Source organism: Zingiber officinale, chromosome 11A (genome assembly GCF_018446385.1).
Source record: "Zingiber officinale cultivar Zhangliang chromosome 11A, Zo_v1.1, whole genome shotgun sequence".
Lineage (NCBI taxonomy): Eukaryota > Viridiplantae > Streptophyta > Magnoliopsida > Zingiberales > Zingiberaceae > Zingiber > Zingiber officinale.
In genome coordinates, this window is record NC_056006.1 from 88,663,350 (window position 1) to 88,734,739 (window position 71,390).

The following is a 71,390-nucleotide window of genomic DNA, read 5'->3' on the forward strand; positions in this document are numbered from 1 at the left end:
CATAAGTGCATTGTTCCGTGCCAATTGGCACGGAGCAATAACTTAGTTTCCAGTAGGGGTGGGCATCGGCCGGTTTGGTTCGGTTTTACTCTACTGCGGTTTAATTTTTTCGGTTTCGGTTTTAAAATTTTCTAATCCAAAACCAAACCATTTTATTACGGTTCGGTCCGATTTTTGGTATAATACGGTTCAATTTATACGGCCGGTTATATACGGTTTATATAATGAATTAAATTAGTTTTGTGGAACTATAAATATTAGTTTAAAGATAAAGGAAAATAATAATTTATAAAATAATTATCTGATTGAACATAAACCCGATTGATAACTAGCAGATACAAGTAACAAACATTAGATAAGCCACCTTTTACCATCTACAGCATGAAATTGTGACTTGTGAACTATCCAATCCAATGAATCCATGTCACCACCACAGTCCACAAATATCAAAATAGCATTAGAAACTTCAAACCTCAAGTTTTGATTTTTACTCGGTCAATACAATCCTGATAATCTTTCAATATACAATTATACACATGTCTAAAGTCTAAACTTCAAAATTAGCTGAAACTTGAAAGTTTTCAGCTCCAAAATCCTATTTGGCAAGAAAAAAATAAAAACATTGCAATTAGAAAGTGATTATGAATATAATAAATTAAATATGTAAACTTACTGTAACTAATTGATAATATCTTTCTCATCCTCATCTTCAAAAATCCTATTGAAGAAAAATAATAAATTCATTATAAGTTTACAACTACCAAAGATAAGTCACAATCTTGTAAAAATAAGTAAATATGTAAATTTAACTTACAACATTTCATTGGAATGATTATATTTCAGACTTTTTAGTTATGTAAGAACCCAATCAAACACTATTCAAATCTAAAAAAATAAGAAAATTATCACAAAACATTAAATAACAAAATAATTGTAACATAAATAAAACAGAAAAACATACACAAAATTCTTACCAGATTCAATCTCTTCAAGATAATCCAAGTCTTCTTCTACTTTAATGGGTGAAGTGTCTTTTCGGAACCAATCTTGAAGACAAATGAGAGCTTGCACTAATCGAGGAGTTAATGAACTTCTAAATGAATCAAGAATACGTCCCCCTGTGCTAAAAACACTTTCCGATGCCACAGTAGAAATAGGAATCGCTAACACATCATGAGCCATCTCAGCTAAAGTAGGAAATTTGGAAGAGTTAACTTTCCACCAAAGCAAAATATCAAAATGTTCATTTGCAACCTTAACATCATCATCAAGATACCTATCTAGCTCAGTCTTAGCATCCATATTTCCACTTTCAGCCTTATGCCTTAAGTATTCTTGTTGTATTAGTGTTCTTTTGTGAAGACTTTCAATGTTTATAACTGATGGCTCAACTCTGCTAGTGGATGATCCTTGAGAGATTTTTGAAGTGACCTTCCTATATTCTTCAAATAAAGTAGTCATATACAACTTTACTTCATCTCGTATTTTCTCTCCTTTCTCTTGTCCATACATTCTCAAAAGCACAAAAGCCACATAATCAAATTTGAAATGAGGATCAAGCACACAAGCAATAAAAATCATCTTATTCATTTTTTCCGGAGCACCCCAATATTTATCAAATTTAGCTTTCATCCTTTTTGCCATCATAGCTAAAGAAATGTCATCGTTATCTGCCAACAACTTTAAAATACAAGCAAGCTCACCTATTTCATGAAAGTGAACATTTGAAGTGACATATAGTGAACCTGAAACTCTCAAGGTAAGATTATAAAAAGATTCAAGAAACTTCTCCATTTTTCTCACATTTTCCCAATCACCACTTGTCAATGCACCTACATCCTTTCCATCTTCACAAACATGGGTAAGAAGATGTTCCAACAGTCCAGGATCATGAATACCATAACTTAGAAAAGCATTTTCAAACTCCAAAGTAGTTCTTAACATCAAGTAGGTAGAATTCCACCTAGTAACAACATCCAAACACAAAGACTTTTTACTTGTTATCTTTTCAATTTCACAACAGTCTTTGAATTTTTTTAGCCTTGCAGGAGATTGTCTAATATATCTTATAGCTTGTCTAACTCGTCTCACAGAATCTCCAACTTCTTTCAAGCCATCTTGGATAATGAGATTGACTATATGAGCCATACACCTCACATGAAGGTGTTGACCATCCATTAAATTAGTTCCCCATTTACTAAATTGCTTTGACATCTCTTTCAATGTAATATCATTAGAACTAGCATTATCGACTATGATAGTGAACACTTTATCCAAACCCCAATCAAGCAAACATTTAGTGATCATAATTGCCATATCGTCACCTTTATGGCTGTGTATTGGAGAAAAATTCAATATTCTCTTTTGCAATTTCCAATTTTTGCCAATAAAATGAGCAGTAAGACACATATAATTAATTCTCTGTATTGAAGTCCATGTATCCATTGTGAGACAAACTCTTTGACATGTCTCCTTGAAGAAAAGCTTAAGATTTTTCTTTTCTTCCAAAAAAAGTTCAAAGCAATCTCTTGTAGTTGTCCTACGAAACGGAATTCTAAATAATGGTTGTGTCACATTTATAAAGTGTCTAAACCCTTCCATTTCCACAAATCTAAAAGGTAATTCATCAACAATTATCATCTTGGCCAAAGCTTTCCTGCTAGCTTCTTGATCAAATCTCCAAGTGTTGGTTGTTATCTGATCTTTTGAAATGTTTTGAAAGGCTATTTTACCTTGTTTAGTTTCCACATCACATAGATATTTTTTACACCGTTTCAAATGAGCACCCAAAGATGAAGTACCATTTAAATTGGAATCAGCAGCATAACTTGCACCACAATAATTACATTTTGCTCTAGGTGCCCCATTAGAATCATTAAATTTCTCAAAATGTTCCCAGACCGAAGATCTAGTTCTTACAGATTTTCGTTTTTTCCCAACATCAATCGAATCCACAGATGAAGAATTAAGTGTGTTATCATTTGAACCCTTGCTTTCATCGATCATACCCTCTTTTTTTGTCATCTATTAAAAATTAAGAATTTTTTTGGTATAAATCAAAAGAAAAAAAAAACAATAGAATGAAACAAAATATCAAGTTAACAAAAAAAAAACAAAGTGCTAATTATTGAAATTTAAAGTACGTGGACAGATGTGGGCCTCGAGTAGAGAATGGAGAAGTGGAGAACTTGTGGGCCTCAAGCAAAGAATGGAGAAGTGGAGAACTTGTGGGCCTCGAGCAGAGAATGGAGAAGTGGAGAACTCCTAGCTTCCTACTAGTAAGTGGCAACTGGCAAGGAAGAAAGTGACGGATGAAAGCTTCCTACTGTTAAGTGGCAACTGGCAAGGAAGAAAGCGACAGATGAACCTGCTGGTAAGGAAGAAAACAATGGGCGACGACCACCGGTAAGGAAGAAGGCGACGTGCGACGCCTGATATGAGCGCATATTAGGGCCAATGTTGGCCTGGTATGGTATCATTTTTTAAAACTTGATTCTATCTCCCTCTTCTATAAATTCAACACGTGTTACCATGCTCCTTATCAAAAAAATAAAATAAAATAAAATTTGAAGGTGCTATCATAAGGTTTAAGTCTACAGTATGACCATTAGTGCATTGTTCCGTGCCAACTGGCACGGAGCAATAACTTAGTTTCTAGGGTGTATAAATACATTTTGACACCTTATATACCATCTCCCCACTCAGACCTTCACAGGGAACTTGAATTCAACTAAATCCAAGTAGGGGAGGGCCATCAGTGAGTTTTGGTCAAAATTCACTGATGGACCTAGACACCTCTGATTTGACCCATTTCAGTTCGAGTGGGATTATGGAAATGCAAGGACTCCAACGGTGCTAGCAAATCATGATTTGAAACTATATATTTGTGGTAGCAAGTGTTGAAAATAAAAAATCAGCCATCGTTGGGCCTGATGTGAGTACATATTAGACCCAACGTGGACTTGATATGAGCGCATATCAGGCCCAACGTGGGCCTGATATGAGCGCATATCAGGCCCAACGTGGGCCTGGTATGGTATCGTTTCTTAAAACTTCATTCTATCTCCTCCTTCTATAAACTCAACATGTGCTACCATGATCCTTATCAAAAAATTAAAATAAAATAAAATTTTAAGGTGCTACCATAGGGTTTAAGTCTTCAGCATGGCCATTAGTGGGTTCTGTGGTAACTAACACGGAGCCATAACTTAGTTTCTAGGGTGTATAAATTTATTTTGACACCATATATACCATCTACCCACCCTGACCTTCACATGGAACTTGATTTCACGTAAATCTAAGTAGGGGAGGGCCATCAGTGAGTTTTAGTCAAAATCCACTGATGGACCTAGACACATCTGATTTGACTCATTTCAGTTCGAGTGGGATTATGGAATTGCAAGGATTCCAACGGTGCTAGCAAATCATGATTTAAAGTTATATATGTGTGGTAGCAAGTGTTGAAAAAAAAAAGCAGCCACCGTTGGGCCTGATATGAGAGCATATCAGGCCCAACGTGGGCTTGGTATGGTATAGTTTCTTAAAACTTGATTCTATCTCCCCCTTATATAAACTCAAAACGTGCTACCATGCTCCTTATAAAAAAATAAAATAAAATAAAATTTGAAGGTGCTACCATAGGGTTTAAGTCTTCAGCATGGCCATTAGTGGGTTTTGTGGCAACTGGCACGGAGCCATAACTCAGTTTCCACGGTGTATAAATTCGTTTTGACACCATATATACCATCTACCCACCCTGACCTTCACAAGGAACTTGATTTCACGTAAATCCAAGTAGGGGAGGGTCATCAGTGGATTTTGGTCAAAACCCACTGATGGACCTAGACACCTCTGATTTGACCCATTTCAGTTCGAGTGAGATTCTGAAATTGCAAGGATTCCAACGGTGCTAGCAAATCATGATTTAAAGCTGATATGTGTGGTAGAAAGTGTTGAAAAAAAAATTAAATCAGCCACAATCAGTAAAATAAAATATGTGAGAGCATATCAAGCCCAACGTGGGCCTGGTATGGTTTCTTATCTCGTATCAAAAAACTTGATTCTATATCCCCCTTATCAAAAAATAAAATAAAATAATTTGATTCACCATAATTTTAATTTACACAAACAGTAAATCATTACAAGAATAGTCCATTACAATTTTTCAGTATCTACAGTTTAAAGTTTTTGTCAGACATGATTTTATGTCCAAGTCTAAATCTATAAGCTCTCATATCAGCTTGTTTAAAGTCTGTAAATCTCTGAAACATCAAACTCTCTGCAGATCACATCATAAAAAAACACAATCCAACCTACAAAACAAAAGCATAATCCATCATAAAATAAGCACAATCCAAATATGATGGAACAGACACAAATACTCATATCAGGCCTAACGGTGGCTGATTTTTTTTTTTAACACTTGCTACCACACATATATAGCTTTAAATCATTATTTTCTAGCACTGTTGGAGTCCTTGCATTTCCATAATCTCACTTGAACTGAAATGGGTCAAATCAGAGGTGTCTAGGTCCATCAGTGGGTTTTGACCAAAACCCACTAATGGCCCTCCCCTACTTGGATTTAGTTGAATTCAAGTTCCCTGTGAAGGTCTGAGTGGGGAGATGGTATATAAGTGTTAGAGTGTATACTAAAAGCCTAGCTTTTGTATAAACATTTATTTAGAAATAAGAATCACATTGGTCAAATGTTTACATTTATATGCTAAGTGTAGTTGTTCAATTAATTTATATTGTAGATAACATGGTGTGTGGTGTCACACACAGAAGATCATGTTATCAATTCTTTATAAATTATGAATAGTAGCTTACGACTAAGATGTAAAGGAACAAACCATTGGAACAGTCGTAGTGTAATTTGGTATTAGTTTGTCTTAACTATAAAATTACACTAGTACACTCTGAGTGTATTGAGCAGGACCATTTAAGGTAAGTTCTTTTTGTACTGACTACATAAAAGAACAAAACCTTTAGTATAATGGTAGTGTGTGCTCTTAATCCTGATATAATAACAAGCACATATATCTAGTATTTATTTCTTTGACTTATCAAAGGGTGCGATTTAGTTCGATAAATCAATAGGCCCGATAAGTTGGGAAATGATATTATTTATAGTGTGTGTTGTTGATTATAGAAGGAAACTATGTCCTAGTAATCTAGGTTGATGATGCCCCCAAGAGGAGCTCATAAAGATTGTCATGTAAACACTGCAGGTAGACTTAGTCCGACATGACGATAAGGTTGAGTGGTACTACTCTTGGAGCTAGATATTAATTAAGTTGTCAGTAACTCATTTAATTAGTGGACATTCTATATCTTAAACACAGGGAGACTAACACACTCATGATAAGAAGGAGCCCAAAATATAATTTGGGATTGGTGCGGTAGTTCAATAATAATTCTTTAGTGGTATGTATTATTATTGATGAAATTAAGTTGGGTGTTCGGGGCGAACACGGGAAGCTTAATTTCATCGGGAGACCAAAACTCATTCCTCCTCTTGGTCCCTATCGTAGCCTCTTATTTATAAAGTATTATACTCACTCATACCTACCTTCTTACCCATCCTTATGTGGTCGTCCAAGCCAAGCTTGGAGCCCAAGCAAGGGCCGACCAAGACATGGCTTGGATGGGATGAAGTGTGGTCGGCCCTAGCTTGAGTCCAAGCTTAGGTGGCCAGCCATAATAAAATTAAAAGGATTTTATTTTTTTAAAATTTTCTTATGTGGAAGCCATGGTTTTAAAAGAGAGTTTAAAATTTAAATCTTTCCTTTTATAGCATTCTACAAAAGATTAAGTGAAAGGTTTGATATCTTTCCTTATTTGTAGTTAAAAGGAAGATTTTAATTTTTGAAAAAACTTTCCTTTTTTGTAATCATCCTCATGATTTAAAAGAGAGTTTTAAAATTAAAATTTTCCTTTTATAGTTTCTACAAAAGATTAAGAAAAGATTTAATATCTTTCCTTATTTGTAGATTGAGAGGAAGATTTTAATTTTAAAGATAACTTTCCTTTTTGGAAATCATCCACATGTTTTAATAGAGAAATTTTAATTTATAAAATTTCCTTTTATAACCAACCATGAAGGGAAAATTAATAGAGAAATTTTTTATTTTAAAAATTTCTGAAAACAAATTAGGAAGTTTTAATTTTGTGTTTAAAACTTTCCTTGCTTGGATGATTAAGAGGTGGCCGACCACATTGTGTTTGAAAGGGAAATTTTTTATTAAACTTTCCTTTCATTGGCTAAGAGAATAAAGAAGTTTTTTATAAAATTTTTCTTATTTGCCAAGACCAAGGAATATAAAAGAGAGGGTAGAGGTGTCTCACCTCATAACTTATGTTCTAGTTTTCCTCTCTTCTATTTCTTTGGTTGATGGCCGGCCCTTCTCATCTTCTTCCTCTCCTCCTTTTCTTCTTCATTGGTGGCCGGCGACATCAACTCTCAAGGAGCTTGTTGGTGGCCAGATTTTGCTTGGAGAAGGAGAGAAAGGAGGTTTTGTTTCTAGCATCCCTTGGAGTTTGGTGGTGTGGCCGAACCTCATCTATTCTTGGAATACTTGTGGTGGCCGAAACTCACAAGAAGAAGAAGGTAGCTTGGGTGGTTCTCATCTCGATAGATCGTCGCCTACACGACGTCCGAGATAAGTAGAGAAATATGATAGAAGATCAAGAGGTTGTTGTTTACAAAGAAATGTATAACTAGTAATTTCTATTCCGCATCATACTAGTTTTCTTTGTATAGTTTTTGAAATACCAAACACAAGAGGCATATGATTCTAGGTTTCGAATTTGTGATTCGAGTATGTGTTTTTTTTTATTTTTCGAATTTGTGATTCGATTGTTCCTTTTGGTTAAACCAATGGTTATATAAGGAAATTAAATATTAGATTTCATTGAAAGGCTTTGTCTAGGAAATGGTGGATGCTCCCATACCCAAGAAGGCCTAGTGCCTCGCTATGTTTAACCTGGAAGCCAATTTCTAAAATTAATATTTAATTGAATTTGTAATATGGGTGGATTTGGATCAATAATGTTAAGCATCGTTTGCGATCCAAGTCTAAACCACTAAGAACAGATAAGTTAAATTTGGAATCAATAATGTTAAGTTCCGTTTGTGATTCCTAATTTAATTTCTAAAGAACACAATAGGTTGTTAGTAAATGTTCAGGACTTGTACAAAATTTTTGTACAGGGGAATTGGTATGATATTCAGCATAGCAACCAACAATAAGGTGTCAAAACGTATTTATACACCCTGGAAACTAAGTTATTGCTCCGTGCCAGTTGGCACAGAACAGTGCACTGATGGCCATGCTGTAGACTTAAACCCTATGGTAGCACCTTCAAATTTTATTTTATTTTATTTTTTTGATAAGGAGCATGGTAACACATGTTGAATTTATAGAAGGGGGAGATAGAATCAAGTTTTAAGAAACGATACCATACCAGACCCACGTTGGGCCTAATATGCTCTCATATCAGGCCCAACGTGGGCCTGATATGCTCTCGTATCAGGCCCAACAGTGGCTGATTTTTTTTTCAACACTTGCTACCACACCTATGGAGCTTTAAAACATGAGTTGCTAGCACCGTTGGAGTCCTTGCAATTCCATATTCCCACTTGAACTGAAATGGGTCAAATCAGAGGTGTCTAGGTCCATCAGTGGGTTTTCACCAAAACCCACTGATGGCCCTCCCCTACTTGAATTTACCTGAAATCACGTCCCCTGTGATGGTCTGGGTGGGGAGATGGTATAAATGGTGTCAAAACTTATTTATACCCCCTAGATTAGAAGTTATTGCTCCGTGCCAGTTAGCACGGAACAGTGACCTATTTTCTTCAATGACTCCAATCTTATTTTTCAAGGATGACTACAATCCCTTTGTCTGAGTTTTAACTCATTTATATTTCAAAACATATTTACATTACTTTGAAATTTCAAACCACTTTCTGTTGAATTGAAATACGGAGATATACTAAACCTAGATGGTGTGAAGTATTAATTATGCCTTGCAGGTGATGGTTGACACTTCTCATACCTACAATACCACTGCATCATAAAATAAATACTACATAAAACGATATAACAGAAACATCACTTTCTAAACTGTTTTTCTTACAATCCTATGTATGTACTGCATACAAAACATATGGATCAACTCCTCCAATTTATAATTAATTCAAGAACCAGGGGCTAGCGGCATTCTACAGGTCCTCCGATTATGGCCCAGTTATTTGCATCTGCTGCATTTGACTTTTACATTCCCATTATGTTTCGACTCGATCCTTGCCTTCTTTCGCCTACCCGGCTGCACAAGGCTACGGGAACATAGAACTATAATGTTGTTTACTCCCCTAGGCCAAAATTCCTTGCTTCGACAGGGGTAAATACGATCCATGTATGTCGCATTCCAATTATGTGAATGAAAATAATGTTCACAATATGGGAGTGTATTCATGTTCCGGTGAATGATGACGACAATTGCATGGAGCAAGGCAATCCTAAAATTTGAAACTCCCTGCAGTTACAATATTTTCTCTCCAAATTAACAATGTAGGAAGCACCCCATGTCTCTACTTCCATTTCAGATTGAGAGTAGGGGTGAACTTTATATCGTCTAGCTTTCTCCCTCCTTGATTCTATTTCTTTGGTAGCATGAGGTGTCAACGCAACATACCATTTCGACACTTCCTCCCTACAGTTAAAGAACCATTGAGCAACCTTTCTTCTGGTATTATCAATTAACCTGTTTATGGGAAGTTCATGCATCTCCTTGAACAAAGCATTTAAACTCTCTACATAATTGGTTGTTAGCATTATGTACCTTCTGCCACTAAAGTGTGCATTAGCCCATCTTTTAGGGTCAATGTTCTGAAGTCACTTATGAGCATCTGAATGTTTTCAAGCATGGACTGCATTATGAGATCATATTGGAGTGTTGTGTTTGCTCGAGCTGCTGCCCAAAACAAGCTTAAACCTATTGCAAGGCATGTGGTGGCAACAAAAAGCATGATGGGCGGTAGGATAGACTTTCCTAACTAATGTCGCGATGTCTATCTGATACTATAGTTATTGACTTTGGATCAACATCAAAGAATCTCTTCGTATGATCCAAAAACCGCTCCCATGCAGACCTACATTCAACTTCAGCGATTCCAAAGGTTATTGGGAGGACATTGTCATTAACATCAATTGATGTAGCCATCAACAACACATCCGGATATTTGCCTTTTAGGTGTGTCGCATCAATTCCAATCAATTTGCGAAGATAAGACCTGAATATTCTTCTACAAGCTCCAAAACCCCAAAAACAGCGTTGGAACTGATTATCCTCATTCCTGTGTAGTGCCACATAGGTTTTAGAACCCCTTACTCTTAACTCACGCATATATAGTGGAAGATCTCTATATGCTTAGTCATAATCTTCAACAACTTTCTTCATCGCTTTCTCTCGAGCTATGTATGCTTTTCTGTATGATATGGTCACTCCAAACCTAACTTTTATATCTGCTATAATCATACTTGGCTTGTATTGTTCATTAGCAAGAAATTGCTCTTCAACAAAAGAAGCTACAAAGGATGAAGAGCATGCTTGATGATCAGCACTTTCCCTAATGACTCCACATTAGTGTTCCTTTATATATTTCGTAACAATGAACTCTACATCCCCCGAGCAACTACTCTCCATTTACACGGTTGATTGAAGCAGACGACTTTTACTTTATTTTTCTGAGTGTCGACTGAGTTATATCTCATATGTTTAACCATGACATGTTTCACAAGTGCATTCTTGAACTCTTGTCGAGACGGAAAAAACTGTCCAACAAAAAATTCATGCTCATCTGTTGCATCTTCAACTGGCCTTTGGAGCAATTGAGAATTTAGAATATATGGATCATCAGCTATTGGGAACTCCTCCTCTAAGTCACTATACTGCTCTGGAGATATTTCATATTGTTCAATCTGTATATCATCAGCTAAGAATTCTTGTACATCTGTATTACATTGCAATTCCTCTCCAATTCGGTTATAATACCCTTCCTCCTCCCTCCAAGTAAGCTCAAAGTAAACATCAAGTGTTGTACAAGGATTCAGAACTTCATCTTCTTGAATACTAGCTTCTTCATTTAGATCAAATGTGAAATTACTGTTTCTATTTCTATTTGTGTTAGGCACACAATTATACTGCGAAGATGATGGAATATTTGTTCTGGATACTTCTCCTACATTAGCTCCATGTCCAATGCTAGAATTTGTATCAAGTGTATTCCATATTTCAGAGAGAATTTCTTCAGTTATATGATCATCCCTGATAAATAAATTCCAAACTAATTTAGTAAATTTGGAACTATATAATCAAGTGTTGTCGTTAATTTATAATTTTGCTCAATTGAAACCACTAGGAAGGGTTGAGCAAGGAAAATATCTATATGATGTAAAATCCAACTTTTAACCAAAGATCACGTTGGGCCTGATATCGATAATATCAGGCTCAACGTGGCCCTGATATCATCGATATCAGGCCCCTACTGAAGTAGACACTTCTTATAAACTAGGACCACCACTGACTAAACCCTTAACCCTAAATAAAAAATGGTTAGCCAAACTTAACTATCAATCGCAGAAACTAACAAGACTTAAATTGATTAAGTATTCTATTACATCATATTGCAGGTGTTGTTGAATATTTTATTCCCCACACAACCAAAATAAACCATAACAACCATATTTTCCACCACCCTTTGCTACAATACTATAATTTTTATTTACCATCACTACCCTAATTTACAGTAATAAATCTATACATACATGTCTAAATCTTTAAATGTATTCTTCTAATAATTTCCCTCTTGCAAGAAGTTGTTGACGCTCTTAACTGCAGTTGTCCGTTGGTCTCCTCTTGAAACTCTTACGCCAATATCCCGAAAACCTAACTGGTCTATTGCACGAGCAGTAATGGCAAGCGCAGGGTTCATATTTCTTTCGTGTTTATAACACCACGCAGAGGGATGGAGGGAGAGAGACGGTGAGATGATGTGCATCCGAACCACAAATTATTTTTCAATTCGATTTGTGCCTTGGATGCTTGGAAAATGATGATTAGAAAATGTGATTACCAGGTAGTCAGAGAGATAATCTAGGAATTGAATTTGTTAAACTGCATCATTTGATAAATATCAACCTAAGATACATTTTTTTTTTTGATAAATACAATATTCAAGCAACGTCTTTTGGTAAATTGTTGTATAAAATATGAATATCTTCAATTTAAGAAAATTTAAATTTGAGCGGATAAGCATGGCCGTTTCTGTGGGGCCCATGGGTGGTGGGTCGTCAGCGTAACTGATACCAAATTCGGTTATTATTTTTGGACGGCCGAATCGGACCGTTTCATTCATGGCGCAACCCTCCCTTCACGCCGTTGTCAGTTTGCGCTCTGCTGCTCCTCCTCCTCCTCCTCCTCCTCCAACCCGCGGGTCTTTAAAAGGATCGCAACCCTCACTTACTTGGCAAGGGTCTTCCTTGTCGACGTCCACATCCACTTCTTCTCTGGATGCTCGGGTTCCCTAAAGGTGACTTCTTTAAGCATCAGAATTCGTTATTGATTGTTCTTGTGTTTTTTTTCCTTCTGGTTCGAATTAGATGGGGATGGTAAGGTACCCTTTTCTAAGATGCGATCTTGAGTTTATTGATGCATATAGATAGATGTTCGTCTTCTCTTTCGATTTATGCCTCTCGGTCGTCGTCGTCCATGCAAGGTGTGGTCTTGTTGTGTGTGCGTGTGCTGGTCACTCTTATTTCTTGCTTAGATTCTATATGATAGGTTCATTTTCTGTTTATGTGCTTTATAGATTGAGAAAGTAATAAGAAAATGTGACATGGTTTTAAAAAGCTTTGTAATGGATTTGTATCAGTAGTTCCCTCATCTGGATCAAAATTCTTCAATTCTCTTTTGAATGAGATGTTCATCTTTCTTATATGCTTCATAGTAGGCATTTGGTGATAGCTGTCTGCTAAAGATTCCAAACACCTATTCCTATACTTACAGGGATGGAGAAGTTTTTGAACTCAACAAATAGAGTGACTGCAGAATCAAAGAAAGGAACAGGAAGACAATTAACTGGTCCAACAATTGCTGGAGGTCCACTGTTTACTTCGGACAGTCATAGAAAGTCTCTTCCTGCCTACTTAAGAACTCCTAAAGGCTCTTGTCATGATTATTGCAAGTTTGGAATCAGGTATGTCACTGAAGATGATAGTAAAGGCTCCTCTATTAACAGTTTGGGTGAAGAAGTGCAGCATAAAGATCCAAATCGAGTGAATAACTTGAATTTAAAAGAGACAAGAAATAGACATGCTGGTACGAAGCCATTGCTTAACGTAGATAAACTGAATGCCATTAAGAAGAAAACTACTCCAATATTTGAGGAGTCTACATGGATGAAAGAATCTGTCAACTTCAAAAGAATTTCAACTGTGAAGCATGCAATTGCGTCTGTATCTTCCAAAGGTAAAGGTAATCAAGGTAGAGAAATGGACAATGAAAATTTGAAATGTGAGAGTGGATGTAAGTCTGAATATCAACCAAAAGAACCTGCTTCCCTCCTAAAGAAAACATATTCTCCTGGAAAACGCAACATGCTTAAGAAGACACCTGCAAAGGGCAGCACTAAATCTTATGAAAATTGCAGATTTAAGCTAAGGGCTTCATTGCCATTCAATAGGATTGATACTGTCGCTTATCTTGCACAGGCGAACACAACTACGGTAAGGATTGAATCTCAACCTGCTATTAAGAGCTCAAATAGTTCTAGCAATGAAGCACATGTGAGAAGGGATATTAGTGGTATGCCAAGAATGGTAGAAAAGGAATCAGTGAAATTGCAAATGCCTTCTCATTCATACAAACATGCTAATAACGAGTCATGTTTGGAGGCAATGATCAAGAACCAAAAATTTGGAATGGTGAAACCTGATGAAGAAAACAAGGAGAGTAAAACAACTTCTGCTATTCAGCCAAAATTCAGTTGTGACTCTGATGATCTTAAACCAGTATCAAAAAAGGAGAATTATGATTTTGTTTCTCTAACTCAGATATCATGGAAGTTGGAGGGCATTCAAGATTCTTCACAGGCTGAATCCCCAGAACCAGAATGTGTTGACTTCTCTTTAGCTGAGCTAAGTTCCCCAATGGATGAGGAGAATTATTCAAACTGCATAGAGAAGGAATCTAACAATGACTGGTCATCCCATTCATTGGCATATGATGAAGAAACTGAGGAATCACATTCTGCAATTACTGAATTAACTGAACCAGAGGATGAAACTGAGGAAGTGGAAACTAGCAGTGACACCATAATCGACGAATCAGATTCTGCAATCAGCGAATTCAGTGAAGTGGAGGGAATCAAAAGTGGCAGCGATACCAAAACTTCAATGATCAGAGAAAGGAGGTTGACAGAAACTGCCAGTGTTCATCCTGAAGAACATCTTTCTGTACCTTACATGTCGATGTTCAGAAGAAGCATTCTGCATATGATTGAGAGCGGTCATTGTGGTCAAGTTGTTAGGAAAGGCTTCCGACAAATGCCTACGGTGGAAGTTCCAAGCAATCTTGATCCTGAAGCAGCAGCAGTTGTGCTGAGGCATCAAGATGTTCAGCAAAAGAGAGACCCGCTTGGTCTGTCCAATAATGTGATCGAAGAAACTGCAAGCCAACTTGATCAGAACACAAACACAAAAGTGCAAGCATTGGTGAGGGCATTTGAGACGGTCATCTCTCTCCATTCTCCGAGATAAGAAAATAGCATGTGCAATTTAATTCACTTGCTGGTGTCTCATCCTTTGTTGAATTGCTAATGCCAATGGCAAGAATCAACAGAAGTAGCTTTTAACTATAGGTGAATTAGTGCTTTCGGAAGCCTAATAACTAGGAAACATGTACACGAGCTCTTATAAAGTCAAGAGTACATTAAGTTGGTAAGTTTAGCTAAGGTGCAGCTTGGCCTTAAAGGTGTAATCTGCTAGCCAGTTTACTGCCAGCTTAATGTAAATTGACATGGATAATTGATATTATTTTATATACACTGTTGCCTGAGAGTTCATGTTTGGATTTAGCATTCATTTTTAGGAGTTTTATGGCCTGGATTTACTCCTTTAACAACTTTATCTTTTTCCTTACAAGTACTTGAGAAATTATACATTTTCCTCCATGTTTCCTTCAAGTCAAAACACTAACAAATAACAAGTTACTAGACCATTCAGATAGTTGTTTCCTTCACGCAACAGCAGCAGTTTTTCATATGCTGAAACTGTACAGTCATTCCACCGCCGAGTACACCGATGCTTAACTGCAGCTGATACAATTTTCAACTGAAAATCATGACATAACAAGACACACATTAATTACAAAGAAAAAACCATTATTAGAACGTTTACTGCCCGAGTCAATAAAATTTCTCACAATATTTTACACTACAGTAAATTTGACTAAGAGTTTCCAGAAATTTCCACATCAGAATGATTCATGATTGAAAAAAAAAGACTTCTTTTTCAATCAAAGAGTTTGGCCGATATCTCCACATCACCCTTAGGATTTGCAATTCAGATGCTTTTAGCAAAATCATAATTACTAGCCAGCAGTTTATTCGGAGGAGTAACAAGCCAAGCACTTGAATATTGTTGCTTCAATTATCTGAAGAATAAGGTGATCATCATTATCGCATTGAATAAAACTGCTTCAAAGACAACCTAACAAATTAGTAGGCCCTTTACCAGATTCAGTATTGCCCGCTAGAAATTTTCTCAGCTTCAGTAGAAATTTCATGATGCACCTTTTTGGCACAGACCACATCTAAATCTCCAACATTATTAGATGTTTCTATGCCAGAAACAATTGGGTCTATTTTGCAATAACCACAAAAGCAAGGTTTATTCCCTTGACATGGTTTAGGGAGCAGGTGAAGCTTCTGATAGAAGATTAGATAGCAACCAATCAGTATACTAAACATTCATGAGCTAACATCATATTAAAAATAATTGGTTAAGATTAAGTAATAGAAAGGCATGAAATTGGAATTATTAAAAGAGCACAATCCTTAAAATTTTGGTCTAAAGAGCAATGGAGAGATTCTCCAACTGAACAGTGCATTATTTCCTAGGTGGATACAAGGTTCGAGGCTTATGTGATGTTTAGCTAGAATTTGATGTTACAGCAATGGCTTGTGCAGCAGCAGCATAGTCATTAAGCGATTCAAGTTAGTGTTACTCTAAGGCCTTGGTTTACAAAAACAGAGGGATTCAATATTTTGCAAACAAGAAAAATCATTTCAGAGCAAAACCTTGTATATAGCAGCAATCACAAGGATGCTCATGATAAACATCTACTACTTCCTACTCTCCTCTTTTATATACTCCTCACTTCCCAATTTCCTTGAGAGACATTCTCCTTGCTTCACATGATCTCATTCTGCTCCTATTTTCCTTGCATTTCTATGTTCTCATCATTTCCCCTTTGCCCCATTGCTCCTATTCCATAGACTTCCTTTTTCTCGTCATTTCCTTTATTCACCTAACTGGAGATTATTGAGGACATCTGAGAAATAGCATTAGATTTGTTCATGTTCATATTTCCCCACCACCAACATTAATAAACTTGGCTCACAAACAATCTTAAAAGACAATAGGTTTGCCTCCATATATATCTTTTGCACCAACCTGTTAGTTAAAAATCTTGAAGTTTGGATCATATTTACAAATTAACTTTGCTTATTTTAAATTACAGCTCTTAAAAGGAAGAAGTTAATAATTCAAATCTAATTTCGAGATAAATATCCTTCAAGGATTTAAGCATATAACCAAGAGAACTTAAAGTATTAGGTTTGAGTAGATAATTCAATTGTGATTTTGATGACTACCGGATCAGATCAGAAAAAATCTTTGCTTCTAATAGGAAAGCTGCCTACATGGAAGGTCAAAGATACCATGTGAGCTAATACTCTTTCATTGGGTTTTGTACTTTCTTTCCAAACCAAACTTTCTCAGTTCATAGTGATGATAACCACAATAGAGCTTTCAATGAATTTGGAAAATAAATGTAAATCATTTTTGTTTATGAAAATAGTAATTTAAGCAGAAAAAAAAAAATCAAAGGCAGTTGATTAAATTAACATTATATAAACAAAATTGCTAGACCTCCAGTGCTCTCTGTAATTTGCTAATTTCAGTGGACTGCTTCTTAGCAAGTTCATTTACTTCCTGGAAACGCCTCATGGCTGTGGCCGATCTTTCTTGCTCATTCTGCACCTACATACTCATATAATAAGAAAAGAGGAAAAATTAGAATAATTTGTAAGTAGGAGTAACACAAAACTAAACATACAAAAAAATTGTTCTTTCTCAGTCTGAAGTATACCTGCAACTCTAAATCTTCAACTCTCCTAATAGATGCTTCTTCAACAAAAGCTCGACGTTTGGATTCTTCTTCAAGCATGACTGTGAACTGATATCTCAATTCAGCCATTTCTTGAGTAAGATCTTCTGCTTCTTCATTGGCCTTGAGCTTGACTTCCTTTAGCTCTTCCTAGAAATCAAACCAAAATGCATCAAGAAAGAATTTGCAAGGTGTCAAAAAGGGCAATTAACTGACCATCAGACCTTGAGCTGCTTGACTAGAAGCCCAGATTCATGGATCTGTTTAGCCATCATCTCTATCTCATCTTTCACAATTTCATCTTGAGATGTTGCAGTTTGCTTAGCAATGGATGGCGCTACATTCCCTGAGGAAGGACTTCATAATAGCATTTTTGTTACTAAAGCTCAAGGATTGGAAAAATTGGAAATCTAGCATGTTTCTGACTGACATTTACAAAATCTAGCAAAGGGTAGTATTGTGAAAAAAAAAGAAGATAAACTAAACAGAATATAACAAAATGTAAAATAGTATTCAAAACTGTCCCTCAAGTGACCACAAAAGATTACAGTCTACAGGCAATGCTGGAATATTCCCATCCCCAATCGCCTCAGTACATGCATGGCACATACGGATGCATAGTAAGCAGTGCATGCAACAACCTACAGTTCGTAAAGCTATACAATCTCCTTATCATATGACAGGCATGCCAAGATCATGTTATGAGGCCAAAAAATTAGCCTATCATGCATACACCTCTGACATGCTTCCATGTGGATTGCACCAATGCTTCATCCAAGTCACCAGGTAACAACATTTGTGTCTAAACAAAAGTGTAGTCGAGAGTGGACAATAAAGTTAAAATTGCAATTGCTTTGAACCAAAAATGGAGGAAATGACTAGGAAACAGTACAATCTCAACTTCCACAAGCAAACCTAGCTATAAAACTATCTAACTCAGGAGTTCATTTGATGACATATTGATTTATCGTTAATTAAAGTGAAGTTGTTAGGTGTAGGAGCTGCAGAGATTTTGCACAATATAAATCAACTGAACTTATATAAAAGGGAAAGCATAAAAAGCAAGAAAAAAATAATAAAAAGGAAATATCCACTAGCCAGAACAAATGACAACGGATCAGGAAAAGAATATTTTATTAGACTTATAAACTGACAAGGCTGTGATATAAATAAATTGACTCTTAATGAGATCTAGATCTGTTCCTTGAAAACATCTCTGTAAGGAACAGAAAAAATTGCATATGTTTCCAAGTGTAACATCTATTAATTAGAAATATAGTGATGACAGAGCAGCAAACATCTTCTATTTAGATGTTTAAAATCACAGCGTGTCGCATAAATGTCTTAGAGTCTTCAAGGGTACAGATCAATCTTCTAGGTTGTCATTTTTAAGCATGTACCATGATCTAGTGATACAATACAGAAATTCAACAATCTCTTGCATGAAGTTTAGAAACCTTAGTAATAATTCCATATGCAAAATACAAGGTTTAGAAGTTCCATGAAAAACATATAGGAGAAATTGCTAACTAACGAAGCAGAAGCATTGATATAATAACCTTACTGTAATACCTCAAATACTTGTCAAGTTTAACATCATTGGGAGACTGGTTAGCATGTTCATGAAATAATATCATCCTCTCTCGTAGAACTGTGTTCTCATCTTCCAGACAACTAATTACGTGTTGCTTCTCCTTGAGTTGAATTTGTAATGTCACAAAACATTCATCTGTTCTTGTTTTCTCTTCAGCTAGTTGTTGCCCTAGTCTTTCATCTTCAACATATCTCTGCTCTAAGGCAGTAATCTCAAGTTTCAAACTCTCAATTTCACATTGTAAATCCAAAATCACTGCCTCATGATTCTCTCTTTGCAGGTCAGACTTTATCAGCTCCTCCTTTGTATTTTTCAACTCCCTCATTAATCTCAAACACTGAGAATCTGCTTGCACTAATTCATTGCTAACTATCTTTAGCTTATCATTTAACTTTTCAGCTCCCGCAAGTTTTAGTTCAAGACTCTGAACTTGCTCAGCCATAAAATTTGCTTCAACATTCTGCAAATTCAATTGATCCTGCAAATATTCTGTGTGGTTTTTAGTTGATGTTATGAGTGAGTATTGAAGTGCTATTAGGCAAAATCAGGCACACAATTGTGTATAAACTACTACCAAAAGGTAGATTGAATTATAATAAGTAGCTTAAAGTAAATGGTATTTTGAGCACACCTACCCATAATCAAGATGACCTCCTAGCGTAAAACAATATGATGATTGATAGTTTAAAAAATTGATAAATGGCAATTATCTACCTATCTCTTGATAGCAATTCCTCAACTCCCTCTCCACTTCCTCGATACGCATCCTATCCTAGCTACAGGCAGACACTCCAATTTCATCCAACTCTGGCTGCAGTACCACCACTCTTTCTTTAAATTTCTTCAATCTGCTCACTATACTTGTCTTAGAAGTTCAAGGACCATCTGGAATATACTGCATACAATAGAGAACATTAAAAAAAAAAACACTTGTGATATTGATATACCTAGATAGAAGTTTTGGCTTAAACATTAGAAAAAAAAACTTGGAGCGAAAGAGAAAAGCTAAAAATGAAGAAGAGTTAACTTTTGAGAAAACTCAATATCATAGAATGCCAATTTAATAATCCTGTTACTGAACAAATAGAATGCCAAACAAGTTAATCATACATACATACACATACACTTCTAATTGTGCTTTAGCATGAATGATCTATTAAATACGAACAGATGGCAAAGGAAATGGGAAGATTTCTACTGAAACATAGACTCAAATGGCATTTAATTACTAAAATTGTCACAAAATAGAGCACAACTATTCAAAAGACGTAATTTAACTAGCAAGATGTAAAACACGAAGAGTTTTTTTTATATAAAAAAAAACCAAAAACACCAATATCGTCTAGAAATAATAAATACATAAGATGACATAAAACTCGCTAGTTCTGCTAACGCTATAAACAATAATTTCTGCAATCATTTCACATCCACCGGATTAGCAGAAATTCAAGCGCGTCAAATGGAACAGACTTCCTTCTAACACGAAAGCTAAGCCCTAGCGGCAAACACTTCAACCAACGCTTGGACCAAACCGAAAAAGGAAAACCGACATCATGGATGTCTAAAACACAAGAGAAGGAACATACGACGCACCCAACCCTAGTCCAAGACAAGAACTCATCGAATTGACTCAACAGAAGAGGGGGAGAAGAACCAAACCCCAGGAAAAGCAGATCGCACCAGGATATCCTCTTAAGAAATCAAAATAAAGCCGAAGCAAACAACGCGCTTAACTAGGAGGCGGAATCGCGAAGCCCGTCGGATCGAAGCAACTGGGGTTCTTCGCCGGAGAGACGACAAGAATGTGGCAACGAGTGATCACTTTTGGTGAGTTAAATTATTTAGAAAATTTAGACCGGGTCCACTGGTTCAAGCGGTTTAATTAGGAATCCAAGCCGGTTCAACCTGGCCATGATCTAACAATTGATGCGGTACAAGAACCATTGTAAGGCGTTACTTCCAGTAGCGAATCCGATGGCTCATTTCGGTCACCGGGGCCCACCTGAGGACTAGCCGTTACCGAAACATCGCTCGGTGCCTTCCTCTAACTTCTTCAAGAACTCGCCCAATCAAAAGATCATCGTCGTCTTCCTTTTCTCGACCTCCCTCCTTCCTTCCTCCACTGTTGATCCTGCAATGGCGACTCCTTTGAAGAAACTGCAGCGTTCCGGATCTCGGGTGTCTGATGTCCTGAAGGTTTCCGAGAATTCTGATCCTAACGTCCCCTTTTCATCTCCTCTTTCTTCTCAGAAATCGGTGACATCAACGGCGATTAGGTCAGCCCAATCGAATAAATCCGCCTCCAGAACCTCCGGCCGGATCGTCGCTCCGCCTCCTCGGCCGGAGCCAGCAAGGAAGTTCATCGTCGCCAAGAAGGACTCGAGGAGGGTAGGGAACGGGTTGGATTCCGAGAGATGCCGAAAAGAAGCCTATGAGGCCCTTCGAGCGTCGCAGGAGGAGTTTTTCAGGAAAGGTTGTCCTTCCATAGTCGTCGCTGTCGCAAAACCTGCAATCGGCGATGTTGACGGATCTATAGATAGAACTGAGAAGGGTGGAATGGACGGGATGAGGGAGATCTTGGATACTGATATTGAAAATCCATTGTACGGAGCAGAGGATAAAAATACGAGAAACTTGGTGATGGAGGAGGCTATGAACATAATACCGGAACCTGAGTCTGGCCGCGTGAAGAATTTGGTCAAAGCATTCGAGAGCTTCCTTTCAATTTCAAATGACGATGAAGCTGAGAAATGCGTGTATAGGAACCTGAATCCGTTGGATTGTCCATTGTTAGGATTGCAGCAATCATCCAAGACTGTGGCTGCTGAAAGTTCTTCTGCTTATGTTTTCTCTTCTGCAGAGTTTTTACCTCCTAGAGAACTTCCAAGAGACTCAAAATTGTGCTCTTTGATAGATAGCAGCGATCAAAGGTTAGAACTCTTACACTGTCGAAACTTGGTGTTTCCCCCCTTATTATAATATCATTTATATAATATCTCGGTCAACATTCATTGAACACTATTCACATAACGATGCTAGGTTGAGCTTGGGGAGAAGGACTTGCAATGAAGGAAGAAAAAAACGTATTGTAAGATTTTGGACTCTGTGTGACAGTAATATTAGAGAACTGTTCTTGGAATTTTGTTTTAGGAGTTTTATAATGAGAATGATATCTCCTTGACAGAGTTCTGATTCTCTTAGGAGCTGGAATAAGATGTTAAAAGTGACAAGCCAACATCCTTTCAAGCTTAGGACGGAGGTACATTGTTAATCTATTTAATTAGTAAGGAATAGATATTTTACTGATCAAGGAAATGCAGTTAAGTTTGTTATGCTTGGAACCAAGCACACAGTCTTCACTCATCTATTAGGCTCTGTCTAGGAATTTAATTTTGTACTACATATTTAAAGATAAGAGATAGAAATAGAAGCATTTTAAGATGGCTGTTCTTAATTTTAATATCCCATTTAATACAGCACCATCTAGTAGATAATTTTATTTCTTTGATTTTTGGTGATATTAGTTCAGTTAAGCTTCATATTGAATTATCTATTTTGATATTTCTAGCAAAGAGGAAGGATTAAGGAAGAACAATTTATCAAGAATGTGAAAGAAATGTTGATGAAAGAAGAGAAACAGCGCATACCTATTGCCCAAGGTCTTCCATGGACCACAGATGAACCAGAGGTGATGATCTTCAAGTTTCATGAAAAAGTATATATGTTTCTTTGAAGTGATCCTTGTATAAATACTAATTTTGTTTCTTACTATTTATTATTCTTTAATAACACAAACTGATGGTTTTTCGGATAAATCTTATTACATAAATTAGAAGATTCTCTTTCAAAAATCCATGACTATGATTTGATTTGAGATTTCATCAGTCAAATTACTTTGTGGCATGCAATTTATGATAACCCAGATTATCATATACTTGATAGTTTAAAGTTGCTGCATCTCCAACTGAAGATATTTGTTCAAAGTTGAATATTATTATATGTGATGCAAATAAATTCGATGTATGAGTTTATTCTTAGAACATTTCCCTTATTAAGTGCCCTTGTTGTTATTGTCTGGCATGAAGAAGCTTGAGAAAAACATAGGTAACTATGCTGGGAGATCTCCAGCACTTAGTGTTCATTGTTACTTTCTCAAACTGAAGTTCATCAAGAATAATTTGCATGTATAAACTTGACAAACCTCATACTAGACCAAGGGGTAGGTCAAAGAACATATGAACTGTTAAAATGATAACATTTTAATTTTCATTTCCTGAAGTCTACCTATTCTAACAACTGTCCATTGCAGTTGATTATAGCCTTCTTGTAATCTTGTTAAAGTTAGTTGCTAACCACAATCTTCCTAGGGTAACACAAAATTTCTTTGTTATCTTTACCAAAATCATACTAGTAACTCAACACCAAACTAGCTTGTATTCTGTTATATTCGTTTATACTGTTCTAGCTTAAAAAAGAAAATTTACAAAACAGTTATAAAAAATCAATAAGTTTGTATTCCACTACTTCGCAATTTATAAGCACCCACTTCTCCCTCATCTCACTAAAAAAAAAAGTCCCTTTTACCAAAACTTTTAAATAGCTGAAATCTGAGTGAGTGATGTTTTATACTTGGCAAGGGCAATCATATAGTGCAATAGAACAACAACAACCAAGCCTTATCCCTTTAGGTGAGGTCGGTTATATAATGCAATAGAAATGAAATAAAATTATAACATGCTCACTGTTAACAAGCTGTTATATATGCACATTGGCCCAATCTGAACATGCTTAATTTCCTATAATCTTTTATCAAGATTAGCAGATGGTAGATACTTGCGATTTTAGTTATTATCTTAGCTAATAGTTTGAATAGAGCATGACATGTACCGAGAAAGAAGATATTAGGCATGTCTTCAATGAACTTGGTCAATTTTTTATTGAAGTATTAGTTATATATATGATATCCTCGCATTTATCGTGTTATAGCTTTTGGTAAGATGTTTCAGAGAATATATAAATATTTTTTATTATGATTTGTGATATTTTTTAAGAAAAATGTTAAGATGAGAGGGAAATATTCTATTTAGCAAACTAATTAGTTTCATTTTTTTTTTCTTTTAATTAACCTGTGATATAAGTTGAACAATTCTTGAAAAATATGTACTGATATCATACCTAACTGCATTATTGGTTTGATCATTAACCATTTGGATAATTTGCTTTTGTTAATCTCCAAATTGTCTTCAATTATGTGCTATTGCCATGGGGTCTCTCCTTTTGCTAATCTATGGTATTGTTGATATATTGTTAGCCCTTGTTGAAGCATCCTACCAAAGAAAGCATTAAGCCTCTAGACATTGTTTTGCACAGCGATGTTCGTGCAGTAGAAAGAACTGAATTTGATAATCTTGTAAGCTTTGTAGACTTTATCATCTAGAAAACTCTACTGCAGTTGTGCTAAAGAGTTTTCTAGATGATAAAGTCAATGAAGCTTACAAGATTATCAAATTCAGTCCTTTTTACTACACGAATATCGTTGTGCAAAACAATTTCTAGAGGTTTGGTGCTTTCTTTGGCAGGAGACTTCACAACAAGTGCTAACAATATATTAATAATACCATAGGTTAGCAAAAGGAGAGCCCCGATGGCAGTAGCACAGAATTGAAGTCAACTTATTGACTTGGAGATTAACAAAAATAAATTATTCAAATGGTTAATAATCAAACCAATAATACAGTTAAGTATCATATCAGTACATATTTTTCAAAAATTATTCAACTTTAGCACAAGTTAGTCAAAAGGAAAAAAATGAAACTAATTACTTTGCTAAATAAAATATTTCCCTCTCATCTTAACATTTTTCTTAAAAAAATCAGAAATCATAATGAAGAATATTTATATACTCTCGGAAACATCTTCCCAAAGCCTTAAACATGATAAACGCAAGGTGTGTGTGTATATATATAATAATTCAATAAAAAATTAATCAAGTTCATTGAAGGCATGTCTAATATCTTCTTTTTTGGCACATGTCATGCTCTATTCAAACTATTGGCTAAGATAATAACTAAAATTTTACCATTGACTAAGCTTAATAAACAGTTGTAGGAAGATAAGCATGTTCAAATTGCACAGTTAATGATAAGAAAAAAGTTAAGATGAGAGGGAGTAGAATAATCAGTTTCATTTTTTCTTTTCTTTTTTCCTTGTGACTAACTTGTGCTAAAGTTGAACAATTCTTGAAAAATATGCATTGATATGATACTTAACTACATTATTGGTTTGATCATTAACCATTTAGATAATTTACTTTTGTTAATATCCAATTCAATAAGTAGTCTTCAATTCTTTGTTAGTGTGATTGGGTCTCTCCTTTTGCTAATCTATGATATTATTGATATATTGTTAGCCCTTGTTGAAGCCTCCTGCCAAAGAAAGCCTCTAGACATTGTTTTGCACAACGATGTTCGTGCAGTAGAAAGGGTTGAATTTGATAATCTTGTAAGTTTTGTAGACTTTTATCATCTAAAAAACTTTACTGCAGTTATGCTAAAGAGTTTTCTAGATTATAAAGTCTACGAAGCTTACAAGATTATCAAATTCAACCCTTTTTACTATACGAATATCGTTGTGCAAAACAATTTCTAGAGGTTCGATGTTTTCTTTGGCAGGAGGCTTCAGCAAGTGCTAAGAATATATCATAATACCATAGGTTAGCAAAAGGAAAGACCCTATGGTAATAGCACAGAATTGAAGACTACTTAAGATTAACAAAAGTAAATTATTCAAATGGTTAATGATCAACCCAATAATGCAGTTAAGTATCATATCAATACATATTTTTCATGAATTATTCAACTTTAGCACAAGTTAGTCAAAAGGAAAAAAAAATGCAGTTGATTACTTTGCTAAATAAAATATTTCCCTCTTATCTTAACATTTTTCTTAAAAATACCATAAATCATAATGAAGAATATTTATATACTCTCAGAAACATCTTATCCAAAGCCTTAACATGATAAACGCAAGGATATCATATATATAGCTAATACTTCAATAAAAAATTGATCAAGTTCATTGGAGGCATGCCTAAAATCTTCTTTCTCGACACATGTCATGCTCTATTCAAACTATTAGCTAAGATAATACTAAAATCTCAAGTATCTACATCTACTAATCTTGCTAAAAAGTTGTAAGACGATAAGCATGTTTAAATTTCAGAGTTAATGATAAGAAAAAAAGTTAAGATGGGAGGGAGCAGAGTAATAAATTTCATTTTTTTCTTTTCTTTTTTTCCTTTTAACTAACTTATGCTAAAGTTGAATAATTCTTGAAAATTATGCATTGATATGATACTTAACTGCTGATACGGATATAGGTGAAGGGCTTGGAAGGAATTAAGAGGGGAAGGAGGGGTATTTTTATCTTTTCATTGTGTAGGGCTTTAAGGGGGAGGAGGCGGCATTGTTGAGGGGGGTTGGTTCGTGGTTTTCTTCCGCTGCCACCACAAACACACGAGGACCTTCTCTGTGACGCCGATCACGTCCAACGTCGGCCACCTCCCTCTCTCCTCGGAGCCCTAGCGAGGGGGGCGCGTTTTCGGCTTGGGGGGATTCCGCCGCCACGAGAAAGACACATGAGGAGGCCACCTTCGACGCCTCCGCCACTCATCGGGCTGCCGCTGGATGCTCCTTCCCCTTTCTCTCACGAGGGGGCTTCTTCGTGTCTTCTCCGCCGCCTCACGCAAGGGGCCTTCTTCTTCTCTTCTTACGCCGTCGCGAAAGGGGCACACACGCCTCCGCTCCTCTGCCTCCCTTCCACTAGCCTTCTTGACGCGGACGCCGCTGAGCAACACCGCCACCACTCTGGGCCAGCCACGCCACTCGTCGTAAACCAGTCGCCGCCGACGCCCCCTCCGGCATCCGCTTCAGCGGTCACCTCCTCTTCCTTCTAAGGTCATCATCTCCTCACGAAAACACCACCAGACTCGTGCCGTCATCACCGCCCAACATGCGGAGCCACTTGTTGGGACCTTGACGTCCACTAGAGGGGAGGAGTGAATAGTGTCTCACCCAAATCGATTGCTTCCTATAATGTTAGTGCACAGCGGAAATACAAAAATAAATCTAACAAATAGAATGCTAAACCTAGAGGTAATAGCCAAGACAATCAAACCTCTAACACGTTTATGTAACGTGGTTCGGAGATCGCTTACTCCTACTCCACGGCTGTTCGTAAGCTGGATGATCTCAATTTGTCGGTGGATGACTCCCCGGAAAACCTCCGGCTAGCTCAAGCACCTTGTCGGTGAAGAAACCTCGCCACATCCATGCACACTCGATCACACGAGGGCAGACTCTAAACTACCAAGTCTATTTCGTCAACCTTAACCAAGCTTCCAATACTTGGTTATATAGGCCTGGTTGGAAAACCATATTCATTGCCAAAACCATCAATCGACTACTCTATAGAGATTCGACCGTTACAACCGCGGCCCGATACGCACGTACTCCCATATTAACCGAAGGCAAAAGCATTACATTCGCTCGATCAGCCTTGATCGACCGCGCGATCGGGCATGAAAACACCGGTCGGACCTACGGTGACACACTGAGTGGCCTCTACAATCACGCTTTCTGATGCCGCTGCGGTGAAACCCTGATCATAGGATTTAACCCCCCAAGTACATTCACTCAGCACTCGTCCTCACCCGACCAACCTAAACCTAGCCTTCTAGCCTCCTCCATCAGCCTTGCGTCCCTCAGATGTCTCCCCATCCTTCACGTCTTGCCTTCTGGAGCTTCTATCGACCTTGTCATTATTGTTGGGTCTTCCTTTGCCAAGAAATCACGCCTCCGGGACTTCATCCATTGTCAAGTCACACTTGGACTTACGTTGCCAAGACTACATGCTTGGACTTACACTGCCAAGACTCATCCTTGGACTTTCCTCCTTTGCCAAGATCACCCTTGGACTTTCCTTGTTGTACCTATATCCTGCACACTCACAATGCATATTAAATACAACAATAAACCTAACTTAAACCTTTGCCCAAACATCAAAACCTAGGGTACCCAAATTGCTCCAACAATCTCCCCCTTTTTGAAGTTTGGTAACCCATTTAAGTCAGGGAAACAATATAGCAATACATGTGCAAATAAATATGCAAATCAACTCATGCATAAATAATGAAACCTAAATCCCTAGGCTCCCACTTATCTAAGCCCCCCTTGAGTTAGGATTTCTTGCAAAGGTAAACTTCTCGCCCTTTGCTAATAAATGAGCAATCGCTCCCCCTTTACCTAAGCTTCCCCTTAAGTTAGGATTTCTTGGAAAGGTGTGTAGGTTTCCCACTTAAACCTAAACTTCTCCCCCTTTGTCATACATTAAAAAGAGCTCCATCAATATCCCAATTATTAGATTTTTTAACCTCTAATGACCATAAACATCATGTATTAATCTCCCATAAGATTACATACATGTTCACTACACTTTTGGTCATTTTATAATGTTGAAAAATATTTTCAGATTGTATCAGTCGACTGACATAAGTCCCAGTCGACTGGCATCATCAAAACGAGCTTACAGAGACATTCTGTGCTCATGAACCAGTCGACTGGTATAAGTCTCAGTCGACTGTCCTCATCAAAATGAGCTCACAGAGACCTTCTGTGCTCAAAAACACTGTTACTAGTCGACTGGTAACTGTACCAGCGGACTGGTACTCTATTTATGAAAAGATAAGCATTTTCTAACCAACTTCAGAAATGCACCAGAAATTCTACAAACCTCCAAAAATTCTCAAATTTTGTGGAGAAGTCTATTTTAACCTTGTCTACTTGGGAAAACTATATATAAAAATATATTTATCACAGATCCCAAGATTGACATAAAATTCAAAATTATCTAAATAGTTCAATTGAACCTTGACCTAAAATCCTAGTTTTGGCTTCCTCTTGATGTATTTACCCATACTAAATCATAATGCATCCCTAGCATTGGTTTATATGACATCTATACATCAAAAACTAATTTTCATGCAATATGAACTGAATTCACATTTCAATGCATGAAATACATCTTAATTATGCTCATACTAAACCATAATGCATCCCTAGCATTGGTTTATATGACATCTATACATCAAAAACTAATTTTCATGCAATATGAACCGAATTTACATTTCAATGCATGAAATACATCCCAATTGTGTCAACCCACTAGGTTAGAGACTTAAGTCCGTCTCCTAACCACTTGGCACATTTGATAACCCATCTATCATGGGTCCCAAAGGCTCTTCCTAACCTTAGAAATCTTAACCTTAGTCACCTCCCTTGGTGACTCACCCACTATGGCTAGGCCACTTCGGTGCACCTCGGGTGACACTTGGCCTACAAAACTCACCTTCCTAACCTTAAACACCTTGTCTTTGGTTAGTTTCTTCTTTTCCTTCACTTTTGACACCTCATCATTGTCATAATTATAAGTCACTCTCGCATATTCCTTCTTATTGGCCTTGGATGACTCTCCCTTGTCCTTGGTCACACCTTGTCTTTGGTTAGTTTCTTCTTTTCATTCACTTTAGACACCTCGTCCTTGTCATAATTATATGTCACCCTCGCATATTCCTTCTTATTGGCCTTGGATAACTCTCCCTTGTCCTTGGTCACACCTCCCTTACCAATGTCATGTGCTACCTTAGCACTTGACCTCCTTTTGGTCTTGGAGGGACCTAATTTGATATTTTTGGTTCTTTGACCACCCAAATACATGTCAAGTCCTTTAGGTCCAATAATGAACCTCTCTAGGACTTTCTTCATTTCCTCAAACTTTGCCTTCAAGGCTTAATTTTCCAACTCTAGGGTTCTAACCCTAGAGTCAACATATCCACTTTGGGCATCCCTAGACCTACCCACCTTCCTAGGCATATGTCTCCCTTTCTTGGGATTAATGCTTAGGTTTTCACCTACTTTCCTTCCCTTTGGCAAAGTGGTTTGGGTCTTATTAGGTCTACTCTTACTAGATTTAGCATGAATAGGTCTCCTAGGGTTATCTCCTATATTAACGTTATTCCTATCATTATATCTAAATCCATGATTATGCTTGGGTAAATAATGAAAATTATTTCTAGCATGCATGGAAGAATTTAAATTTGAACTTGAATTCAAATTAGGGTTTACCTCCCGTACCCTTGAAGCTCACTTCTTCTCCCACTTCTTCAAGTGTGCCAATTTCTTGAGCTCTCTTCTCCTTGGGCACTTTGTGTGGTAGTGTCCCCACTCACCACACGTGAAACACCTAATGTGCTTCTTCTCCTTCCTACAACTCATATTAGTTAAATCAACCTTGTTGAGTTTAGGCTTTACCTCCCTTACCTTTTGGAGCATTGGACACCTACTCTTGTAGTGTCCCATCTTATCACACTCAAAGCATTTGATGTGGTCATTTGTGCTCTTCTTGGTAGTTGAGGTGGAGGGTTGAGCTTCCAAGATCTCCTCTTCCTTGGATTGCTCTTCTTCCTCTTTACTTGAAGATGTGGACGGTTCCACTTCTTCCTCTCTTAAAGATGTGGATGATACCTCCTCATCTTCCTTCTCCTCCTCGGATGTTGAACCCGTGTCAACATTTGATTGGTTCTTCTCTTCTTGGACCAATGAGCCCTTCCCCTTGGGCTCCTTCTCTTCTTGGATTTGTATAGGACTCCCATGAAGCGCAATTACCTTTTCCAAAGGTCACTTGTGTTCTCGTATTCACCTACATTCAATATCGCATTAGGAGGGAATAAATTAATTAAAATTCTAGTTACCTCCTTGTCCGTCTCCGATTGCTCCCTTTGCTCCTTGGTCCAATATCGAGGTCGGAGACGCTTTCCCTTCTTATCCGTTGGAGCTTTAAATGGTTCCTCCAACGCAATCCATTTGTTCCAATTCATTTGGAACCACATCTCCATGCGGTTCCTCCAATAGTCGAAGTCCTCGCGCTCGTATAGAGGTGGGATTCGGATGTCCCATCCGAGAGGTCCCTCCGACTCCATCTTCTTCCTCTAGCCGCTCTCTTGGCGATTAGTCCAACAAGAGCTCACCTAGCTCTGATACCACTTGTTAGGACCTTGACGTACGCAAGAGGAGGGGGGGAGAGGGGGGGGGGGGGAGGGGTGAATAGCGTGTCACCCAAATCGATCGCTTCCTATAATGTTAGTGCACAGCGGAAATACAAAAACAAATCTAACAAATAGAATGTTAAACCTAGGGTGAATAGCGTGTCACCCAAATCGATCGCTTCCTATAATGTTAGTGCACAGCGGAAATACAAAAACAAATCTAACAAATAGAATGCTAAACCTAGAGATAATAACTAAGACAATCAAACCTCTAATACGTTTATGTAACGTGGTTCGGATATCACTTATTCCTACTCCACGACTGTACGTAAGGTAGACGATCCCGATCTATTGGTGGATGACTCCCCGGAAAACCTCCGGCTAGCTCAAGTTCCTTGTCAGTGGAGAAACCTAGCCACAAACACTTGAATACAAGCACACCGATCACACGAGGGTTTGGGAGACTCTAATAGGCTTTAACCAAGTCTATTTCGTCAACCTTAACCAAGCTTCCGATGCTTAGTTATATAGGCCACGAGTTGGAAAACCCTGCCTGCCAGTCGACTGCCAAAACCATCAGTCGACTGCTCCATACTAACCGAACGAATAGAAGCATTCTGTTCGCTCCCAGTCGACTGTCCGGTCGACCGCACCAGTCGACTGATGAAAACATTAGTCGACTGCTACAGTGACGCTATTGTACTGCTAAAGTGACGCTACTATACTACTAAAGTAACGCTACAGTGCTGCTACAGTGGCACTACAGTAAAACCCTAATCATAGGATTTAACCCCCCGAGTACATTCACTCAGCACTCGCTCTCGCCCGACCAACCTAGACCTAGCCTTCTAGCCTCCTCCATCAGCCTTGCCTCCCTCGGATGCCTCCCCATCCTTCACGTCTTGCCTTCTGGAGCTTCCATCGGCCTTGTCATTGTTGCCGGGTCTTCCTTTGCCAAGAAGTCGCGCCTTCGGAACTTCATCCATTGCCAAGTCACACTTGGACTTACGTTGCCAAGACTACATGCTTGGACTTACACCGCCAAGACTCATCCATGGACTTTCCTCCTTTGCCAAGATCACCCTTGGACTTTCCTTGTTGTACATGTATCCTGCACACTCACAATGCATATCAAATACAACAATAAACCTAACTTAAACCTTTACCCAAACATCAAAATCTAGGGTACCCAGACTGCTCCAACATCGCTTTCTCCCTCTCCACGCCGATGTCGACATTGCCTTTGGTGTCAACCACACCTCCTTCCTCTCCCCTCTCACTGTTTCAATCGGGGGGCCTCCTTTCTGAGCTCGCAGGGGGCCTCGAGGGGTTTCGCTATTGCCACATCCTCACATTCACATCCTTGCCCATGCTGGTAGCCCGTCTTCCTCTCCTCTCATCGATAGGCCACGTGCTGGCAGCCCTCTCTCCCGCTCCATAGCACAACCACTAGCCGTCAATGCCGCCATCGACAGCCCACGTGTCGACATTCCTCTCTCCTGCTCCACAACACAGCCACGAGCCGTCGATGCCGCTGTTGGCGTTACTGCTCGCACCCTTGCCGTTGAATCCGACCAATGGGCACCCCTCCCTATCAATGGATCTGACTTGCCTGCGCCCTTGCCTTCGGATTCAACGTTGATCTGTGTTTAATGTTGCATATGTTCTGACCATCCAACATTCCACTCGGCCTTTCTTATCTAGCCCACCGTTTTCCGGTCTTCGTGCTGACGCCTGCGTGCCGTGTCATATTCCGGCCTACATGCTGTTGTCATATTCCAGCCTGTGTGCCGATGTCATATCTCGGCTTACGTGTCGCTACTAGGTCCTGACCTACGTGTCGTCTTCTGAATCCAGGTCGCGCTCGACTAGGTGCCATCAAATCCAGCTCTTCATCTTGTTAAGAGTCATCTACTCTTTCGGATCACGACAATTCGATAGTGTCCTGACCAGCTCACCGTCTACAAGAGAGGCACCCCCCTAGGCTAGGACGTTATTGTACTCACTCTACATTCCTTTGATTACTCTACTATTTGTTCTATTACTTATATATTTCTTAGATCTGCCTCGAGCATCGAGGTACCAAGGACCAGGGCAACTCGGTTGCTGGCTGCAGGTAGCGTTGACCAGAGGACTTCGAACGACTTGGTCAACATAGAAGTCATCTCAGCATGCCCCTCCCCCCTCCGGGCCATAGCGATTTGATCAGCATTCCATCCACCTCACCCAATGGTCCATCTGACTCAGATTTCGGACAGGATCAATTTGGCGCTGTCTGTGAGAATCTTCTCTACTTGTTCTGGAATGTGAAGATGGACGATGTCGGAAGGTTCTCTGCCATTATCACAGACCCGGAGGATCCTGACGAACATATTATCTTCTCCCCTCGCTACACAGGTATTTGGGAGTCAAGGGATTGACTTGGAGCTTGCCAACAAGTTAGTTTTCCATTATATTTTTTCCCGGACTCCACGGGTATTCGGGAGTTGAGGGACCGAGACAGATCCTCAGCCAGTTGGCACGGCTCCTTGATCAGACACTGCTAGGGTCTTTGGATTCGCTAATATCAGGGTTCCACCTCTCCCGTTCATGGTCGAGCTATCTCCACTGGTATCGGACCAGAGTATCGCCACAGGTCTCGAACCGAATTATCACCACTAGTCTCGAACCAAAGTATCGCCACCGGTCTCGGACCAGACTATCGCCACTAGTCTCGGACCAGAGTATCGCCACCGGTCTTGGAACGGACTATCACCAGTGATCTCGGACCAGAGTATCATCAACGGTCTCATATCAGATTATTGCCACTGGTCTCGGACCATAGTATCGTCATCGGTCTCGGACCGGACTATCGCCATCGGTCTCGGACCGGACTATCGCCACCGGTCTCGGACTAAACTATCGTCACTGTTCTCGGACTAGAGTATCGCCACTAATCTCGGACCAGAGTATCGCCACCGGTCTCGGACCGGAGTATCGCCACCGGTCTCGGACCGGAGTATCGCCACTAGTCTTGGACCACAGTATCACCACTGGTCTTAGACTAGAGTATCGCCACCGGTCTCGGACCGAACTATCGCCACTGTTCTCGAACCAGAGTATTGCCACCGGTCTCGGACCGGACTATTACCATTGGTCTTGGACCAAAGTATCGTCACCGGTCTCGGATTAGAGTATTGCCAACGATCTCTCAGTCGAGTTCGAGACCCTCGCCCCAGTGCGAGTTATAAACAAGCATCCTTTCGCCACCAATGACCTCTCGGTCGGCGTTCCAAACTCTCGCCCCAATGTGAGTTATAAGAGAGCATGCTTTCGCGACCAACGACCTCCTGGTCGACGTTCCAGACTCATCCCAATGCGAGTTATAAACAAGCATCCTCTCACGACCAATGATCTCCCAGTCGGTATTCTAGACTCTCATCCCATTGTGAGTTATAAGTGAGCATACTCTCGTGACCAATGACCTCCCGATCAACATTCCAGACTCTCGCCCAGTGCAAGTTATAAGAGAGCATGCTCTCGCGACCAACAACCTCTCGGTCGGCGTTCCAAACTCTCGCCCCAGTGCGAGTTATAAGCGAGCATGCTCTCGCGATCGTCGGCATTCCAGACTCTCGCCCGAGTGCGAGTTATAAGCGAACATGCTCTCGTGACCAAAGACCTCCCGGTCGGCGTTCCAGACTCTTGTCCCAATGTGAGTTATAAGCGAGCATGTTCCAACGACCTCCCAGTCGGCATTCCAGACTCTCTCCCCGGTGCAATTTATAAGCGAGTATGCTCTCGCGACTAACGACCTCCAGGTCGGCATTCCAGACTCTCGCCCCAATGCGAGTTATAAGCAAGCATGCTCTCGCAATCAACGATCTCCCAGTCGACGTTCCAGACTCTTGTCCGAGTGTAAGTTATAAGCGAGCATATTCTTGCGACCGCCCTAGTGCAAGTTATAAGCGAGCATACTCTTGCGACCAATGACCTCTCGGTCGGTGTTCCAGACTCTCGTCCAAGTGCGAGTTATAAGCTATCCTGCTCTCACGACCAACGACCTCCCAGTCGGCGTTCCAGACTCTCGCCCCAGTGCGAGTTATAAATAAGCATGCTCTCGCGACCAATGACCTCCCGGTCGGTGTTCCAGACTCTCGCCCTAGTGCGAGTTATAAACGAACATGTTCTCGTAACCAACGACCTCCTCCAGACTCTCGCCCCAGTACGAGTTATAAACGAACATGTTCTCACAACCAACGACCTCCTTCAGACTCTCGCCCCAGTGCAAGTTATAGGCGAGCATGCTTTTACAACCAACCACCTCCCGGTCAACATTCCAAACTCTTGCCCCAGTGCAAGTTATAAGTGAGCATGCTCTCACGTCCAATCGGTATTCTAGACTCTCGTCCCAGTGCGAGTTATAAGCGAGTTTGCTCTCACGGCCAACGACCTCCTGATCGGCGTTCCAGACTCTCGCCCCAATGCGAGTTATAAGCGAGCATGCTCTTGCGACCAACAACCTCCCGGTCGGGGTTCCAGACTCTCACCCAGTGCAAGTTATAAGCGTGCACTGCCCACACGCACATCGACTTACCGGTCAGGTTTCCTCCCTGGCCGGAATATGACATCGGCACGTTGGCCGGGATATGATATCGGCACAAGGCCGGAAAACTACAGTGGGCTAGTTCAAAAAGGCCAAGCAGAATGCTGGATGGTCAGAACATAGGCAACATTAAACATAGATCAGAGTCAAATCTGAAGGCAAGGGTGCCCATTGGTTGGATTCAACGGCAAGGGCGCGAGTAGTAACGCTGATAACGGTATCGATGACTGGTCGTCATGCTGTGGAGTGGGAGAGAGGGCTGCCGGCATGTAGGCTATCGATGACGGCATGAATTACTGGTGGTTGTGTTGTGGAGTGGGAGAGAGGGCTGCCGACACGTGGGCTGTCGACAAGAGGAGAGGGAGATGGGGTTGCCGGCGTGCACAAGGATGCGAATTTGAGAGGATGTGGTAGTAGCGAAACCCCTCGAGGCCCCCTGCAAACTCAGAAAGGAGGCCCCCCGATTGAAACAGCGAGAGGGGAGAGGAAGGAGGTGTGGCCGACACCGAAGGCGGTGCCAACATTAGCGTGGAGAGGGAGAAAGTGACTCCGCGTGCTGGGCGGTGATGACAACACAAGTCCGGCCGTGTTTCCGTGAGGCGGTGATTGCCTTAGAAGGAAGAGGAGGCGGCCGCTGAAGTGGACACCTGAGGGGGCGTCGGTGGCGATTGGTTTACGACGGGTGGCGTGTCTGGCCCAGTGAGTGGCAGCGGTGTTGCTCGGTGGCATCCGCGTCAAGAAGGCTAGAGGAAGGAGGCAGAGGAGTAGAGGCGTGTGTGGCCCTTTCACGACAGCGTAAGAAGAGAAGAATGCCCCCCTGTGTGAGGCAACGGAGAAGACACGAAGAAGCCCTCTCGCGAGAGAAAGGGGAGGGAGGATCCAGCGGCGGCCCGGTGGTGAGCGGCGGAGGCGTCGAAGGTGGCCTCCTCGTGTATCTTTCCCATGGCGACGGAATCCCCCTAGGCCGAAAACGCGCCCCCCTCGCTAGGGCTCCGAGGAGAGAGGGAGGTGGCCGGCATCGGAGGTGGCCAGCATTAGAGGTGGTCGTCGTCGAAGAGAAGGTCCTCGCGTGTTCGTGGTGGCGGCGGAAGAAAACCACAAACCAGCCCCCTTCAACAGTGCCTCCTCCTCTTCCTTAAAGCCCTACACGGTGAAAAGATAAAAATACCCCTTCTTCCCCTATTAATTCCTCCTGGGCCCTTCACTTATATCCATATCACAAGCCTCCCCTTTAAGTTTAGTCGAAGGAGACTTAAGTCAGACTAACTAGACCAAGCCTAACGTAAAGCAGAATCACTCCTGAATGCAGAGTCAGATCGTTGTGTCTGTCATATAATGTCATATGATTAGCTGTGACGATGTCGAGCAAGTGACTAAAATAATATCGAGCAAGCGATGAAAAATAGTGCCGAGCAAGTGATTGATTGGATGCCGAGCGGGAGACCAAGCAATATCGAGAAGATGGTCGGGTGATACTGAGCAGAGCGATCGGGCGATTATGCAAATGTCAAGCAAAAAGTAAAAACAGGTGTCGACCGGGCGGCGAAGGAATGTCGAGTTGAGCGATGTAAGGAATGTCAAGCGTGCGTATAAATGGAACAAAGTGAAAGACCGAGTAGTGTCGAGCAGGAGATCGAAGAAATGTCGATCGAGTAATCGGGAGAATGCCGAGCAGGTGGAAAGACGATGGGCGAGCGGTGTCGAATGCGCGACCGAGAGAAACATTGAGCGATAGGCCAATCGAAATAAAGCAAGTAGCCGAGCGAACGACCGGGCGATGCTAATCGGGCGGCTACGAAGATCCCGATCGGATGACCAAAAGAATGCCGACCAAGCATCTGAGAGAATGTCGATCAAGCGTCCGAGAGAATATTGGGCGGGCAGTCGAGTGGTACCAGTGAGCGGCCGAGCGAACGACCAGACGATACTGATCGAGCGGCTACGAAGATGCTGACCGAGTGATCGAAAGAATGTTAAACGGGCGACCGAGATAATGCCTAGTGGGCAATAGAGACAATGCCGAGTGAAACCTAGAGGTCGATGGCGCATGAGAGCAAAACCTGTGAGTTGCGTGGGAGCGAATCCTGTGAGCGTGGAGCCCGTAAGATCGAAGGCGAACGGGAGCAGAGCCCCTGAGCCCAGCAGGAGCAGAGCTCGTGAGCCGAGAGCGGATCTCGAGAGATTGAAAGGCACAACATCGATGCACCGAGCGAGCGTGAAGCCCATCGAAGGAAAATGCAAAAGGGGACAAAGTCGGAGATCCGAGTGGGCGCGAAGCTCATGAGCCTAGTAGCGAGTGGGATGAGTGCTGACAGAGCGGCGAGTGCCGGGCAGAGCAGCGAGTGAGAAGAGTACCCGGCCAGGGAGGAAACCTGATCGGCTAGTCGATGTGCGCGTGGGCAGCGCACGCTTATAATTCACACTAGGGCAAGAGTCTAGAACGTCGACCGGGAGGTCGTTGGTCGCGAGAACATACTCACTTATAACTTACATTGGGGCAAGAGTCTAGAACGCCGACCGGGAGGTCATTGGTCGCGAGAGCGGGCTTGCTTATAACTCGCACTAGGGCGAGAGTCTAGAACGCCGACTGGGAGGTCATTGGTTGGGAGAGCATGCTCGCTTATAACTCGCACTAGGATAAGAGTTTGGAACGTCGATCGGGAGGTCGTTGGACGTAAAAGCATGTTTGCTTATAACTCATATTGGGCTAGAGTCTGGAACACCGACCGGTAGGCCGTTGGTCGCGAGAGCATGCTCGCTTATAACTCGCACTGGGGGTAGAGTCTGGAACACCGATCGGGAGGTCATTGGTTGCGAGAGCATGCTCGCTTATAACTCGCACTGGGGTGAGAGTCTGGAACGCCAACCGGGAGGTCGTTGGTCGCGAGAGCAGGCTTGCTTATAACTCACACTGGGACGAGAGTCTGGAACACCGACCAGGAGGTCGTTGGTCGCAAGAACATGCTCGCTTATAACTTGCACTCGGGCGAGAGTCTGGAACGCCGACCGGGAGGTGGTCACGAGAGTATGCTCGCTTATAACTCGCACTGGGACGAGAGTCTGGAACGTCGACCGGGAGGTCGTTGGTCGCGAGAGCATCCTCGCTTATAACTCGCACTGGGTCGAGAGTCTAGAATGCCGACATGGAAGTCGTTGGCCGCGAGAGCATGCTCGCTTATAACTTGCACTAGGGCGAGAGTCTGACCGGGAGGTTGCTGGTCGCGAGAGCATGCTCGTTTATAACTCACACTCGGGCGAGAGTCTAGAATGCCGACCAGGAGGTCGTTGGTCACGAGAGTATGTTAGCTTATAACTCGCACTGGGGCGAGAGTCTGGAACACCGACCGGGAGGTTGTTGGTCGCGAGAGCATCCTCGCTTATAACTCGCACTAGGGTGAATGCCTAGAATGCCGACACGGAAGTCGTTGGTCGCGAGAGCATACTCGCTTATAACTCGCACTGGAGCGAGAGTCTGGAACGCCAATCAGGAGGTCGTTGGTCGTGAGAGTATGCTCGCTTATAGCTCGTACTAGGGCGAGAGTCTGGAATGCCGACACGGAAGTCGTTGGTCACGAGAGCATGCTTGCTTATAACTCGCACTAGGGCGAGAGTCTGGAACGCCGATCGGGAGGTTGTTGGTCGCGAGAGTATGCTTGCTTATAACTCGCACTGGGCGAGAGTCTCGAATGTCGACCGGGAGGTCATTGGTCGCGAGAGCATCCTCGCTTATAACTCGCACTTGGGCGAGAGTCTGGAATGCCGACACGGAAGTCGTTGGTCGCGAGAGCATGCTCGCTTGTAGCTCGCACTGGGGCGAGAGTCTGGAACACCGACCGGGAGGTCGTTGGTCGCGAGAGCATACTCGCTTATAACTCGCACTGGGGCGAGAGTCTGGAATGCTGATCGGGAGGTCATTGGTCGCGAGAACATGCTCGCTTATAACTTGCACTGGGACGAGAGTCTAAACACTAACCAAGAGGTCATTGGTCACAAGAGCATGCTCTCTTATAACTTGGGGCAAGAGTTTGAAACGCCGAACAAGAGGTCGTTGGTCGCTAGAGCATGCTTGCTTATAACTCGCATTGGGGCGAGAGTTTGGATTCCGACCAGGAGGTCGTTGGTCGCGAGAACATGCTCACTTATAACTCGCACTGGGATGAGAGTCTAGAACCCGACCGAGAAGTCGTTGGCGATACTTCGATCTGAGACTGGTGGCGATACTCTGGTCCGAGACTAGTGGCGATAGTCCGGTCCGAGACCGGTGGCCATACTCTAGTCCGAGACCAGTGGCAATAGTCCAGTCCTAGACCAGTGGCAATACTCTGGTCCGAGACCAATGGCGATAATTTGGTCCGAGACCGCTGGCGATACTCTGGTCCGAGACCAGTGGTGATAGTCCGGTCCGAGATCGATGGCGATACTTTGATCCAAGACCAATAGCGATAATCCGGTCCGAGACCAGTTATGATACTCTAGTCCGAGACCAGTGGAGATTACTTGACCCCGAACGGGGGAGGTGGAGCCCTGATATCAGCGAATGCGAAGACTGTAGTAGTGTCTGATCTAGGAACCATGCCAACCGGCTGAGGATCTATCTTGGTCCCTCAACTCTCGAATACCCATGGAGTCGGGGAAAAAATATAATGGAAAAACTAACCTGTCGGTCAGGTGAAGCTCCAAGTCAATCCCCCGACTCCTGAATACCCGTAAGAGCGAGGGGAGAAGATAATATGTTCATCAGGATCCTCCGAGACTGTGATAATGGCAGAGAACCTTCCGACGTCGTCCATCTTCACATTCCAAAATAGGTGGAAAAGATTCTCAGAGACAGCGCCAAATTGATCCTATCCAGAATCTGAGTCAGACGAACCGCCGGGTAAAGTGGATGGAATGTTGACTGAATCGCTATGACCTGGAGGGGGTATGCTGAGATGACTTCTATGTTGACCAAGTCGTCCAAAGTCCTCTAGTCAACGCTACCTACAGCCAGCGACCGGGTTGCCCCAGTCCCAGGACCCCGATGCTCGAGGCAGATCCAACAAATATATAAATAACAGAACAAATAGTAGAGTAATGAAAGGAATGTAGAGTGAGTACAATAATGCACCCTAGCCTGAGGGTGTCGATGAGCTGGTTGGGATGCTGCTCGAGTTATCGTGATCCGGAAGAGTAGATGACTCTGAGCAGGATGAAGAGCTAGATCTGACGACACCTAATCGAGCGCGACCTGGATTCAGAAGACGACGTGTAGACCAGGACCTAGCAGCGATATGCAAGCCGGGATATGACATCGGCACACAGGCCGGAATATGACAACGACATGCAGGCCGGAATATGACATCGGCACGTAGGCTGAAATATGATATCGGCACGAAGGTCAGAAAACTACGGTGGGCTAGATCAGAAAGGCCAAGCAGAATGCTAGATGGTCAGAACATATGCAACATTAAACACGGATCAATGTCGAATCTGAAGGCAAGGGCGCCGACAAGTCAGATCCGCTGACAAGGGTGCCCATTGGTGGATTCAACGGCAAGGGCGCAAGCAGTAATGTCGACAGCGGCATCGACGGCTGGTGGTTGTGCGGAGTGGGAGGAGAGGGCTACCGACACGTGGGCTCTCAACGGTGGCATCAACAGCTGGTGGGTATGCTGTGGAGTGGGAGAGAGGGCTGCCGGTACGTGGGTTGTCGACCAGAGGAGAGAGAGATAGGGTTGCCGGCGTGGACAAGGATGCGAATGTGAGAGGATATGGCAGTAGCGAAACCCCTCGAGGCCCCCTGCGAGCTCAGAAAGGAAGCCCCCTGATTGAAATAGCGAGAGGGGAGAGGAAGGAGGTGTGGCCTATGCCGAAGGCGGTGCCGACATCGGCGTGGAGAGGGAGAAAGCGACTCCGCATGCTGGGCGGCGATGATGGCACGAGTCAGGTGGTGTTTTCATGAGGTGGTGATGGCCTTAGAAAGAAGAGGAGGTGGTCGCTGAAGCGGACGCCGGAGGGGGCGTCGACAGCAACTAGTTTACGACGGGGTGGCGTGGCTGGCCCAGTGAGTGGCGACGGTGTCGCTCGGCAGCATCCGCGCCAAGAAGTCTAGAGGAAGGGAGGCAGAGGAGCGGAGGCGTGTGTGCCCCTTTCGCGACGGCGTAAGAGAAGAAGAAGGCCCCCTGCGTGAGGCGGCGGAGAAGACACATAGAAGCCCCCTCGCGAGAGAAAGGGGAAGGAGGATCCAGCGGCGGCCCGGTGAGCAGCGGAGGCGTCGAAGGTGGCCTCCTCGTGTATCTTTCCCATGGTGGCGGAATCCCCCCGACCTAAAACGCGCCCCCTCGCTAGGGCTCCGAGGAGAGAGGGAGGTGGCTGGCGTCGGAGGTGGCCGGCATCGTAGAGAAGGTCCTTGCGTGTTTGTGGTGGCGGCGGAAGAAAACCACGAACCAGCCCCCCTCAACAGTGCCTCCTCCTCCTCCTTAAAGCCTTGCATAGTGAAAAGACAAAAATACCCCTCCTTCCCCTCTTAATTCCTCCTGGGTGCTTCACCTATATCCGTATCAACTACATTATTGGTTTGATCATTAACTATTTGGATAGTTTACTTTTGTTAATTTCCAAGTCAGTAAGTAGTCTTCAATTCTGTGCTTCTACCATGGGGTATCTCCTTTTACTAATCTATGGTATTAATGATATATTGTTAGCACGTGTTGAAGCCTTCTACCAATAAAACACTAAGCCTCTAAACATTATTTTGCACAGCGATGTTCATGTAGTAGAGAGCGCTGAATTTGATAATCTTGTAAGCTTCATAGACTTTATCATCTAGGAAACTCTATTGCACAATTGCTAAAGAGTTTTTTAGATGATAAAGTCTATGAAGGTTAGAAGATTATCAAATTCAGTTCTTTTTATTGCACAAACATCGTTGTGCAAAACAATGTCTAGAGGCTCAGTGCTTTCTTTGGTTGGAGGCTTCAGCAAGTGCTAATAATATATCAATAATATCATAGGTTAGCAAAAGGAGAGACCCTATGGAAGCAGCACAGAATTGAAGACTACTAAGACTTGGTGATTACCAAAAGCAAATTATTCAAATGTAGTTAAGGATCATATCAGTGCATATTTTTCAAGAATTGTTCAACTTTATCACAAGTTAGTCAAAAGGAAAAACAAATGAAAAAATAAAACTAATTACTCTGCTAAATAAAATATTTCCCTCTCATCTTAACATTTTTCTTAAAAAAATGAAATCACAAATCATAATAAAGAATATTTATATACTCTTGGAAACATCTTACCCAAAGCCTTAACATGATAAACGCGAGGATATCATATATATAGCTAATACTTCAATAAAAAATTGGCCAAGTTCATTGAAGGCATGCCTAATATATTCTTTCTCAGCACATGTCATGCTCTATTTAAACTATTAGCTAAGATAATAACTAAAATCGTAAGTATCTACCATCTGCTACTCTTGATAAAATTTTATGGGAAAATAAGCATGTTCAAATTCTAGAGTTAATGATAAGAAAAAAGTTAAGATGAGAGGGAGCAGAGTAATTAGTTTCATTTTTTCTTTTTTTTTTTTCTTTTGACTAACTTGTGCTAAAGTTGAATAATTCTTAAAACATATGTACTGATATAATACTTAACTACATTATTGGTTTGATCATTAACCATTTGAATAATTTGTTTTTGTTAATCTCTAAGTTAGTAAGTAGTCTTCAAATCTGTGTTGCTTCCATGGGTCTCTCCTTTTGCTAACCTTGGTATTATTGATATATTATTAGCACTTGCAGAAGCCTCCCGCCAAAGAAAGCACTAAACCTTTAGACATTGTTTTGCACAGTGATGTTCGTGCGGTAGAAAGGGTTGAGTTTGATAATTTTGTAAGTTTCGTAGACTTTATTATTTAGAAAACTCTTTAGCACAACTACAATATAGTGATAAAGTCAATCTATATTAGAAACCTGCATCATTTTGCCTCTGAGTAACTTTTTACACTTTTGCCAGGTAGCCAAACGGATGAACTTTGCTGAACAGCTAAGATTAAAAAGGGAGATGCAGCAGAAGGAATGTTTATCTGTCTCCTCTGTGACTTGCTTTCTAATATTCAAGTCAATTCATGTTTTGTTAATACACTTAAATTATTCTTGCAGTTGGAGGAAGAAGAAGAAATACGGAGGCTCAGAAGAGAACTTGTGCCTAAAGCTCAGCCAATGCCATACTTTGATCGGCCCTTTGTCCCTAAAAGGTATGCTGCAGAACCTATCCATTCCTTTTACTAACAGCGTATGCACTTTGTAAGGCATGTTTCCCAACCAACATCCCTCTTATATTTAGACATTGGCTTGTTGAATCTAGTAGTATGCATTTTAATTTTGTTGTTTGTTGCCAAGTTTCATCCAATTAAATTATTATTTCCACACTTTACTGAACTCTGCAACACTTGCTCTCATTTCTTTTGTAATTTGATCGATGAAGTGATGAAAAAAATCTAGAAGGAATTATGTGGTCTCTCCCAGATCTGGGGTACCAGATCCACAATCATGGGTCAAATAACTAGTCTGAAGTTAATGAATGCTATATCATCATCGACCACAACTTCAAACAATTTATTCCCAACTATTTCACAAAGAGAGTGCTTTTTACAATTTTTCACTTCTTAAGAAAAAGAAAAAATATGCCTACTCTTTGACACAGAATAGAGCTAATACCTAAATTATCCGTATCCAAATCCAAGTGTATTGAGAATTAGAAAGAATTTAAAAGCCACATAGAGAAACAACAATAGGAAATGCAATTAAAATAAAAAGTAATTAATGGAAGGTAGAAGTGGAATAGTTTTACTTGTCTTGGTATATGAGAATGACAAATAATATGAAATAAATTTTTCTCCGAAAGGACTTCCTTTGTGGAATTTGGGATCGGCTATTTATCCCCCATTGAAGTTTATGCTAGGAAATCTTAAATTACTTTTTCTTACAATAAAACTGAAATCTTTTTGGTCTCTCTATCGATTATACCTAATCTATAGCTGTTTCAAGTTTTCGTTGATTTGGTGATACTACAAGGCCCACCACAACTATGGGCCCACTCTTGTAAAGTTGATAGAAATTGATAAATGTTGTTATCATCCCTATTGTTGGTGTCAAAGCCATGATAGTTCCAAACTAGTCTAACATGTTCAATGATTTTACTTGTTATAAATTCATTGATTATATTTGAACAATTAACATGTTCATACCAGTAACAAGTTAATGGACAATAATCCTACCTAAATCGTTGGTTTCTTTAGCTTTAATTTTCTTAATTGTTGATGATACTAGCTTAACTTCACATTGTATTTTAATATTATGAAAGGTCAATGAAACCACAAACAATCCCAAAGGAGCCAAGATTCCATATCCGCCCAAGAAAATATTCATGGTAAGTTATACTTTCCTGCTAACTTCGTTTAATTTGCTACAATGTTAGCTTTCATTTCATCTAGATGCATGAAAAATATGATTCCTGTTTAATACCTTGATGACTTATTTTATGGTTCTTTGCTTATTGATTAGCTCTTGTGCTTGCCTATTTGAATGCCGAGGACACTGATTGGTCTGTTGATTCCTTGAGAGCCAGAAATACATACGTTGTTTCATCCTTATCTTTCAATGTTACCGGTTCCTTCCATAGGAGATTGGGTCGCAGTTAATTGTGAAGAAGTCCTTGAAGGGTGCCTAATTGTGACTTTACTTTAACACTGTATATAGCAATTACCTACATCTTAAATAGCACTGAATTCCCCCCAAAAGTTTTATGCTTTTTCTTTTAGAACCAGAGAAAAGGTCGATCCTTGGAAAATTTTCCGAGTTAACCTGAAAAGAAGGGAAATTTAACATTTCAATTTCCTAATCTTTCTTCTACCATTTCCCTGTAAGAAGAAGCACTATTTTGTTGCACCCAGGATTTGTTGGTTCCAATCGTGTTCAATGATACAAAATGAGCACAAAAGTAAACGAAGTTGGGACTTCCATCTTCCCTGTGTTTCTGTATTCTAATTTTTGTGGAAATTAAGCGCACCATTTATTTCATCTCCTATTGTTTATCAGTTATCACAGCTCCGGAAGTTTGCAAGTTTGCCCAAATCTGTATCCGCTTGATTTAAACCACACAAAGCTATTGGTTATCTCAGGTCTACTTGTTCTAAAACATTTGAGTCTAGGAATTGGAAAAAAAAAAATGGTATGGTTCAGTCGGATACCGTCGTTTTTCGTATAGTTCGTGATGGAAGTTCGGCCTAAAAATAATTCAAGCCCGGGCAAAAGAATAACAATACACCAATACTGTTCTGTGTGACTTGTAGAGAGAGAAAAAAACTAGGCAGGAGAGACTCCTATGTCCTTGGAACGGCCTCCATTGTGGAACTCTGTTGGGAAGTGTAGATGAGAATAGGGTGCAAATGAGCTCATGAGTCACTCGCAAACGATTCTGTCAAAATTTAACTTGAGATCAAAGTTAAGCTTTGTGCCAAGCTCGTCGAATCGACTTGATTAGAAATCCATTTGAGCTCAAGTTTAATTATTATTGGCTCGGTAACTCGTCGAGTCAAATGAACTAATAATAATATATTTTTTTATAATATAATATATTAATTTATTTATTTTAAAAATAATAAAAATTCAAGTTCAAGCCAACACCCATAATTAAATATTGAGCTCGAGCTTCAGTTAAATCAGTATAAATTGAGTTGAGCTGAGTTCGAACCTAAACTGATTCAAACTTGGGTCAACTAGTTTACAACCCTAAGGGAAGTAGTGGCCAAACTATTGAGCGATCGGTCATTGATAGCTTTGAAGCTCTAACATTGTCATAGTCCACCAAGTCTCGCATAGCGATCAGCAACATTTGGTCCTTGGAAATCATCACGGAAGGCTCTCTGCCACTTAATTACCAAAATCCATACTAAATCACACCAGTAAAAGAAAAAAAAAGTCTTTTTTTAAAAAAAAATAATTCAGGTATCGAGATCTGGCCCACTAATTCGAGAGATAGGCGGCCTTACGTTCGCTACCGCTTAAATTCCAAAGCACAGTAGTTTCTGATACGGGCAGCCCACAGTAATAATTCGAGCATTGTCGACTTAAATTGCCCTGATTAATTCCTACTCTTTGCCTACTTGCCGCAGGCACACAAGCAACATTTGCATATAAAATAAATGTTTACAATCTCGCAGTTTACGTACGACCTAATTTAGGTATTTAATTGTTATGATCTGATTAATTTTGAAGGTCCATATATAAGTTTAATAAAATTTTTTTATTGATCATCAAATAAATCGATCACATCTATTAGCATCTCATTATAGTACCAATTTATTAGATTATGTAATGTAGTAAAAAAAAAAATAATTTGCTCACTCTCAGTACATCTATCAATCCCTAGATTAATATAGGGAAAGTAAATTATGGATGATTATTATTAGTTATAATTAATACAGTGGTTAAAGTATGAGAAAAATATAATCAGGCGCACTAAATTCCACTCTTATAATTTAATATGATAATATTTTATGTTATAATCATGGCACCATCTAAAGGATAATCTAGTAATTTACGTAAGCACTAACTAGTTGCTTTGTGGTGTGAGCACAGATAAAGAAAAAAAATGATTAATCAATTTGGGTACGTGAGCACATATGAGAGAGGTTATATATGTATTAGGATTTGAGATAAATTTTATTTTGAGCTAAAGATATAAAGCAAAATCTATCCGAGCAGTTGTATTGACTATTGAAGGGCTTTATGTAATTTAAGTTTCAAAAATATATAGTTTTTTTATGAGTAATATACGTAATAAATTTATCAAGATGTCAAAAAAAGTTTTTTTTATTATTATTATTAAAACAAACCTATCCCTCCTTGACAAAATCAGATGATGTATGGAACAAATCAATGTAAGAAAATAAGTAACGAGTCGGGATGAGTCAAGATTTGGTTGATGGATCTAACTCATTTATTTAAAATTTTGATTTGGTTATTTTAGAATTTATTTTTTTTAAAAAATAAAATACTAGTTAATTCAGTTTTGATTCAAATTTTAAATTCTCTTATTTGATTAAACTAAATAAATTGAATAAATCAAAATTAAAAAAATTAATTTGTAAATTTTTAATTGAATTTATAAATCTACAATTAACCAGTAAACTCTTATGACACCATCATTGTTAAAAAAAAAATTCAATTAATTTGATTTTTTATCAATTAATAAATATTTTATCATTTAAATTTGTTCAATTTTTATTAACAAAATTTGATTGATTTGATTAGTTTGAAAAAATTAATTTATTAAGTTTCAATTAATTTAATTTTAACTGAATGCTCAGTGTTTCTCATATAAATGGAATCACAAAATATAATAGCTAAATATTGACCCATATCATATATCAAAAGGAATTTGATGATAAAATGACATTGTTCAGATACCTACCAGATTATTCAATTCACTATCTAATACACAATGAATGGAATTCAAAATTCTCAGTTACTTTAAAATGTGGCAATAAGAACGTAAGACATAAGGTACTTACAGATAAACCTTGGAGACAATTGGATTAAGTTTATTACTTGATACATAACTAAATTCAGGCAATTTGTTTACCGCATATTAGAGACCAGACATTCTCTATAGTACTTTATGAAGGTCAGGTTCAATTAAATCTCATAGACACTGTTACACATGGTTAAGAGCATTCACATCGATGTTAATATTTCAACGGTAATAAGTGAATGCACTATGACATTCTCTATAGTACTTTATGAAGGTCAGGTTCAATTAAATCTCATAGACACTGTTCCACATGGTTAAGAGCATTCACATCGATGTTAATATTTCAACGATAATAAGTGAATGCACTATGACATTCTCTATAGTACTTTATGAAGGTCAGGTTCAATTAAATCTCATAGACATTGTTACACATGGTTAAGAGCATTCACATCGATGTTAATATTTCAACGGTAATAAGTGAATGCACTATAATATTAACGTGTTCCAAGAATTAAATGCGTTAAATACCTATAAATTAAAAAAATTATATATATATATATATATAACAAATTCAATTGTGAATTTGCTAAGGAAGTATAGATGTTCAGCAGAGTTGACTATGTTATCTGGCTTGGATCTTTATTGTCCTTGACAAGTGAGATAAAACAAGACTGCACATCCAGCCGTCAGACACGTGATGATAGAACTTTTGCTAAAAAAAATAAAAATAAAATAATTATATCGACTAATTCGATTCGGATTTAATTTTAATTTTAAAAAAATCTTATTTGATTAAATTAAATAAATAGAAATAAAAAAAAACTAATTAGTAAATTCTTAAATGAATCTATAAATTCCTAACTAGATAAATATCCAATAATACTACCAGTATTAAAAAAACAATTAATTTAATTTTTGACTGATTAATAAAAATTTTATAGATTTAATTTATTTGATTTTTTTTTAAAAAAAGTTATTAGTTGAAAAAATTAATTAATTTAATTTTAACAGAATACTCAGTCTAATAAATGAGCTTTCTCCCATGACTATGTTACACAGTTCTTTATTGTCCTTGACAAGTGAAATGAGATAGATCCAGCCTTATGCTTAGACACAGAGCTTTTGCTAACTAATGGGAAACTTGAACACAACTGATGACGGCGAAGGACGAAGGTTATTAATTCCTGGTTAGATCCACTGTCAGCCTGCCCAAGTGTATCGTACTGCCCATTCAAAGTTGGGTGTTAATCTTCAGTTTGTTAAGTAGTCCATCATGCTTGCCATGCTTTATATGGTTATGGAGATCCAACAATCGACCAGGAGGATGCCGCACCATTTTGCACATCTTCAAATGCCATTTTTATCTCATTTGCCTGCCGCTTGAATTCCATTGTTCAACTCCTGGTGCATGGTGAAAATAAGATTACTGCAACTTCAAATGCCAATGGATTTTGCAGCTAGTAAAGTAGATAAATTGTGCAGAAAAATCTGAGAATTATTAGAAAACTGAAAGAAACAAGGAATATCATACCTTGATTCAGAAATGAGGATTCTGGGGCTGAAGCAGAGAAATTCCCAGATAGGGTCTGATCGATTGGAACTTTTGGGGCATCGGAAGAATCATCATACTCCACGTCTAAAAATACTCTAGACACCGGTTCTACATTCCACGATGCCTGTGGATCACAGTAAAAACAACTTCATCTTAGAAAACTAAACTCTGCCGATAATCTAGTGAACTAATGATCATATTCGGTCAAACATCTTATCAGCTAAAAGCCAATTGCGAACACTAAAAATCAAATGGAAATTCTGTTAGGTAAAATCAATAATTTGAAGAACATCATGACATTGTATAAGTAAAACTCTACAATATGCATAAAATGAAACAAAAGATTAGTGAAAAGATAAAGAATCTTTCTTGGCATGCCATGAAAACGTAATCATCATCCTCATCAAGTAGTTTGGTTTTTCACAATTATTTGGGATTGACTGCCAGGTACCAACATGGATCTTATCCACCATAAACGGATTTTTAGAGGTTATATCACTAAGAATATTCAAATAAAAAGTGCAGTGTAAAATATGAAATACAAACACAAAAAGGAGGGGGTCAAACATTTGAGAAAACTTAATAAAGAAAAGATCACATTCACAATGAGACAGATATCGACAATATATAACATAACCAAAATGGAACATATATAGACTGAGACTTTCTGTAAAAAAAAATTGAAAAATAGGCAACCCATAAAAGTCACCTATCAATGCCACAAAGTAGAACATCAATCTAACATTAAATTATAATTAGTGCATCTTAAATCAATCATATAATCCTTCTCAAAGAAGCTGAAGATCAACTTCAAGACAAACGCTAGTTCATTAATCAGAAGCCAGTCCATTATGAACTGCTCTAGCTGCTAGAAAGCATCAACTGCCCAGCAAATCCTTGAAGAAAAATCTTTGTATTACACCAATGAAGAATCTAAAACAGATGCATATTTGTGTGTAAAGTGGAATGCTTGTGGTATAGGTGTATAGGAGAGAGGTTTTAGTGATAGGAACACCAATTTGATGTCAGATTCCTGAATCTCTCCAATGGAAGAAGTTTGAATATTACTTCTGCAGTTTAATAGAATTATTATGAGCATCAATTCTTTATTCCCAAACACATTGTGGGGAGTAAGGACAAAGAACAAATTCTGAAAGAAGAATAGGAAACTGTCGTGGCTAAATGAAATGGAAAACAATAACTTGGAGGCGTCAAAGGGTAATAGAGAATAAGAAGTTTATGAATTTCAAACTATTGAAGTGAGAAATATTTCAAACTTTTGAGATTATGCCACCAGGAAAGCTTGTAACTGTGAATACATGGCTAATATAGAATCAACTAAGAGCATCAATGATAAAGAAGAGTTTGTTTAAGCAAAGATAGAAATAATTCAAACTAATTCAGATAAATTTAAATTAAATAGTTGTCAAATCACGGCAAGATCAACTTTCTTACCTTAACACTAGGCGTTAAATTGGTCAAATTTGAACCAAGAATATCAATAAAGGGGTTGGAATTTCTTGGTTTTTTTGCACCAGGACTATCAAGTTGCTCCTGATCTGATATTTTCCCTCTCTCAACAGGTGTACTGGTCACATAAGTAGGAAGGTCGGTGTTTTCCTTATTACTATTGTCATCAGCCATTCTGTTAGCATCAGAACAAATTGACCAACAAAGAAAATCAGATCATTTGAAGCTTTACAATTGGGGCAAAACAAAAGAAATTTCATTACCTGCAATGGACATGATTATCTTTGCTAATATTTGATGTGGAAGAAAACAACATGCCATGGAGCAATTTTCCGTCGATGATTGTTTCAATTACATACCCGAATTTGTTTAAATTTATCACCCTAGCCTCAAACTTGACCTTTCCAGAAGACTTGTGATAAGATAATTTTGAGTCTGTACAACAATAAATATGAGCAATAGTTTTAATTAAATTCAAGCACATTAATATGCAACTGTATGAAACTTTGCCCTCCTTACATGGTTTAATTTGAGTTAAGGATATTAAAGAAACAGCATTACAAGCTGAATAACCAGAAAGCAAAGTTACTTATGACAACCTTACAGCAAGGTACGTAGATAACTGATATTTGCAAAAGCTACTATAGGTCTTTAACTATAAATATCAGCACAGTATCTGAATTTGGGTAGTGGTAAATGCCATATCCTCTACTTTATTCTTTGACCAAGGGAAATTAGACAAAAATCCCAATCATGGAACTGTACCTATGAGAGCCTAAAGTTTAAATTTGATCAAAATATTTTGGTGTTAACTTCAAAAAGTACCTAAAAGAGTGCACAAAGAGAAGACATTTTATGTTGCCAACTGCTAACAGGCATTAAAACAGAGACAAATATGAAGTCCGATAGAGAAAGGAAGATAAATGAGGCTAATCAATGGTTCCAAAAAATCTCACTGCAGAGTTATTTTTTCCTCACACCAGCCAGTTGAACAACACAACAAATTGCTTTGCTTGAGATTTTTCTTAAAATTTAATGTACCGAGGCAAAACAACAAACTAGGATATTCACATAAAAATTCATACCTGCCTGGTTAATTTCATGCAGTCGATAAGAATGCTTCAAAAAAATGTTATCCTTTATGTTTCCTGGATAGAGAAGATCCTCTTGCTGATACATTTTCTTCAAATCCCTTCTTATACAGAGCTTCTCTGGTCTTCTATCACATATCCCATTCACAATGGGGATATCTGGCATTATACACACCAAATAGAAACAAAGAAAAAAAATGCAAATACTATGAAATATTTCTGCAATCAAATCCTATCCACTAGCCCTAGATGTTAACTAATTGGTTAGAATACATTACAGAAAGAACTCCAAGCAGTATGTTTGTGACAGGAGGGGAAAAGACCAAAAATATATAATCACTGTATCATACCTGTATGTAAATAGTACATGTCATCAAGGGCGTAAAGAGATTCACTACATCCTCCTAGAAAGACAAGATCTCCTTTCCATTGGTCCAAGCAGTCACCAGCTACTGCGAAACGAGCACAGGGACCTTGGTTTTCTGGTATAACTTTGCTCCAAATCCGGCTCTCTAGAACCCCCAACAAAAAGTTTAAATCAAATCAAAAAACAATATTTTTCAATCCAAAGCACGACTTGAATCACAACAAGAATCAAGTATACATTCTAACACTTTGACACTTTTAAGGTCTTCGTATGTTAAATTATGCAAAATAATATTTAACAGTAGGAGTAGAAACATATTTTTATATATACAGAATGTACTAATAAAAGTCACATGGCAGACTTTGTAGTGCTAGACACCTTTTCCATAGACCATGTAGATAAGAGGATTTGTAAACAAAGAAATAACTGAATGTAGGCAAAGGGTTTATACTTTACAAAGCGGAATTGGTTATGTGACTGAAAATAGAACATTTGAAGGGGAGAAAAAAATCCTTTTTGTACATCAACTGTGTCAAACACTAAGAATTTCTTAGAGGATCAAAGATCAGTAGTATGCCAATGAAATTGATAGTCAGCAAATGGAGAGGAAATAAAAACACGTGCTTAAAGCAAAATCACATGGGCCAAAATCATAGACTCACAAAATGAAACATTTTAACCACAGCTAGTTCCATCAACCTATTAGAGTACATTGAAGAGGAGCTTTGGTGCAACCAAAAAAAAACGTGTGACCTAAAGGCCACGAGTTCGAGTATCAAAAACAGCCTCTTGCAAAGCAAGGTAAGGCGGCGTACAATAGACCATTCTCTGGAATCTTGCATTGGTGGGAGCTTCGTACATCGGGCTGCCCTTTATGGTACAATGCCCATAGGCAACAAGGAATCTCAAGTAGTAGCTTTTTGAGAAGTATTTTAAAAAAAACAATGACAAATTTGATGTTCATTCATAAATAATTGATGGTTTAACAAGCTATAATGAACTAGCAATATCATTTTACAAAGGATGCAAAACTTTCATAGTTATATTGCAGAAGATGAAACCTTCATGGATTAACCAAGCCAAAATGGATAAAGTACAATCACAGGAATATATTCACAATGTACTTACCTACATTGAGGACATAAAGGTCATCATAAAGGCTCTTAGCATCAAAGAAACCACCAAATACAAATAAATTACTCCCAAGTGCCACAGTTGTATGCCCAGCGCGCGGAGGAAAGATCTTTCCGAAAGTCTTCAGTGGCTCCCACCCAAGTGTGTCTGTTTTATGTGCTGAATATTAGTTGCCTACAGAATACAGGGCGTCGCTTTGACATACAAAAGAATAAAAATAAAGTTATAAATAATACTGGATATGACATAACTTGAACTTCTACAAAGAGATATGACCCTTTTATTCAAGGTCTGTAGGGTGATGTAATTTTCAACAAATTGTCAAAAAAAAAAAACCCTATGTTTGAAGGATAAATTATCACCAAATATTGTTATTTTGACAGGAATTAAAATCTCATTCCGAGTTGAGGTTTCTTACTCGACCAGAACAAGATGTGTCACTCGTGCCTAGTGCCGATATCTAGCAAAAACCCTAAAAAGAGGAGGAGAATGCCGCATAGCTTTTTGTGTGTTACAAAGAAGTTGGGAAGCGTTGGTGTCGTTAGGAACACTTGCAAGAACATCTTGGGAAGGCTACCTCAGATGGAGAATTAGGTGGAGGAGGACAACGCCTACCTCGTCATGCGTCATGAAATCTTGCAAAGCCTTGGTTGCAATGCCTACCTCATCGTGTGTCATGAAACTTTGCAAAGCCTTGGCCACAATGATGAAGGGCGCCATATCAAAGTACATCAGAAAGAGTGGTGAATCCTCAACAAAGCCTTGTGAAGGCTCATGAAACACTGTCAGATCACATTGCATACTCATTGCGTGTTGGAAGGTGGCATGAAGCCTCTCATGGAACAGTCTATCGATTAGGGTAGTGTTGCAGTATCATACTTATTCAATGTGCCAATGTCTAGATAGAACAAAATGCTTTACATGTGACAACTGACACAAAATGATTCTTCAAACTATGATTTTGATACCAGCCAACTTATAGATCCCAAAATACCTTAAAAAACATGTTTTACTTTTGAGATTATGACCCGTAGTCATAATATTAATTAGGGAAATGCATGGATGGGGAGATCATACTCGCATTAGTTTTCAGTACAATTGTTAAATATGGACTTAGCTCTGGGATTACTTTGGGCTTCATTGACAATATTACAAGAAATATACCTGCATTTAGGATGTAAGCATCAGACAAATAGAAACCCGAAGAATCTTCACCACCAAGGACTATGATCTGGTTTTTCCATGCTGAGCAACTATGACAATCACGTGCAGAAGGTGGAGAGCCAGAAGTTACAGCACGTTCCCAAGTTAGTTTCTCTATGTGACAGATAATGAGTCATAACATGAAAGACAATGATCATTAACCTACATAGCACATGAAGTAACATTATGATATTTGTGCTTGATCTAAAATCACAGATGAGTTTTAATACAATGGAAATTATTACAGTAGAGTCCTTGAGTTTTTAAAGTGCATAATATTACATTGTTAACAATAGTAATATGGAAAGGCACAATATGTAGAGCATTTGAAATGAACAAAATAAGAAATGTCCTTTAAAATAAAGGCAGTTGCAATTAGCTATCTAACAGGCATGACCACAGGCAAAGTGATTCTTCTACATTATTTCCATAAGGAATTAAAGGGAATAATGAGTTCATCAAAGGTTCAAGAAATGAATATGTATAGAGATGTATAGTTAAATCAATGATAAACAAGTATATATACTATAAAGATGATGATGATGATGATGATGATGATGATTCCTCCATATACCATGACAAGGGCAAACTTGACTTCCATACAAATTTGAAGAAAAAATAAATGAGGAAAACTACCTGTATCCAATATGTAAAGATCATTATAATACTTCTCTTCTTGAGTCTCAGATTTCCCACAACCACCAAAGATGAAAATCCTCTTATCAACAAGTGCAGCGCCATGCCCTTCACGTGCATTTGGTCCCTCACCAAATAAATTTGGTGCAATCCAAGTATTTGATACTGCAGACATAGCCAAAGGGATGAAATAATATCAGTGAAAAACTTAATTTTAATGGAGCAGGAATAATCTTAGCATGTAAACTATTTTGAAGGAGAAGTGATGCTTATGCAACATCATTTTCAGTTGAATAAGTGGAGAAATTGGTCAAACTAAGTTGAACTGCATAGCTTTGCAATTGAATATCAAGAATTTCAATGGCATTTTCTGAAAATATAGCACCAACAAAAAACAAAGAAAATAATATGATACTCAAATGTATAAATTCATACAGAATTCAAATTGTATAAATTAATATACTCACATGTATCTAGAATATATGTGTCCTTGAGTGGATTTTTTCCATCTGTGCCACCAAAAACAAATAGTTTATCACCTAAAGTGGTGCAACTATGGCTATCCCTAGGTGAGGGCGGAGTACCCTTCAATGTTGGTTTACTCCATGACTTCATAGCTGTGAAGTTAATAAAAGTACAAAAGTCATTTAATTTATAGTTCTTGAAAGAAGTTTTTTTCCCTTTCAATTAGATAAAGAAACAAAACAGTATGTATGTAGATGAGAACATAGGAAAAGACATTTAAATGACAATGATTGGAAAAGTGAAAAACATGTTATTGCAAATTCATGAGATAGATTTGGCCCCTTGCACCTCAGTTACAAAGGTGGTATATGTTAATGAAAGAGCAATAATAATGAAAAGAAAAGATTCAGCATTACAGAACTTAAACATCCATGAAAGTTAACTGAAATGCTTGGGTTTTGTCTAGACTCTAGAACATCAATTTGACAAATAGCACTAAGTTATCAATTCAAATCTTCGTGATTAATTTGGTTACTACATTCTATACACTGAAAACCTAATGAACTCAAAAGATGTAGATGTAGATACAACAAATTAAAAAAGGCGAACAAACAAAATATTACTAAACATATAGCTATTAACTAAAAGTCTGCCTCCCTACATGACTTGGCAAAACAATGTATAGAAACCTTCTCACTCCTGGTATTCATATTTCACTGAAAAAATATGACTACTGGTGGACTATGGGGAGATATGATTGATTTAGTTCTCTGTTACATAAATCAAACTTCAGATGCTTTCCAACTGTTTAGAACTATAGGCATTAAGAAATTCATACATAATTAGCAAAATATCAGGAATAAAATCCAAAACTTACAAAAGCACTCCTTTGTAAGTGACACAAAGATTAGTGTCTACATTTTCATATGCGAATAATATGTTTACATGGAGTACAACAATGACAAAATGCAGAAAACATTTTGTTAATGGTTGTACAACAAAATTTTGGAATATTCTCTCCATTATTTAGTTATCATATCATGAAATACTCCATTATTTCATTACTAAATTTGTGTATTTCCAAATATCAAATCCCTAATCAATCATGTACAAATCTGTGTGTATTGAGTTGTTGCTCAAAGGAATAGAGTGTGAGAACCTTTTTCCAAAAGTTTACATGGTATCTGAGAGCCACTTTGTTGTCCTCATTATACAACTATCATCTAAATCCCTTTGTTCTAACCACGTCACCTTATGCAACTATTGTTTCTGTGTTTGAAACATCAATGAGCAAACCAGCTTCCCTTGTGTTTTTGGTTGGAGGGGAAGCTCTAGGGTGATTGCAACCTTGTCTTTCCCTTCCCTATTGCAAATTTGCAACTAGGCCACAGCACCTCTAGTTGTTCATTGTGACTTCCTGCTCGACACCTTATGTTGCCTGACGTGACTTCCTTCTCCACCGTGACACATTGAGTCGCTCTATGGCTTCATGCTCTGCCATAACACCTCATGTCTCCTGCCGTGGTTTCCTGCTCCACCATGCACCGTCAGCAATCATCTGATACTACAGTCAGATCCAACCCCACTAGCCACTCCTACCTTTAGCTTTTCCTTGAAAGTTGCCTTGTCATCCTGTAAAACACGCAGATCATCCCAGAACCATGTAGGTCGTCTAATTTTGTGTTATAATAATCTAGATTTATGGGCATGCTTCAAATATCTCATTTCAAAGTTGCAACAAGTCATCATAAGCCACGGGTGTCAATCTGATCTTGCTTTGGTAATCTGCAGGAAATTTTGGTTTCTAACCATCATTGCCCGTGCTTGAAACAAACTGAAGATGTTGCAGCATCTCCAATTTGGTGGAAATATTCTATCCATTATCTAGCTACCATATCATGAATTTATCCATTATTACATTATCAAACTAGTGTATTTCCAAATACCAATTCCCTAATCAATCATTTACAAGTCGTGAAAACTACCTTTTCCAAAAGTTCAAATTTATTACAAGAAGATAGGCTTAGATGAAGGATAAATGACATATGATGCGTTCAGATGAAGTACAATCCTAGAGAAGTAATCATGCATGTTTAACCTACCTGGGATCCACCATGTGGGCAGAATGACAATGCAATTTGGCAACTGCCCAGCAAATTCAACCAAATAGATTACCCTTTCCACATAAGCAAAACGTTGCAGGCATATATATCTAAAATGCATCGAAACACATCAGGAATGCAAATCTAAAATGAAAAAGAAGATAAAATCCATCAAGCGCCGTCATTGAGACATCAACTCAAATTTACGGCCACGTTAATGTCTTGCACAAACTCGACACGGGACAAAAAGAAAGCAAAGAGGGCTAGCGCTCTCTCTGCAGAGCATTCGAAACAGAGCGCCATGCGACATCAAAAGCGTGCAATAAGGAATGATAAGCAGAGAACGAAGAGATCAGCGGGGCCTTCCCGCGCTATAGTAACCACGACCTACCGGTGTCGAAGACGTGGACATCGTTGGTCTGGCGTTTGTTGTGGCCGTATCCACCGAAAACGTACAGGTACCTTCCTCCCTGGACGGTGTTGCAGCTGTGACCCCACCGGACGCCGGGGCCACAAATCCCTTCCGCCTCTGATGTCCGCCCGTCGGCAACCTCTCCCGCGTCCGCGTGCACCACCTCCCACCGCATCCCAGGAATGGGTTTGGGCAAAACACGGAAATCCACACGAGAGGAGGATGAAGGAGGTTAAGACCGAGTAGAATTAATTAAAATAAATCGATTTTTTATTATTATTATTTTTATTTTACAAATCAAACAGATAGAATTTTATCATAAAAATAGAACTTGCTCAATTGATGTAATATTAATTAATTCAATTAATTATCAAATTAATAAATAAAAATTATCAACTGTCTATTAAATCTATATAATGTTCCGTATTTGTCCCCTCGAATAGTTTAGTAGCTAGCGCATGAGATGTTATAATCATCAGGTATGAGTTCGAATCTCGACAAAGTCGAGATAAGTGTCTCTCTTAATTGTTAGTCATTATTTCAAAAGTTAATAGTCGTCCATGATTTACCTTCTTCGTGTTGACCATGAGATAGATTGACGAGACACTAGGGACGAACATATTCAAAAAAAAAAAAAAAAAAATTTACCATTATATAATGTTCCCGTATTTAAGTTGTGGATTAATAGTCCATTAATATGTTATAATCCAGTACTAATAATTTAATTAATTTTATAACCTAAATCTAATTGAATAAATTAAAATAATCAAGATTTTTAATAATAATAAATAAAATTTTAAACTAAGTCAAATTCATTACTATTTTTTATATTTACTCACATGTTTGCAGTATCCTACGGTCACGATGGCAAAAAAACATAAAAAAATCGAATACATTCGTCTCAACACTCTATCAATTTGTCCCAAGATCAATATGTTGAAATAGTGATTTATTGGTGCGAGAAGCATCCGACGATCGAACCTTAATTTTGATGATGACAAAGAGATTCAAAGTTAAGGTTACTTGTTATCTGATATGCTGAATGAGTTGGCAGGAAAGTTCTAACTACGGTTAGGCAGGTGGAAAACCCTAAGGGGTGGTAATCTTAGGTCATAGGAGTGGTAACCCTAGGTGGTGGAAATCCTAAGGGGATAACCTTAGGTCCTAGGGGGGTAACCCTAGGTGGCGAAAAACACTAGGGGGTGGTAACCCTAGGCGAAAAGTCCAGTCAGTCTGGAGGACCGGACTGGCATCAGGGATGTTCTCTTGAGTGGAGTAGGTGAGGGTGCATTCCTTAGAAGAGGGAACAGTAGGCGTTGGTTCGACCTAGGGTTTCCGGTCAGAAATCCGAAGTCAGAACCGGGTAGTTCGGTGACTGTCAAACATTTATAATTATGCTATCATTATGTGTTAACTTTGTCTTGCAGGATATGTGTTTGTTTTTTATACTAACATGTTTTGCAAAGTCAAAAGAACAAAGTTTGCCTTGGATGAACAATACCCAAGGTGCCCTCCGTGGAGCTTGGAGGCGCCTCGGGTGCAAGGCAAAGTTGGCTGCGCAGAGGAGCTGGAGGCGCCTCCATGGGACTTGAAGGCACCCTGGACGCTGGCTTGGAGGTGCCTTGGAGTGGGTGGATAAGCGGTAGCAACCTGAAGTTCATCGTAGCACAGAAAGCGGGATAAGCTTTCATGTTTGAGGCACCTCCATGAGGGGTTTGAGGCGCCTCCAACAGCCTATTTAAGAAGATCTCGACCAACACCTCAGAGTATCAACACTTAAGCGATCAATCTTCTTCGTGCTGCTCAATAGACGATCTAGAAAAGTTGTAGTAAGTCCCTGATGACTAGGAGCCTTAAACTTAGTGTTTTTGTTGTTGGTATAAGTTTTATTACAGCTTTTAATTATACTTAATTTGTAAACATTTTTCGAAATTATAGTTGTTGCCCAACGTAAGAGCTCAACGAACGTGGGCCTTGGAGTAGGAGTCACCCAAGGCTCCGAACCAAGTAAATCTTGGTGTCCTTGTATCTTGCTTTTATTTTCTATTCCGTTGCTTTACTCTTGTCGATTTTTGAATCCGAAACGCGTGAAAGCCACAAGCATTATTCACCCCCCCCTCTAGCTCGTCTCGATCCAACAATTGGTATCAAAGTATGGTCGCTTTGATTTGGTGCAACCACCAATCAAGCATTCTTTTCGTGGTGATTTCAGTTTTTCGGAGTCGATCGGAATCAGTATTCTTTCCGTCTTCCGATCTAATTTTCCTTCGTAATCGGATTTGTCTTGAAGCTAGTGCAACACCACTCGAGATCGTAATTTATTTTTTACTTTATACCACACTGCTAATCCAGGATCAAGTCCTGGGACTCATTTTCTGTTCTCTTTTCTATGCAAGATTTTTTACATGGCTCTTCAAGAAGGGTATAACACTGCTCGCCCACTGCTCTTCATCGGAGACGACTTCGGTTACTGGAAGGGCCGGATGGAGGCATATCTCCAGACTCACTTTGAAGTCTGGATGATCGTCAAAACCGGGTTTCAACTACCAACTGACAACACCGGCAAGCCAATATCATATGAGGGTTGGGACACGACTCTTATCAAAAAGGTAGAAGCGAATGCAAGACGACCTGAACCCTCCAGTGTGACCTATCAAAGGAGGAGTTGAACCACATCAGCCCGTTCTCGAGTGCAAAGGAACTTTGGGAGAAGCTGATCGAGCTTCATGAAGGAAGATCCGACACCAAGGTAAGTAAGAGAGATTTAATATTCAATAAACTATATAATATTAAAATGCAGGAAAATGAGACGGCTAGCTAACTCCACGCCCGAATACAAGACCTACTCAATGGTTTACATGCAATCAGACAGAAGGTAGAAAATAGAGATGTAATCAGGTATTCTCTAAACGCTTTTCCGAGAAATACCTTGTGACATCCATGGTAGATGCTTACAAGGTTTCTAAGGACCTTTCCTCAATAAAATTAAATGAGCTATTTGCGGAATTCGAATTACATGAACAGATTAACTCACGTCCGGTCGAGAAAGGTGTAACTTTGGTTACAGGCACAGGAAGAACCCGGGAAGCTAAAACAAAGCGCAGAACCAAACCGGAGTCAGAAGAAGAACCGGATTTGGACGATGACAATGACGAGCTCACGGCGGAACTCGTCAACCTGGTGAGGAAGCTCTATAAGAAGAAGAAGGGCTTCAACAAGAAGGATGTCAAAAAGGTCATCCAGTCCAAGGAGGCCCAACCAAACTCAAAGGTAAAGTTTGAGGTGACGTGCTACGGATGCAACCAGAAGGGACACATCAAAGTCAATTGCCCGAATCAGAAAGATACAAAAAAAAGGCAAGAATGAAGAAGGCCCTAAAGGCGACATGGGACGAGTCATCCTCAGAAGAGTCCGATGACGAAGAACTCGAACAAACGAGTTATCTCGCAATGACGGCCCGGGATCAAATAAGCCAATCCGGAAGCGAGGACAAATCGGAAGTTGAGTCCGAGAGAAGCCACGGATCCGTATCCGTTTCCGAAGAGTCAAACCCCTCTATAAGTACGCATCGTTTATACAATTTAATCAATTATTTAATACATAAATTAGCTAAGTCCAACATTCGGATCAAGTCGCTTCTAAAGGAGGTAACCTCCCTTAAAGAAGTGACTAATTCTGAATCCTTGACTGAATCGGTTCAGACTGAAACCTCAACTCAAGTCCAAAAGCTTGAGGAAGAGAATTCCAACCTGAAAATTCAAATCAAGGATTTGAAAGTTACCTTGAAACGGTTTACATTGGGTTCCAAGAATCTTGACTTGATTCTTGGAAAACAAAAAGTCGTATACAATTGATCCGAACTAGGGTTTAAAGCTAAAAAGAGATACCAGTCTTATTTATCGCTTATTAACAGATCAAACAGAAAAATAGTCCAAGCATGGGTACCTAAGTCCAACTTGGTTAATTAAGTTGGACTTGGTCAATATTGGGTCCCTAAGGATCAAGTCCATTTCCTTGATAGACCACATCGAGGTTATGATCCAGGGGGAGCCAATAGGAAAATTATCTCTAGAATTGTTTGATACCTGTTTATTTTTTCTTGGTAATAAGCATGATTAGACTAGGATAGTTTAAGGACTAGGCGTAATTTACACTTGTTTAGTTAAACCTAGAAGTTTCAAAAGGAAAATTAAATATATATTTTCTTTGAAAGGCTCTGTCTAGAAGTGGTGGATGATCTCATACCCAAGAAAGCCTAGTGCTTCGCCACAGCCTAGGAGCCGATCTTCAAAATGTATATTTAATTATCCAATTGGAAAACCTAAATTTAACTCAAATGTAAATTAATCCTTAGAAATAATTTAAATCAAAGATAACCATCTCACAAAACTACTTAAGGTTCCCTGATTGATAACTTCGAATCGGGTGAGATGAATCTAGGCTGAACTTAATTTAACTTAATTAACTTCTCAATTTAATCCAATTAATTAATTTAGTATAATAAAATTTGTTTTAAAAAAAAACTTATTTAAAAATCTTTTAAAAACTCCCACACAAGGGAGGCACCCTCGAGAAAGGCGGGAAAACTCCCGCCTATCCATTTTAGGGCGCCTCGGATCATCTCCGAGGCGCCTCAAACAACACCTCCAAGGCGCCTTCAAAGATGTTGAAGGCACCTTCAACCGAAAAATTTACAGTGAATATAGGAGTTTCTATTTGTATTCTCTCGCCATTTCTTCACCGATTTCTCATCAAATCAATCCTCTAAAGGCGCCTTCAAAGATGTTAAAGGCGCCTTCAACCGAAAAATTTACAGTGAACATAGGAGTTTCTGTTTGTATTCTCTCGCCATTTCTTCACCGATTTCTCATCAAATCAATCCTCTAAAGGCGCCTTCAACCCAAGTTTTCTTCATCTAAGACCGACAATGCCTCCTAGGTATACCCGAATCCATTTTAAATCATCTTACATGTATTTGTTGTGTTTGTTTTACTATTTTATGCTTATATGAGTAAAATTAGGAAATGACGCAATGTTGCGTCCACATCGGGCACTATCCCTTCTGCCGATGCTAGATTCCCTACTGAGCAGCATAGGCTTAGTTTCATTGAGCATTCATACTCTGTGATTAAATGTAGATACTTAAGTAGACCTTTTTTCACTAGTTATTGCCAGCCTATCATTCAGATGATTGCACACTATTGACTGGATAGACTAGTTTATTGTAGTAATGCGGTAAACCATGATTTATGTGCCCAGTTTTACAACAACCTTGAGAGGGTTGATGATTTGATCTATTCCACCAAAGTTGGTGGAAAGGACATCCAGTTCACTCCTTCCTTATTACGTTCCAGTTTAGAGCTTAGATAGTCAACATGCCCTTTTCTGTGCTACCCTAGTAGGTATCGACCATTTGGCGAGCCCTACTCCCACATTACTTTAGATACACTCTATGAGTATTTTTTTTGGAGGGGAGAGACCACTTGGAGTCTCTGACTTCAGGTCGATGTCTCTTAGGGTACAAGACTACATCATGTATAGAGTTCTGACTGCATGCATTCTACCCATCACATCTCGAGACGTCCCGAAAATGTGTCCATCTCATTCTTTCTTTTTATATGCATTATGTCATCATCAAGATATAGACATTGCATTGCATATATTTTATAACGTTATTCATGCGGCTAGTCTCTTCACTTCTCGAGTAGTCCACATGCCCTATTGTCATGTGCTGACTTACATCTTCTCGACGATAGAGGGCATAGATGTGACTCGGGAGGCGATTATTCCCCTTACCCCTTATGATGAGTTTGATCAGCGTCATCTTAGATTAGCACATGTAGATATCACTGCTCAGGGGTCCTAGCATGGAGAGGTGGGCCTCCGCCAGTCGATCCAGTTGAGGATGAGCCCATTGCTCCAGCCGAGGGAGGTGGCCTAACCCCAGATGAGTTCTTTCAACCACCTGAGGGTCGAGAGGAGCTATTTGAGTTTACTCAAGATCAGATATTTGGAGAGCCTCTCGATCCATCCCAACCTTCGACGTCAACTCAGTCTTCCACTTCCTTATCCATTGAGGATAGACTCGCTCGTCTTGAGCGGTCCTCCGCGCTGACACATTAGCTGGTCGTGGGCGGCTTCCGTACACTATAGACTGAGGTCACTTCTCTCCGAGAGGAGATTCGTCGGGCGTTGCATATCCACGAGCGGCCTCCATCACCTCCTCCAGTTGACAACCCTCCGATTTGATACTCTTTCATACATGCATTGTACTTATTATACATATACTCACTTCATGTATGGATGACTTTTTTGCTTTTGTTATGTTTAGGTGATTAGCACTTATTTCTACTTAAATTAGTCTGTTGACTAGTTTTGGTTTTTAATTCTAGGAAAAATATTTTTCAAAATTTCAAGTTTTGTTAGACTTTCAAAAATCTGGCTTAGCCTAGGAACTTATCTCCTAGAAATCATGTACCCCTAGTTTCAACTAGAGCATCTCACAAGCACCCTAGGATTAACTTGTTTGTGTTTGAAAAATACTTAGAATGGTGTGAGATACATAAGGTACTGCCTGAACTTAAGAATGCTTATGTCTATGCATCGACATAAGTCTGGGCATTAAATATCAAATAACAGTAATCAAGTTAAGTTATCCAGACTTAGTCAAATATAGCTGGATCACTAACTTAACTTGACTAACCAAGTAAAAATGATTGTCTTCTAGGTAAACAATTAGTAACTAATGGTTAGACATTTGGCCAAGGAAATTAAGTAATTAATTTCATCTTTTTGTTACTCATGCTTGAACATTAGGAATTTATGTAAAGGAACAATTTTTTGTAAAAATGACCTTAGTTAAAATTTTACAAGTTTTTCAAATTAAGTACTTTTTAAAATCATCTTAAGTATTTTTCAAAGACTTATGAAAATTTAGTTAAATTTAGTTAAGTATTTTTTCAAAAGTTTTCAACTTTAGTTATGTTTTTTTTTAAAAAAAAAACTTTTCAAATCTAATTAAAAAGCGTTTCAAAGTTAACTATGTAAAAAGAGTTAGTTAGTTAAGTGTTTTTATGCTAAATGTTTTGTAAAGTCTTTTTAAATTTCACTAAGTATCTTTCAAAAAGTTTTTCAAATTAGTTAAGCAGTTTTTAAACTTTTCAACGTTTACCTAAGAAATTTGTCAAAATTTTTAAAGTGTGGTTAACCCTCTATTTTTCAAAAAAAAATTCCTTTCTTTAAAAGCTAAGTGCTTATCTCTATGAAAGCTAAGTGTTTATCTCTATTTTTCTTTTTTAAAAAGATAAAAATTATTTCTAAAAAGATAAGACTTCTCAAACCTGAATAAGGCCATTGATCATTGTTCTTTCTTTACTCTCTTGCTTGTTTTGATATATGACAAAGGGGGAGAGTAGAAGGAAAATTCAAATTCAAAGAAAAATTCGAAAATTTAAATTCAAGGGAATTCAGGGAAGCTTTTATTAAGGGGGAGCTTTTTGGTAAATTTATGCTTATCAAATTTACGCTTATGCTAGAGATGCTTTATAACATTTTTTTATTGTATCTCTTTACTTAACTTTGAATTTCAGTTGTCATAATCAAAAAGGGGAGATTGTTGGTGCGGGAAGCATCCGACGATCGAACCCTAGTTTTGATGATGACAAAGAGATTCAAAGTTAAGGTTACTTGTTATCTGATATGCTGAATGAGTTGGCAGGAAAGTTCTAACTACGGTTAGGTAGGTGGAAAACCCTAAGGGGTGGTAATCTTAGGTCATAGGGGTGGTAACCCTAGGTGGTGGAAATCCTAAGGGGGTAACCTTAGGTCCTAGGGGGGTAACCCTAGGTGGCGAAAAACCCTAGGGGGTGGTAACCCTAGGCGAAAAGTCCAGTCGGTCTGGAGAACCGGACTAGCATCAGATATGTTCTCTTGAGTGGAGTAGGTGAGGACGCGTTCCCTGGAAGAGGGAACAGTAGGCATTGGTTCGACCTAGGGTTTACGGTCGGAAATCTGAAGTCAGAACTGGGCAGTCCGGTGACTGTCAAACATTTATAATTATGCTATCATTATGTGCTAACTTTGTCTTGCAGGATATGTGTTTGTTTTTGATACTAACATGTTTTGCAAGGTCAAAAGAACAAAGTTTGCCTTGGATGAACAGTACCCAAGGTGCCCTCCATGGAACTTGGAGGCGCCTCGGGTGCAAGGCAAAGTTGGCTGCGCAGAGGAGTTGGAGGCGCCTCCATAGGATTTGAAGGCACCCTGGACGCTGGCTTGGAGGCGCCTTGGAGTGACAATGGAGGCACCCTCAGGTGGATAAGCGGCAGTGACCCGAAGCTCATCGCAACACAGAAAGCGAGATAAGCTTTCATGTTTGAGGCACCTCCATGAGGGGTTTGAGGCGCCTCCAACAGCCTATTTAAGAATATCTCGACCAACACCTCAGAGTATCAACCCTTAAGCGATCAATCTTCTTCGTGCTGCTCAATAGAAGATCCAGAAAAACTGTAGCAAGTCCCTGACGACCAGGAGCCTCAAACTTAGTGTTTTTGTTGTCGGTATAAGTTTTATTACAACTTTTAGTTGTACTTAATTTGTAAACCTTTTTCGAAATTATAGTTGTTGTCCAACGTAAATGCTCAATGAGCGTGGGCCTTGGAGTAGGAGTCGTCCAAGGCTCCCAACCAAGTAAATCTTGGTGTCCTTGTGTCTTGCTTTTATTTTCTATTCCGTTGCTTTACTCTTGTCTATTTTCGAATTCGAAAGCTATTCACACCCCCCTTCTCTTCTAGCGCTTCTCGATCCAACATGACTAGCATATAAAGAAGACATTTACCTCGACTTTACTGAGATTCAAACCTTAGACCTTACGATGACAACACTTCATGAGCTAGCTACTAGACCTTTCCGAGAGAACGACATTAACATGTTCAATAAACAATTGATATCAGTTTCTATATAATTTATTATTAAAATACCTTTGAAATAGCCAATGGCTCGGGCTGACCTATCCGGGTTAGGGGTGCAAATATGCCGAGTCGTTCGTGAGTCGCTCGCGAGCAGCTAAGTCAAAACTCGACTCGAGCTCGAATTTGATTGAGTTTAACTTGAGCCGGCTCGTTTAACATTCAAACCGAGCTTGAGCTCATTTAATACTGACTCGAGGGTTCGTCGAGTCTTGTCAAGACAAGTTAATTTAATATTTTAATTATTAAAATTATTATTACTTTTAAAATGAAAGATAAGTCAGGAGGAGTTTGTGGCTAGAGCATGTCATTTGGTATATTTGAGATTTACGATTTGAATCCCTATTTGAATAAGTTTTTAATTTATTTTTCTAAGTCAGGCTTGAGCTTGACTTGAGCTCGACTCGATCCCGAGCTCAAACTCACAAGAATGTAATTGAGGTCAAGCTCAAGTCGAGCCTATATAATTTTCTCGAGCTCGAGTTGGCATGAGCTCCAACTTGATTCGGCTCAATTACAGTCCTAATCCAGTTGGTCGAAAATAAAAGTCTCCAAGCTGCCATCTACTTAATTAAGTTTTTTTCTTCCGATCCTCACGCTCACATTCTTCCTTTCTCCTCCATCTCAAAGTCGCCGGGGCTAGAAGAAGAGAGAAGTATAAATCAATTGGATAAATTAATTCAATTTAACTGAGATTTTACTAGTTAAGTCTTAATTTTTTTATCTTTCTAAATTCGATGGACTTAGATTCAATTAATCCTGGAAGTGAAGTAAATAAATTAACAAAGTATAAGTGAGTTATGAAATGACACCAAGCATCACCCATAGCTCGAACTCAGTGACAGTTAGACAATCTCTAACTCATAATATCGTGTAATTTTTATATTAAAATAATATAATTTCAATATCAAATAATATTTCAACTCCAACTCATCCATATCATATCACATTAAAAAAAAAATCTTTAGAATATTCTATTCTTCTTGTTCATAATTTAATTATCAATCTACGTACATCTAAATTTATTAATATTTTTATATGATATTTATTATATTTAAAAATAATTTATAAATGTAATTATAATTAAAATATATTAAATAAATTTAAAATAATAATTTTAATAAATTAAATCTTTACAAATATACATAATAAAATTTAAAAAGACTACTAAATATAAAATTACCTTAAAAAACATCCAACGTAAAATTCAAACCTACATAGAAATTATCCTTGTCACTTACCACCAGGAAATTAACTCCAATTTCAGTTTCCCTATTTGCACTCCAAAACTGATCCATGATGATTATATTTAATAATAATTATGGCAATAAATCGAGTTATTATCATTCCTCCTTACAGCCCTAATCAGCCATTAATCCACGCCGCCTAAGTAATCCATCCTCTTCCTTCCTCTCCCATATAAATCCTCTGTCAACTCCACACCCCAGAGTACATACTCGGCGGAGGATCTAGCAATGGCGAGCAAACTCGGAGCTGAGATCTTCTTCTCATCTCTCTGTTCTACCTTGTTACTCCTTTCTCTCTTCTCTGGTAATCCAAAATCACTCATTTAACATCTTTCACTTTTTCTCGAATCACTCACCCGTAATTACTCCATTGCAGGAGCTGCGAATCTCGTGCCGGCCGCAAAAGCAGATGTAAACAATTTTCCTCGTCTTCCGTAGGATGATGAAAAAGATAGTTTTGATTCATCTCGAATGTGCATATAAAGCAGAAGTTTGTACAATTGCTTAATTTTAATCTGTTGGCAGAAAACCTGGTGCGTCGCGAAGCCTTCGTCGGACGCTGCAACGCTGATGGCGAACTTGAACTACGCCTGCTCGCAGCTGCAGGTGGACTGCAGAGTGCTGCGGATCGGCTGCGCTTGCGCTCGCCCGGACAGCCTCATCTCCCACGCCTCCGTCGCCATGAACCTCTACTACCAGGCCGCCGGCCGGCACTACTGGAATTGCTTCTTCAACAACTCCGCGCTGGTGACGACGACTGACCCCAGTGAGTCGAGTCGCTTTTTGATGTATTAATTAATTAAATTGACGAATGCCATGGTTTTTGTCTCCTAACTAATTGCTCTGAGTCATCATCATGTCTGTTGCAGGCTTCGATAGTTGTGTTTATGAATACATCTGAGGGAGGGAGACTGGCATTTTTCCGGGAGAATTAGTTAATTAGGTTGTGTTTTCATGTGCAAATTGACAGTATAAGGTGGTCATATTGTTTCTAGTGGATGAATTAATCTGTCAAAGCTCAAACAAAAATCTCTAAGTGGTTCAATTCTGATTCAGTGTGCTGATGAAGAGGCATGCGATTAGTTTATATAAATCTAATTGACAAAAGCATCCTTTATTAAATCAAAAAAAAAAAAAAAAAAAACAGAACAGGATCGATTAAACCCAGAGCGTCCTTGCTTGTCTCAAGATGGGCGCGGTGATATGGACGCTGGATGAGGTCATCTATTCCCACCAGCCGTGTTCCCCCAACGAACTGTAAATAAATTAAATAGATTTGAACATGTTTAGTATCATTAATAACATATTTATATCGAAAAGCGGAAACGAAATTGAATGTAATAGTGTACCTCCCGTCATTGCGATTCACACTAAATTGTGTTTGGTTTTGAAATTTTTGATGCTTCTAAATCTTGTCTCACTCAATATCATGATGTATATTTCCCTAAACAGAATAGGCTTAGGGACCTATGAAAATGAACATGAATATATATAAACTTGTACCATCACTAAGTTGGTTGAAAGAAACCACCATATCTCATGATTTGTGGAAATCATGGTCCACAACTTGGATCATAAAGTGGAGATCATGTGGATCACTTAACTTTATGAGGAATAACCAATATTCTCCCATTTGGTTCATGTATCAATCACTTACAACAACAGAAACAAAATACAAGAATCATGGTGATAGGTCCTCTAAAAATAAGAGTATTATCTTCCATGTATTATAATGCATATTATTTCTTATACACTTCTTATGAATGAATGAATCTATGTTTATTCAAGGTCCAAACATTAATGATACTTCTCAAAATGAGTATACAAATATGTGCACAGAACTAAATGAGAAAAATAAATATCAAACTGAATAAGAATTTCATTGAAAATATTAAAATGTGTGTACAATAATATCAAACTGAATAAGAGTTTCATTGAAAATATTAAAATGTAGGTACAATAAAAATTATAGAACTAAGTCTCATCTGTACTACATGATCCTCAAAATTATTTGGTGGCATGCCTTTAGTCAAAGGATTGACTATCATCAATTCGGTACCAATGACCACTTTCTTCTCTGGACATGTTCTTTTATGGCTAAGTATTTAATGTCGATGTGCTTACTTCGACTTTGACTCTTGTTGTTCTTAGTCATAAACACAATAACTGAATTGTCACAGTGCAATCTCAATGGCCTAGTAATAGAATCAACAATTATAAGCCTAAATATGAAACTCTTCAACTATACACCATGTGAGGTAACTTCAAAACAGGATATGAACTCGACATCCATAGTGGAGGTAGCAGTTAGAGTATGTTTTACACTTCTCCATGATACAGTTCCATTAGCTAACCTAAAAATATAACCAGATGTTGATTTACGTGAATCAACATAATCAATGAAATTTGCATTAGAGTAGCCAATCATCTCCAGAGTTTTGGTTCGTCTATACATAAGAATGTAATCCTTTGTCCTTTGAAGGTATCTCA

The 71,390-nt window shown here is 39.1% G+C and overlaps 6 protein-coding genes across 13 annotated transcripts; 3 read left to right on the plus strand and 3 right to left on the minus strand.

Moving 5' to 3' along the window:
* Nucleotides 1-868: 868 nt before the first annotated feature.
* LOC122031551 (zinc finger BED domain-containing protein RICESLEEPER 2-like) lies at nt 869-2,316 on the minus strand. The gene is made up of 2 exons (XM_042590650.1): nt 975-2,316; nt 869-885 (listed from the first exon to the last, which is right to left on the minus strand). Exons 1-2 carry the CDS (start codon nt 2,314-2,316, stop codon nt 869-871), a joined length of 1,359 nt encoding a protein of 452 aa, XP_042446584.1.
* Nucleotides 2,317-13,076: 10,760 nt separating this feature from the next.
* LOC122031552 lies at nt 13,077-14,825 on the plus strand. The gene has a single exon (XM_042590651.1). The coding sequence runs from the start codon at nt 13,077-13,079 to the stop codon at nt 14,823-14,825; it is 1,749 nt and encodes a 582-aa protein (XP_042446585.1).
* Nucleotides 14,826-15,291: 466 nt separating this feature from the next.
* LOC122031169 (tropomyosin-2-like) lies at nt 15,292-20,889 on the minus strand. Of its 6 annotated transcripts, none has more exons than XM_042590294.1 (8): nt 20,786-20,889; nt 19,766-19,946; nt 19,030-19,540; nt 17,682-17,814; nt 17,440-17,607; nt 17,220-17,330; nt 15,801-15,994; nt 15,292-15,720 (listed from the first exon to the last, which is right to left on the minus strand). In XM_042590294.1, the coding sequence occupies exons 2-7, from the start codon at nt 19,815-19,817 to the stop codon at nt 15,806-15,808; spliced, it is 1,164 nt and encodes a 387-aa protein (XP_042446228.1). In that variant the 5' UTR covers nt 19,818-19,946; nt 20,786-20,889; the 3' UTR covers nt 15,292-15,720; nt 15,801-15,805. The 6 variants fall into 6 exon arrangements, with proteins under 6 accessions (XP_042446228.1, XP_042446224.1, XP_042446230.1 ...); XM_042590290.1 differs by having other exon boundaries at nt 20,711-20,882; XM_042590296.1 differs by having other exon boundaries at nt 19,030-19,529; nt 20,711-20,875.
* Nucleotides 20,890-21,101: 212 nt separating this feature from the next.
* On the plus strand, nt 21,102-45,772 carry LOC122032236. 2 transcript variants are annotated; one of them, XM_042591509.1, is made up of 9 exons: nt 21,102-21,981; nt 22,091-22,139; nt 22,236-22,310; nt 22,620-22,739; nt 43,512-43,610; nt 43,735-43,806; nt 43,887-43,975; nt 45,085-45,150; nt 45,285-45,772. In XM_042591509.1, exons 1-9 carry the CDS (start codon nt 21,188-21,190, stop codon nt 45,319-45,321), a joined length of 1,401 nt encoding a protein of 466 aa, XP_042447443.1. In that variant the 5' UTR covers nt 21,102-21,187; the 3' UTR covers nt 45,322-45,772. The 2 variants fall into 2 exon arrangements, 1 of the variants encoding a protein (XP_042447443.1); XR_006125999.1 differs by having other exon boundaries at nt 43,521-43,610; nt 43,735-43,975.
* Nucleotides 45,773-49,265: 3,493 nt separating this feature from the next.
* On the minus strand, nt 49,266-58,905 carry LOC122031974 (kelch domain-containing protein 3-like). Of its 2 annotated transcripts, XM_042591207.1 has the most exons (11): nt 58,667-58,905; nt 56,176-56,325; nt 55,709-55,873; nt 55,034-55,186; nt 53,864-54,016; nt 52,719-52,880; nt 52,363-52,527; nt 51,541-51,712; nt 51,263-51,452; nt 49,787-49,931; nt 49,266-49,656 (listed from the first exon to the last, which is right to left on the minus strand). In XM_042591207.1, exons 1-11 carry the CDS (start codon nt 58,860-58,862, stop codon nt 49,616-49,618), a joined length of 1,692 nt encoding a protein of 563 aa, XP_042447141.1. In that variant the 5' UTR covers nt 58,863-58,905; the 3' UTR covers nt 49,266-49,615. The 2 variants fall into 2 exon arrangements, with proteins under 2 accessions (XP_042447141.1, XP_042447142.1); XM_042591208.1 differs by lacking the exon at nt 56,176-56,325.
* Nucleotides 58,906-69,128: 10,223 nt separating this feature from the next.
* On the plus strand, nt 69,129-69,801 carry LOC122031553 (glucan endo-1,3-beta-D-glucosidase-like). Its single transcript, XM_042590652.1, has 4 exons — nt 69,129-69,204; nt 69,277-69,311; nt 69,426-69,666; nt 69,770-69,801. Exons 1-4 carry the CDS (start codon nt 69,129-69,131, stop codon nt 69,799-69,801), a joined length of 384 nt encoding a protein of 127 aa, XP_042446586.1.
* Nucleotides 69,802-71,390: the final 1,589 nt, after the last annotated feature.

Coding starts and splice junctions, on each gene's coding strand:
- LOC122031169 (XM_042590294.1), bottom strand. CDS start 19,817: ATGCGTATCGAGGAAGTGGAGAGGGAGTTGAGGAATTGCTATCAAGAG. Junction 17,331..17,439: donor TTGAAGATTTAGAGTTGCAG/GTATACTTCAGA, acceptor ATGAGTATGTAG/GTGCAGAATGAGCAAGAAAG. Junction 15,995..17,219: donor AATTACAGAGAGCACTGGAG/GTCTAGCAATTT, acceptor ATCTTCTATCAG/AAGCTTCACCTGCTCCCTAA.
- LOC122031551 (XM_042590650.1), bottom strand. CDS start 2,316: ATGGCAATTATGATCACTAAATGTTTGCTTGATTGGGGTTTGGATAAA.
- LOC122031553 (XM_042590652.1), top strand. CDS start 69,129: ATGGCGAGCAAACTCGGAGCTGAGATCTTCTTCTCATCTCTCTGTTCT. Junction 69,205..69,276: donor ACTCCTTTCTCTCTTCTCTG/GTAATCCAAAAT, acceptor ACTCCATTGCAG/GAGCTGCGAATCTCGTGCCG. Junction 69,312..69,425: donor TGCCGGCCGCAAAAGCAGAT/GTAAACAATTTT, acceptor ATCTGTTGGCAG/AAAACCTGGTGCGTCGCGAA.
- LOC122031974 (XM_042591207.1), bottom strand. CDS start 58,862: ATGCGGTGGGAGGTGGTGCACGCGGACGCGGGAGAGGTTGCCGACGGG. Junction 56,326..58,666: donor TGTCCACGTCTTCGACACCG/GTAGGTCGTGGT, acceptor TTAACTTCACAG/CTATGAAGTCATGGAGTAAA. Junction 49,657..49,786: donor ATCCTCATTTCTGAATCAAG/GTATGATATTCC, acceptor ACCATGCACCAG/GAGTTGAACAATGGAATTCA.
- LOC122031552 (XM_042590651.1), top strand. CDS start 13,077: ATGGAGAAGTTTTTGAACTCAACAAATAGAGTGACTGCAGAATCAAAG.
- LOC122032236 (XM_042591509.1), top strand. CDS start 21,188: ATGGCGACTCCTTTGAAGAAACTGCAGCGTTCCGGATCTCGGGTGTCT. Junction 21,982..22,090: donor ATAGATAGCAGCGATCAAAG/GTTAGAACTCTT, acceptor TAACGATGCTAG/GTTGAGCTTGGGGAGAAGGA. Junction 43,976..45,084: donor CGGCCCTTTGTCCCTAAAAG/GTATGCTGCAGA, acceptor ATATTATGAAAG/GTCAATGAAACCACAAACAA.